Source organism: Vitis vinifera, chromosome 7, assembly GCF_030704535.1.
Source record: "Vitis vinifera cultivar Pinot Noir 40024 chromosome 7, ASM3070453v1".
NCBI classification, from domain to species: Eukaryota; Viridiplantae; Streptophyta; class Magnoliopsida; order Vitales; family Vitaceae; genus Vitis; species Vitis vinifera.
The window spans coordinates 18719384-18791472 of NC_081811.1; the positions used below are offsets into that span (position 1 = coordinate 18719384).

Here is a 72089-nt window from a genome sequence, read left to right on the forward strand (position 1 = left end):
GACTTGATCTCAAGTAAACTTATCAACAATTTCCTCAAGTGTTTTGAAAAACCCAACCTTATCTTCTTTAGCTTTGAAGGTGGATGAATGACACTTTTGTTTGTGTTTGATATTCTTCCATGAGCTTCTTGAAGAATGTTTGGAGTTTGATTTTAACTTTTGAAGCTTCATTTTTGGATTTAGCTTCTAGGTTGCATTGTCCTTTTGAGAACGCATCATGCTAAAAGAAAATAACACTTATATGTAGAAAAGTTGGAGATTTTAGTTTGGAATCTCCGAATTTGACTTCTTTAATACAAAGAGTTTATTCCTCAGTTTAAGAAGTTTGCCAAGAATGATTTTTTTTTTTTTTTTACAATTTAAGCTCTTGTAGGATAAGAGCAATATGCAATTTAGGCTCATGCTTTAAGGAGCATCACTAGAATGTCGAGATTTGAAAACAATTGTGATAAAATTTGATGTCACGCTCTTTTCATCGTCGTTGGTGTAGGTGATGTTTGCACAACATGTCGCACAATCGTGGCCTTTGTCCTTAAATCGTTTTGCCCTCGTTATTTTTGTGGCATAGAGTAATGAATTCTTAAGTATCTAGATCAGTGCAATTCGTGTTTTTTCAAGAAGTTGTAACATTTCATGGATACTGAAAAGTGAGGGTAAACACTTAGGTTTGCTACTACCTCATCATCTTCCTTGGTTTTGCTTGGCTCTACACCAAAAATGTTTTCTTTATCTTTACCTGACTCATCTTCTTCCAAAATCTCATGACAAGAGACCATATGAGTTGATGTCACCATCCCTCTATTGAAGAACTCCGAAGGGAAGTATTCTCTTTAGGTGATAAGGGTGATGAGCTTTTGTACCAAGAGGTTATCAACATGTACAATCGCTTGTTTTCTTTTAGATTTCTTTTCTTTTTTCTTCTTCGCATGTCGATGAATATTTTGCTTACATTGTTCCTTCCTAGGAAGATTTGGGCATGGATGAGATTCTTGTTTCTTACAAGATCTTCTTTGTGTCACTAATGTCCAACTTCCTTCGTTATACAACATTGATTCATTATCAAAATAGAAGTGAAAAAGGGTGTCTTGATATGACACTTGTGTTTTCTTTGGTTTCGGTGACTTACATTGGATAGTACCGGCGCAAACCCCCAGTGTCTTAGGTGGAACATGTAATGAAACAGGATTGAGGGACCCAAATGTGACTGTAACATGATTTGACTCTACTACTTCATCCAAATCCAGATGAATTCTTTCTTGTTTTGCAAGTTTCATTATAAGATCTTTTAAGATGAAACATTTCTCCATCGGGTGACTGACGATTCGATGGTGATGACAATAGTTTGGATCATTAACACGACCCATTTCTTCTGGATGCTTGCACTCAAGTAGCTCAATAACCTTTTTCTATAGTAGGTCTTCCAACATACTAGGCACATCAAAGTCAAGAAAATGATACTTCTTCTCCTCTAATTCCTTTAAGGTGAACCGACACCTCTCACTTTCTTGGGTTGGTCTAGCCTCTTTTACTTCCTTATTTTTATCTCACGCTAAGATTTTGATAGGATTCGCACTTACCGTCATTGACTCCTAGATGGGTTTTATTGAATTCTTATCACTTGCTTTCCCATTGTGACTTTCTCTTTACTAGTCAATGATAAGGTCCTTTTTAGCAGCATGGTTGGCTATGCTGAGCTCCATGTCATGTGTTCAAGTAGCTAATTCTTTAAAAGTATGGGGTTGTATCCCTTGGAGGACTTATAGGATACCCTAATGTATTCCTTGTATGCACATCTCCATGGTTGATACCTCAGATAATCTATCTTTGCAGTCAAGGCTTAAAGAACGCCAACGGTTGATATAGTCTACAACCAGCTCGTCTTTCCATTGCTTAGTGTTAGTAAGCTCCATTATACTTACAGTTCGTCAGGTACTATAGAAACGATTAAGGAATGTATGTTCCATTTGGTCCCAACTATCGATACACTTAGGTGTAAGGTCTATGTACCAATCAAAAGCATTCCCTCGGAGAGAATGAATGAATTGTTTAACTAATAAGTCACCATTTGTACCTGCATTGTTACAAGTTTCAATGAAATAAGCAACATGTTTTTTTGGATTTCCCTTCCCATATTGAAATTTTGGAGGTTGATAACCCACAGGCATACGTAGGTTATCAATCCTCTTAGTGTAAGGTTTAGAGTACATGAGCGTACTCTGTGAGGGTCCACCGTACTGCGCTCTAATGGTGTTAGTTATCATGTCCTGAAATTGTTGGACAGATAATGATGCCACTAAGGCAGATTCCGCCGTTTGTCTCTCAATTTGCATTGTCCTATACACATGTGGTGCATCATCAAGAAGAAATGCAACATTCGGAAGATGGTTGAGTCCTTGACTTGATTCACCTGTATTTTGTACTTGTGCCTCAACCTTGTTTATGAGGGAGGCTATGTGCATATCCTTCTCCTCAACCGTCTTGGTGAGTTTAGCGATGGCGCGAGCCATCTCTGCTAATTGTTCCTTTACGGATGTAGTGCCAGTTACCATTACCGACATAGTCATCAAGAAATGAGAAGTAAAAGAGTCGGAACAATTAAAGTAGTTTTCCTCCTTTGTTATTCCAGTTGGTAATCCGGAGTGTGAGCCAGTGCTAGAGTTGGCATTGGTAACAGAGCAAGGAGATTTATCCCCAAAGTCCTGTAGTGTTGAAGGGAGTTTTCCCCTACTACGAGGACTATGGCTCTTTGCCCCCAGAGAAACCAAGGTGATGAGTGGTTGGTGCTCATCACGTGTTTTTACCTGTTTTAGCAAACAAGCAGACTCACTTGTTTGTTTTGTTGAAATTGAAGATGTTGATTTTGCTTTGCTACGAGTCATGAGGCCCGTAGCTGCATCATGTGTCGATTGTGCAATGACAATCTTGTCATTGCCCTTGTTGACATGCATAACTTGAGTTCTTTTAGGTGTCATCGATGAAGTAGATATCAATCTTCTAACAAAAGAGATGAGAGGCAAAGAGGTCCCATCGGGCGTGCCAAAAATTTTTATGCACAAATTTCATAAATTTTGGTCCTGCAAAATTAGCAAAACAAAATAGGAAAGTAATGCGAACAAAATATTTATTGAAATTAAAATATTATGGGTACAATCTCAAAAATAATATTCTTTCCAAAAGAATATTTTCTCTCTGATTCTTTTGCCTTGATCACACTTTGGAAGACGACGATGAGGTTTTCTTGATTTCAAAGATCAATCGAGGGCCACAAGTGGCTTATTCCCGAATGACCTGGTTGAATGGCGAAGAACGCGTGTAGCAGTTCTTTTGCCGTTTATCGAACTTGCAGGGAGATTTGATGAAGCTCTTTCTTTTGTTGTGAAGCTCATTTTCTCGTACGAAGTTACCTTTGGATTTTCTCCTTAGGATTTTCCTCTCCGAATTTTTTTTTATTTCTCAATTTCCTCCTTTCTTGATGGAAGACACCTCTATTTATAGGTGAAGATAAGGAATTTGAATTTCAAATTCCTAAATTTTAGTTGCTTAATTCAAGGGATTTAGTTCCTTGATTTTAGCAAATTTTCTTCTCTGAGAAGTTTTACCAATAAGATAATAATAATATATATATATATATATATATATATATATTATTCATTTTGAAGACCAAATTAGTGGTAATTTAATCCACTAATTTTTTTATGTCTATAAAAAGTATTTAATTTTATAAAATAAAAGAACTAGAAAAATGAAAAATAAATTGGAATGTTGAGAATACATTGACGTCACCATTGCACATTAATATTGTCAAAGAAAATTCACTTTATTTTGATTATAAAAAAGGTCAATTTCTAATATTAGTAATAAGAGTTGAGAGAATTTTGTGACTTATCTTCTTGTCACAAGCATATGTATTTTACAAATTGTCACAAACCCAAGTTATTAACTTGTATAAGTTAAGATTTGTACTTCTATATAACGGAACATCTCTTTTTCTTAAGAATGAAAGAAAAAATTATTTTGGAGCACACAACATATTTCATTACAAATTAAGACCTCTGTTACCTTTTAGGAGGCCTATGCCCCATAGAAACTCCTAAGACTATCCATTGGCCCATAGATTCTAACACGGGTTAGAATTCTATATCTTCCAGAGTGGTACCTCATTGATAGGTCGGTATCTATTCTAACCCTTTTTTGTTCCAATGAATCATATATATATATATATATATATATACATAAAAATTATTTGATTTGAAAACAAAAATGCTTGTTATTAAAGCAAATAAGATGGACTCGACCAACTACACTTTTTTTCCTGTTATAATTAGGAAAGAAAGGTGCATACAAAGGAACCATTTTTGTAGATTGGTTTGGTCTATTTCGCTTTGGGGGGTTGGTTCACAATTACAACCTTTGTAACTTCATGGCATACCAATGGATTGGCTAGTTCTTATTTGGAATGTTGCAATTTCTTAATCATCACAGTTTCTACCCTTGCTAATAGTTTAGCACATTCTTTATTGTTACTATGGAGTCCTAAAGCACAAGGTAAAATGATTTATTGATATTGGATTTGATAAATATCAATGCAATGAATTGTTTCAAGACTAACTCTAATTGCTTTTTGAATTGATCCCCATCAGAATGAAATTAACTTGATTGATACATGTACCTACTAATTTGACATAGATCCAAGATATTTGATCAAATCATGTGATGAAGAAACTCGACTTGTCCCCTTCTTGAACCAAATTCTTAGAGAAAAAAAGAATTTGCGATAACTTATTGATCTCTCTTCACTGATTTATCATTTGTTAATTTCCTGGCTTAGTTTAGTGTGAGATAAAGATAGACATATCTCGTCTTAACAATGAGTGAATCAATGAATGACAATGGAAGAAATGGTGATTAACTTGTTTTGGTAGACAAATGACTACTTGAAAAGAGACTATCTTTCATATTTTCAAATTTATTAATTTATATTTTTTTATATGTTTTATTAATTTAGTGCAACCCTATATTTCATATACTAGAAAAATGAATGATTCGTCAAGTTCAGGATTGATCACTAATAATGAATCAAATCACACCAATATCAATTCATTTTATTCCATTTATCTTAAGGAAATGATTCAACAATTACTTAGATAAAGACAAAAAAAAAATCAAGGAACCATTCGTATGTTATTAAATAGAAATAATGATTTTTTTTTCAAAAAATAATTAAGAAATATTCATGGTAACCATTTGAGCCAACGAAATTAGTAATATTATTCGTGAACGCATTGAACAATATAATAAAGAAGTAAATATTGAAAATATCGGCACCGTACTTCCAAGTAGGTGATGGCATTGCTCATATTCATGTTCTTGATGAAGTAATGGCAAGTGAATTAGTAGAATTTGAAGAAGGTACAATAGCCATTACTTTGAATTTGGAATCAAATAATGTTGGTGTTGTATTAATGGGTGATGGTTTGATGATATAAAAGGGAAGTTCTTTGGTAAGTTTCATTATAAACTGTAAACATTCTCAACATTGTTAAATAGGTTTTTTTTTCTTGGTATATCTTACCTGGCAAAGCACAAAAAAAAAAAAAAAAAATGGTCTTCTCTTTCCGTATCCAGTTTTTTTTCCCTAATATCAATACCATATCAATAACTCAATCAAAATTCAATTATCTCTAAGAACAAAATGTTTGTTATGCTTAATATCTTTAGTTTGATCTATATGTATCTTAATTTTTTATCTATATCTATCTTAATTCTACCCATTATTCGAGTAATTTTTTCTTTGCCAAATTACCCGAGGAGTTAAGGTTCAAAATATGAAAGAAACTAGTGTTTCCATGACTCTACCACACAATCAATGTTGTTCCACTTAATCCATATTTCATGGCCACATATATTTCTAGCTAAGAAATGGGTAATTATTTTTTTCTTTTTTTTTTCTTTTTGTTTACTATTTACATTTAATTTGTTACTTCTCATGTCTTGGTGTTAAAATAGGAGTCAAAATAGCCTAGTATATTGAGATGTGTGGTTTGATCGAAATTCTAATTTTACAAATCCAAAATGAGAAACTGTAATCACATTCAATTCAATTGGAATGCCTCAGTTCTGACATGTTTCTTAAGAGGATTAACATGAAACTCAAAATTATGGGTGTATTAATACTACCAAATAAAAGGGTAATTGATCTATGGTCGATTCTGTAACAAATAAATATGAATGTTTAGTTGTATCTCATAAAAAAAGACTTCTTTCTTTTGCTTTTGTGGAATTAACCATTCTTTTTTATCTTTCTTTTAGAAAGAATTATAATAATTCTTTTCTTTTATATTGCAATTTCTGGATTATTATAATTCTTTCTAAAAGAAAGATAAAAAAGAATTATAATAATCTAGAAATTGCAATATAAAAGAAAAGAAAAAGAGAGGTTTGTGATGATTTTAAAATCTTTTCTACTAGGTAATCTAGTATCCTTATACATGAAGATAATCAATTTAGTCGTTGTGGTTAGACTTTATTATGGATTTCTAACCACATTCTCCATAAGGCCTTCTATATCAAACGATCTTTCAAATTAACCAAGACTCTTCAGCTTATAGTCATTTCTTTATGGTACCAGTTGTTGCTTCATTGAATTTGCTTCGTTAATAAGATCGCGATTCAACTTTGATTATTATGGACTAGTACCAAGGTCGAGTCCTAGATAAGCAAATCTAATTTTAACAGTTGGTACAATAACACTGAAAATGGCTCCTTCTTTATTAAGATTATATGAGCAAATGTCTGAACCAAAATATGCTATTATTAAATAATTGATAAGAAAGGTCTTTTTTTTTATCTCACACAAGATCAAGAAATCAAACCATCCAATCAAAAATGTCTTTTTGATTGGATGGGGATGAATGAAGAAATACTAAATCATTTCATATAGAATCTAGAACTTTGGTTCTTCCCAGAATTTGTGCTACTTTATAATATATAAAAATGAAACTCTGGTTTATACCAATCAAATTACTTCTTTTAAATTTTAAAGGAAATAAAAATTATAGTAAAAATAGAAATAACAATAGAAAACAAAAAGTGAATCTTTTTATATTATCTACTTCAACAAGTTTATGCATGAGATATCCAACATCTAATGTTCATACAATAGTATCTACAATCCCCTTGTGGGCTCCATAGTAAGAAATTATATATTCTATTAAAAAAAGTCCCTCGTATAAATTGCTTTGAATGGGTAAATCAATCATTTGTCCTTAGGGAACTAACATTAATCCTCTCATACTTACTCATTGGTGTACTTGAGATGCATTTCCTCTAGCTCCCAAAAAAGACATTATATGGACTAGATTAAAGGGATCAATCATCCTAAAATTAGTATTCATTTATTGTCATAAATATTCACTTGTTGCATACCAAATTGATAGCGAAAAATATCTATGAGAAGTTGTAGCATTAAATTCAGATATATTATTCATGTGGGACTATGGGTGAAAATCCCTAAATCTCTTAAGGAATAAACTTCGATGTGGGTGTATGGGGTTGGTCCTACTCTTAGGTTTTAGTCCTTAAAGACATAGGGTTGGTCTTACCCTTGAGTTGTAGTTCAAAAAGAAAGAGTTTAGTCATACCTTTGGGTATGAATCCCAAAAGATACATGATATGACTTGTCCTTGGGTAATAGTCTTAGAATAGTCATTATTTATGGTCAAGCATCTTTTGGAGCATTGATTGATGGGATGTACATTAGTGGGGATTAACACCTTATCATATGTAAGAGAATAGATGAGGCAAAGCAAAGATGAAACCATCAACAACATGCATGCATATTTGACATTATTACATATTTGTTAATGATTATAAAATATTTATCATACATGTTACTATATGTGTAACTTAAGGATTTTTTTTAAGGATACATATAGGATGATCATAAACTTTCCTATTGAGTTGTGAACTCATCCTATCCCTTTCACTCTTAGACGTAGGTTAGCAAATATTTGTCGAGGTTAATATTTGAGTTTGACATGTGTTGTTGACTAGATGTTGTTTTGTTCATGTTGAGAGTCTTTTGAAGGTCTTGCTTTTGTATCATTGGAAGACTAAATCATTTTGAAGAAATGATGTAACTTATGTTTGTTTTTAATTATACTTTTGTTGTATGAGTTATCTATAATGGATCATAAGGTTTCGACATATATAAAGTATTATTGTATAGGTTTCTAATATATATATTAAAAGAAGTGCAATTTATTGATTAGTTGTTTAAAAGGATTATCACATGATACATACATCTTTATAACATGTTTCCCCACCTTTATTTTGCACAAAAATATGCCTAAAACTTGGCATTTGATTTTGTCTCCTAAGTTTTAGGAGCACTAATTTTATATTTTGAGCATTAATTAGTGAGTATAAAATATGCAATGTGACAAGTTCTTTAAGCTCCTAAAGGGCCCACTCACACTGTTCAATCCAGACAAACTCTTTGTCTTTAGCTAATAACTCACATAGAGGATTAGCAATCTTGTTGAAGTTTTGGATAAATCTCCTATAAAATCTAGTATGACCTAGAAATAATCTAACATCCTTGATAGTTTTTGGGGTGGATAAACTTCTAATGGTATCTACTTTGGCTTTACCACCTTTATTCCTGTTTCAGAGACAACATGTTCCAAGACTATTCTTTATGACACCATAAAATGACATTTTTTCCAATTCAATGCCAAGTTAGTCTTCTCACACCTGATTAATATTTTCTTTAGGTGTTCTAAACTTTGGTAAAAGGAATCTCTATAAGTTGTTAAATCATCCATAACAACTTCCACAAATTTGCCTATCATTTCCTCAAAGATACTTAACATGCACATCTGGAAAGTTTCAAGCACATAACATAATCCAAAGGGCATCCTACTATAAACAAAGGTTCCATAGGGACATGTGAAACTGGGTTTCTTTTGATCTTCCAAAGTAATGGAAATATGAAAATAGCTTGAATACCCATCTAGGAAACAATAATAGGGTGACCTATAATTTTCACCAAGATTTGATCAAAGAATGGAAATGAGAAGTGGTCTTTCCTAGTGGAGACATTAAGTTTTCTATAATCTATGCATACTATCCAACTAGTGGGGATCTTAAAAGGTTGTAACTCACTATGCTTATTTCTCACCATAGTAAGGCTAGTTTTCTTAAGGATAATCTAAATAGGGCTTACCCACTCACTATTAGAAATGGCATAGATGATATTTGCCTCTAGTAATCTTGTTACTTCATTTCTCAATACCTCCTTCAACATTGGATTCAATCTCTTAAGAGGTTGTTGAATAGGGTTGGACCCCTCTAAGAAAATCCTATGGGTGCAGATTAACTAATTCCCTTTAAATTGGTCAAGGTCCAACATATCACTCTTTTGTGGATTTTGAACAAAGTAATCAACTTTCTCCTTTGCTCACTATTTAATATAGATGATATCACCATTGGATTGATATCCTTATCCGCTAAATACGCATATTTCAAACATTTTTGGTAAATACTTAAGCTCTAGTTTTTGTTCGAGGATAGGTGCTATTGTGACTCCTTCTGGTTCAAGCTTTAAATCCTCATAGCTAGATGGGCATACCTGTCCTTGAAAAGCATAAACATCATCAAATCATTCAAGGTTTTCTTCAACAATTTTGTTAAGTTCTTTAAAACTTTCTCATAAACATTTGTACACTAAAGATTCAATCAGATAACATTCATCACTAGGAAAGTCTTCTACTTCAGACTAGTGCTTTATCAATTTAAAGATATTCAAATCAAGAGTCATACTACCAAAAGTGAGTTGCATATGGCCATTTTTGCAATTGATTACAACATTTGAAATAGCCAAAAATGCTCTTCCTAGGATAATGGGAATGAGATTCTCCTCCTTCTCATTAGTGTCTAGAATAATGAAATTTATTGGGTAGACAAACCTACCTATCTGTATAAGCATATCCTCAACAACTACCTTAGGAACTTTCACTAACCTATTAGATAGGCATAGTGTCACTCTAGTGGGCTTCAAATCTCTTAAGTCCAGTTTCTAATAAAGAGAATATGGTGATAAGTTCACATTGGCACCTAGGTCCAAAATATCTTTCTTGTTATGGTTTTGACCCACTGAAATAACTATGTTAGGTAGTTTGTGTCTTTTTACTTCATGAAGGTCTTGTTTTGTAGAATAACACTTACTTGCTTTGCCATAAAAGCTCTTTTCTAAACCTTCATCCCTTTTTTGATGGTACACAAGTTTTTTAAAAATTTAGCACATGAGGGAATTTGTTTCATGGCATCCTAGAAAGGAATATTTATCTTTACTTGTTTGGAAATTTATATCATCTCTTCATTAAGCTCTTTTTTCTTAGGTTGTAGAGTTAATGGAAATGGAGAAAGAGTTAAATTTGTTTTCTCAAGCTTCCTTTGTTCTCCTTTATTTTCATTTGCTTTGCAGGGTTTCCTTTCAGGTTTAAAATTGTCATTATCAAAATTATTTCCTTGAGGGTTAAAAAAATCCCTATTGTTTTGGATTTAGCAGGATTGCTTCGACTTTTCTTCCATTTCCTTCATCTCTCACTCTTAAGAGTGATGGCTTTGGCATTTTCTATTTTTTATTTTTCCTATAACATGAACTACCCCTTGGGATTTGTTTGTGGTCGAGTTGGCAACTTTCATTTTCTTACATAGTTAAAGCTTCAATTATATGAATTAGTTGAGCCTCTAAATCAAAAAATAGTTGTGCATGTTAGCTTAGAGTATTGGATGTTTCTATTGAGAACCCCAAGATTAATCTGTTCCTAAGCCTTGGATCATTAGGGTGCATGTAATCCCATCCTAGACTCTTTAGATCTAAGCATAGCGGAAAACAATGTATTCAAAAACCAAAAACAATACCATAGATCTAAATATTAATGTCATACTTGTTATTTGAATGTTCCTAAATAAATTCTTGTTAGTGTAGAATACTCCAAATCTACAAACGATCTTGTAAACTCAACTATCATCCACCCGATAAGTCTTCCTTGAGTTTAGGCACAAAGATAGTGGATATCTTTGGGTTGAAGGCTAGAATTTTCTCTCTTTGGATTGAAGGGAGAGACAACAAGATTGAAGTTCTAACCCTAAGATGAGTATTTATAGGCTTCCTACTAAGCTTAAGTGACTTGAGCCTATCAATTTGGGTCACTTAATTTAGCTCAATTCAAAGATATCGCTTACTCACCCCTTAACAACCTTAAACATAGCCATTTAATAAAGTTTTTTATAGGTAGGTGAAAAAAGAAATGAGATGGTGCTATAATTTCATAGGCCTTTTTCATATTAAAAAAATGAGGTTCAAATGTACTCTTCATGAAAATATGAGGCATTTTAAATTTCAAATGAAATCCCATTTCAAAGTCACTCTTCAAGAATCTTCTAGGATGTTGATCTAAGAACTCCACAACCTACCATATAGTCTTCACAATAAGGACGGATGAGAAAGTTATTTAGCCTCACAATGATGCATTAGCCATAATTTTGTTAATTGTTAATTGTAATGTAAAATGAATTCTTATTGATTGTCTAAATATAAAAAAGAAATTGATGATATCCCATATGTAAACATGATAGTTACAAATTGATGATATAAATATAAAAAAGAAAGGAGATGCTACATTTTGAATTTCTTAAAGACCTTCAATTATCAAATTTACCATTTTACATTTTGATAATTACATATAATGATCCCATTAAATCATTATTTTCCTTTTTTAGCCAAAATATAACTTGTTTTGCAGTCAATATTACACATTCCATAATCTCATTTAAGAGAGCCATCATCATTAATATTTTTATTTGTTGAGTTTCTGATCAAAGTAACCTATTTTTTCTTTAAAAAAATCTCAAGCTAAACTTGTGTTAAAAATATTTATCAAAATAGTAACATTAAGTTTCATTTTATTATTATTTTTTTATTTTAAAATCATAAGTAATAACCGTGGATTTAAAAACACAATTACCAAATGTGGTTTTTAAAACCACTATTTTAAGCTAAAACCACAAAATTTTTGAACTCAAAAAAGAAAAAAAAAAAAAAAAAGTCACACATGAATTATTACATGGTTATAGGAGTAGATTGATAAATATTTTGGGAAGGAAACTATTTTTATTATTATTTTTTCCTTAAAAAGCACTATTTTGGCTTAAACGCTTTACTCATATCTTAAATTATATGCTTTATCATAGAAGAAAATTAAAAAATTTTATATGTGACATTTGGTCACATATAGAAAGTCATTTCGTGACTCATACAATAATTACACATTAAATTTAAAAATGGTTAAATTGTTTTAATAATATGCATCCCAATCTAATCTAAACAAATCAGAAGGTGACATGAAGATTATTCTTTCCACCCCCAACAATTGAGAGAGGTTTTTAGGTAAGTTACCTAGATACTCTCGTAAATGGTTTTAATATATTATTATTATTTATTTCTTTCTTTCATTTGTTTAGCATAAAAAGGGCTTGGAAGTTGGAACGGTTCGAAAACTAGACTTCTTCCCAAAATCCTTTCTCCGTCAACCATGGCTGCCAATTTCTGGACGTCGTCTCACTAGTAAGTTTTAAACTCAGCTAATCTGCAAACCCTACCTTCAATTTTTTTGTTTATACTTTGAATTCGAATGTTTTTGTTTTTCTGTGTATTTACCACCATGTGTTTTGCTGATGCAGCAAACAACTTCTCGACCAAGAAGAGGTGGATGTGGTGCACCCTCTTGACAAAGAGAAGGGCGTAACTCTTGAGGATTTCAAGCTCATTAAGATGCACATGGCCAATTGTATTCCCCTCTCATACTTATTGTTACGATTCTCTTCTGTTAGTCTTCATTTATGTATCTGGGTTTGAGTTTCTTCCGTGAAATTTGCTTGTTTTCTAAGAAATTTTTCAGGATCTTATGATAAATCCTTACTTGGGTGTTTGCTATTTTCCTATAATTTCCATCTTTGATTTGAAATTTCTTATCATGTAAATTGATGTTTGTATTATATTCTGTCTCTTACCTTTTGCTTGGGTTTTGAAATCTGATGATTCTGTATGGGTTTCTCTTATTTGGGTATTTTGTATTTGCAGATAATTGCTGTTTTTGATAGTGAATTTTCTTAACCTGTAATTTTATTGTGTGGGTGTCATGTTGTGTTTCTTATCTAGGTTTGAGTTCCTTTCAAAATTTCAATAAAGTTTATTTTTGAGATCTTATATGAGTTTCTCTAATGTGGGCATTTTCTTTTTGTTGATAGTTTCTACTTTTAATGATGAATTTTCTTAGCTTGTTGTGTTTGTTACGAGGGTTTGAGTTTCTTTCCATATATTTATTTGGTTTTTGTGATTTTAGGATTTTGATAGACTCATCTGGATATCTTCTATTTATCAATAGTTTTTGCTTTTGATATGGAAGATTCTTAGCCTAGTGTATTTGTATCTGGGTCCAAGTTCCTTTCCCTGAATTTACTAAGTTTGCAAATTTGAGGTGTTTTATATGAAGTCTTCTAAGCATTTTTTATTATTTTCTATCATCAATGTTGTGATGGACTCTGCAGAGTATTCTTAGGCTGTAAAGAATTTTTTTTAATTGGTCTGTGTTTCTTATTTGGGGTCTTAGTAGCTATCCATGGATGTTACTTGGTTTATGAAAATTTAGGATTTTATATGTATTTCTTTGATCTAGGTATCTGTTATTTGTTGAGAGCTTCTATAATTGATTTTGAATTATTCGGTGGAATTTTCTTAGGTTCTAAAGAATTTCTATTATCATACAGCATTTCTTGTTTAGGTTTTAGATTCTTTCCTTGGATTTTACTTGGTTTTTTGAAAATTTTAGGATTTTTTATGTGGTTCTTTTATCTGGGAGTTGTTATTTATTGATTGCCAATTTCATTGTTTTTCCTTTTTTTCTTTTTGGAATTTCCTTAGCCTATGAATAATATATTGTTAGCTTACTGCATTTCTTATCAAGATTTCTGTTCCTTTCCTATTTTACTTGGTTTCTAAAATTTCTGAAGTTTTTATGAAATTCTATTGTTCATCAATGATTTAACTGATGGGTTTGTTTGAGTTTTTTTTGGGCTGTATATGATGTCTTACCAGTGTGCTGTGTTTCTAACTTTGTTTCAGCTAATTGTATGGAAAACAGCTTACTTGTGTAATTTTGAAGGACTTAGTTTCTCCCGTTTGGCTTTGTTAATCCCAATATCCAAGTGCCTTAATGCCATTGTTAGTCAATGAATATCAGAAAAGATTATATGCTGGGCATGGCCCTGCAAGTTGGGGGAACATCTATGGTGCCTATTTAGCTCATCTAGAACAGACCATTTGTAAATTGGTTACAAATCTTTCCATGGTTGCCTGGAAATTTTACTATAAGTAAATGTAAAAAACTCTTCAACCCCACACAGAAATTTGAATTAAATAAGAAGTCTGATTTACAATCTACAATTGCTTGGATATTCTAATCGAAATCAACAGTTTGGATCAACCTTGATTTGCTTTTGCTGCTCATGCACCTATACAGGCAACTCCCATACATAACATGAATATGCAGATATGCACGCACACACACACACACACACACACACACACACACACTTATTTCAATTGAAAATGTTTTACCAATTGGACCTTATATGCTATTTCATTTTAATAAAATACATAGAAAAATAAATTCATGGTGAATTACAATCTTAGTTTCTTTCAGAAATAGAGGATCAGTTTATAAAATGAACCTTAAAATAAAGAGTCAAATTAAAATTCTCACCCACCCCAACTTTGTCTAATTTGGTAAAATATAGTCAAGTTATTTTAGCATGAATGAAATGAATAATATTCCAACATTTGGTGTGCTACAAACTTGAAATATTAAACTCAAATGTTTGCAGCCATAGAGTCTGAGTATTATTAGAGCATTGGTAAATACTTAGTTTAATTTTATCATTATTGAGGTGCTTCAGTGGAATCTGCACACTGGATTACATTTAATGTGCAGTTGCATTTGCCCAATGTGATTCAAGGGAACCACATTTTTGTAATATAGATTTTTAACAAAACTTTATCATAAAATAAGATGCATAAAGGAGGAATAGCTATCTTTAAAATTTGTTCGAATGCAAATTGTTTGGTGCGATACACGTATATATCTTGAACTTCCACAGAAAATTTTCTTTGAAATCAGGTTTCTCATCAGAAGATTATAGGAAAAAATGTACCAATACATTTGCAAGTAATATACATGCACACATGCAGACATTCACACACAAAAAATGTGTATATATCTAGTCACATGCATAACAATCTGCCTTCTTATATTTCTGTTTTGATGTTTTAGTTGCTAACGTTCTTATTTGCATGCCTATACCCATACCTAGTAATTATCACGCATTGGAACTTTCAAAGAGAAAAATGATGGATTTTAAAACGTTTATATTGAAAGAGTGTGCTTCTTCTTCTTAGAAATTATCATATGAAGTATTTGCCTCTTACATTCTCATGCAATTAGTTGTGTTGGCTTGATGAGACGAGTAATTATCATGTATTGGAACTTTCAAGGAGAAAAAAGTATGGATTTTCAAAGGTTTATATTGGAAGAGCACTCAGAAATTATTAGGATGGATTTTCAAAGGCTTAATATATTGGAAGAGTGTGCAGAAATTATTGTACGAAGTATCTGCCTCTTACATTCCTTTGCAATTAGTTGTGTTGTCTTGATGAAACAAATATTTCTGCTTCTTCCTTCATTGTCATCATATTTCTGCTTCGATATGCTCTTGAATTCTCACTGAATGTTTGCTGAAAAGCAGGCATACGTGCATGAACAATGCTAATACTTTATTTTGCGTATATTCATCATTGTACATTTATTTGTATTTTTATTCTTTTCTTCAGATATTGGGAGATTGGGTCAAAATGTTAAAGTGAGGCAAAGGTTTGTTTTATTTTCTTGTTGTTTTATAACATTTCCAACATCTTACATTTAGAACTCGATATGCAAATTCTTTTTGGTATTTTTGGTAAGATTGATTGCTTTTCTTATAAAGTTGAAATTAATCTTTGTTCATATGCATGAAATTGTACTAGTGCTGCTACTAGACTACCAAAGAATTAGGATGGTTGTCAGTTTCTGAAGGTCAGATTGGTTTGTCTCCTGAATTGCTATTAATTTTCATTCATATGCATTAATTTGTACAATCTTTGCCCCTAGAAGGAAATAATTAGGATGGTTAATTCCTTTTTTTGTGTTGTGTATTGGTCAACTCTTGAGCAACCATTATTACGAGTTATAACTTAGCTTGCATATGTTTGAGTATGTGATCTCTTGCATGGTATATTTGATCTCAAAATAGATTTTTTAGAGTCTAGTTAGTGGTTGTCATTTGGAGAGCCTATTCTCTCAAGTACAATTTGTTTAGAAAGAAGGCTCAAGTGATTTCTTTTGCAAAGTTGGTACTAAAAATTGAAGTTTCGGCAAATTCCAGAGAATTTTGGGCTGATTTTTTTATTTTGTGGCAATTTTCTTACCATCTTTTGATATCATGGAAATTCTATTGTTGGCTTTCCCTCGATATTAGTGACTTTCTTGGGCCCTTCACAGATGTTTTTCACATTAAAAATGAGGGAAGGGGGGCTTGAAACTAGCCTCCCATGGTACAAGTTAGGGGCTTTTACAACTAAGTCACTTTTCATTTGTATATTATTTGTGCACATAAAATGTGTACGCCTTTTTTTTATCTCTTTTAAAACTTACTAATAAAATGAAACATTAAAAATAAACTTTTGATAAATAAATAAACTTTAATTAACCAATTTTCAAATTCCATTAAACTGCCTGATAATCTTTTTAATAATTCTTTTTGTTATCTTTTGAATAGTAATTAAAAACAAGGGAAACATAAACTTGTAAATAAAATAATAGACATTTTTAAATAAAAAATGATCATACGTATACTATCATTTTTTTTTTTATATTCTTTAATACATCCAACTTACATAGATCATCATTTTAGTATTAAATATGTTTTCAAGTATTATACATATATCATTTTGTTACATAAAACAACTTAATAATTGTATTATTAGTTATTTTTATTATTTCTCAAATTTTTTCTAACATTTTTATAAGTTTTAATCATTTTTTTTTCCAGAATTTTCATTCAATATTTTAGATATTTTCATGAAATCCAATCACAGATATACTTTCAGTTTCTGATGTTATCATCCTTTCTCGGTAATCAGATTTGGAGGATTATGAAGAATACACCTATGATTTTTGGCAATTGGCAAAAGGTTTTGCATTAACTGTCAAATAAGCCTTTCATGTGGCATGATGGTGAATTGCCATCATTCTGACATTTGTGTGATAGCGTTTTCCTAATCTTGTTTTTAAGAAGACACTTCGGTTTCACTTTTTCTTCAAATGAGACTCTCTACTTGAGACCTTTTTTTTCTTTTTGGTGGGGGGGTGTGGGGGGTGTTGGTTGTTAATGCCCCTCTCTTCTTGTTTTTGACTCTGCTTCACTCAGCTGTCAATCTAGGACAGCTTACCACCCACGTTGACCAACCTCCTCTAACAACACTAACTATAAACATAAAAAAGTAAAGCAGGATTGAGAAATTCGAAGAGGCAGAATGAGGGGTTGGGAGGTGGATGGCAAGTGGGGGAAAGGGAAAAATAAGAGGAAAAGTAGAGGCATGGGGGGTGAGAGTTGATGATGGAAGTTGGAAAGTAAAGAGTTAAAAGATATAATGGAAGTGGCAGTGCTTCAGACCTGCAGTGGTAAAATTGAATTGAATCCATCCAAAAATGGAAGATAGAGATGACGGTGAGAAGGTGGAATAGTTTTCATGTTGGCCTGCTTTGTTAAAAGTTGAAAAGGTTTGGCTGGGTTTTTAGAGGGCTCCTCTCCCCATGTGCTCTTCCTTTTCTCTATTTTCTCTTTTTCTTCCCACTGCTTCAGTTTGACTTATGATCTCCTTCTTTGGTCAGAGCTGCTCTGTTTTCCACCACATTGACCAACCTCCTCCAACCCACATTGATCACCTAATCTTTTTCATAAGGAGGGAATAGACTAGTAAAGCTAAAATGCTCTAATCTTCGCATGTTAGTGACAAGCTCTCTTTCACAGTATATGGTGAATGGTTCTATCTTGAGGTGGGTAAGGGAACATCCCTTTGTGTCCACCACATATAGGCATCAACTTTTATGGGCATCTACCACAGGTAGGTGTCCACTCCTATGGAGTCCACTTAGGGCTAAGTATTTAAGTTTCCACCTTTTCTAAGCATAGGAAAGAGAACCAGGAGGTCAAGGGTGTAGAAGCCGTGTGTAAATGCTTATAGCACCCTGTGAATAATTCTGCAAAGCTTGGGCCTGCTAACAGCATGGATTCTGGAGGTGCATCCAAGTATCATTAGGAGACATATTTCATATTTTTTGTGAGTCTATAAGTCAGTGGAAAACTAGGCATCTATGGTTGTTACTAGTTTTTTTTAGATGCCATTCCTTAAAATCTTCTTTAAACTATAAGGGTTACATTTTATGGTCACTTTTCAAAGTCTATTTAAATTAGATACTAAGAAGTTATTGGCTTGAGGATTTCTCTGTCAAGTTGTATTTGTTTTTGGTGAATGCTTCTGAGGTCAATAAAATGCCTATAATAAAAAATTGCCCTTCGCACTGTTCAATTAATCGATCAAGGATTTTAATCAAAATAATGAAATTTATTATTTTATTTATTATTATCATGAAAAGCCTTTGTTGTATACCCTTTGCCTATGATCACCGTTGATATCAACAAAACAGCAGTTAATGCAATCTCTAATAATTTCAGGGTTGTAGCTACTGCCATTACATATATGAGACGTGTTTACACCAGGTAATGCTTTTTCTTATCGTGGAATTTTTTTTTTTTTTTTTGTATTAGATGATCCTCCATGGGTGTTCTATAATTTAATTGAACTGTTTTTTCTTTTGTGATCTGTGAGACCTATACTAAAATGGTAACGCAGATTACTCTACTGGCATTGGATAACCGTGTAATACCCTATTCATGATAACCAAAATCTACCTAATATATTAAGTGATGAAGTAGTTTTGTATAATTATTTTTTTCTGTGTTGGGGTTCAGGTGATTGGAGACTGCGTCCTGTCATGTCCAGGCAAATATTCCCAGAAGATCTCGAATGGGATTGTGAAGTTTTTCTAATAACTTTTTTTTGCAGGGAATATTCATTCATTTTACAAGTTATTGACCATACTCTACCTATAGCACTCCAGAATTGTTTTGCTTATTTTGCTGCTCATTTGGAATTCCTATAAATTTGGTGATTGATATTGTGATTCTAGAACCACTTTTAGTAATATTAGGTTCAAAGATTAAGAAATTATTAGACTCTTGGTTAATTTTTCCTTTTCCTTTTCCTTTTCTTGGACACAAGATTTCAATATATAGTGCAAGAAATTCATTAAAAAATTTGAGGTAGAAATTACTTCCTTTTGTTTGCATATGCAATAAAGAATATGTATGTTTATCTCAAGTTCTATGGAGGTGAAAATAATTTTATGGAGGGGAAAATAACTGTGAGCATGTAAACCTGTGCTTTGTGGTTTAGGAAACCCACTTCAAACCTGCAATCAGAGCTGGTATGAAACCTCTCAATAATTTAGGTGAAACCTTCTGGGAACTTTGAAAAATCAATATGAAAATGCCATTTATGGAATTTTACAGAAATGCTAGGGATAGGAGGACTAGGTTTCCCATAGATCTCTCCCTTCATAATTTTTCTTAATCATTTTTTCAATAGTGAATCATTGAATCTTAAGCATTTCTGAAAACTTTCAGTCAATCCCCAAAGCTCACATTTTGGTTTGTCAAACAAGTTTTTTTGGCTTCTATTTTCATTAAGTTCACATTTCAAATCATATAAATCCTCCATATTGTTTATTGAAATACAAATTTTCCTAGAAGTTTAAGCTTGTAAGATTTGGGTTCAAATGTATATTATGCTCTTTCACACCCCTCCTCAAATGCGGTCCATACCTGCATGTGGAGCGATACACAGACTTGGCAAACAATCATAATTAGCCTTTTTTAGGCTTAATAAATTTAGGAAATAAATATGTGGTCAGGCATGAACACATGACCTCCCACCAAATGAGGTTCTGATACCATGTTGAATTACCAATTTTCCTAAAAGCTTAAGCTTGTGGTATTTAGGTTCATAATGTATATTATGCTCTTTAAATTCTGCTTTCCCAACTTTTGTTCCCTTGTCATATCTTGCATTGCTTTTCATTCTTGTTAGCACTTCCATCACTGCTTAGTTACCTTGATTACACTGCTTTTCTTATGTTTGACATTCTTAATCAAAGATTACATAGTTCTGACACCGTTATAGTATCTATCTTGATTAGCAACCGACACATTCTCAGATTAAAATAGTGAAATATCTAAGGTCTCCATATGGTTATACATTTAGTTCCTAATTGTTCATCCAACTTCAGATCTTTTTTAAAGTTTATGAGATCAATACCCTAAAAAGTCATTCGTCTATAGTTATGGAGTCTGACAAACCCTTTGGAAGAGCTAAATACTAGCATCTCTTCCCAATTTTCTGAATTTCTCAAATTCTTCTGTCCTAAAAATTATACCAGATGGTCCTGATCTCAGCCCATTAATAACGGAACTCAGCTAATATTCCTTATGAGAATTAATTGACAGTAATACTTTCTGTTGTAGTGAATACAATGGCATTTATTATCAGAGGCAAATTTTGAATCAGATCCATTAAGCCTTTTCAGGTGCAAAAACTGTGCCTTATCCATTATTGCAAACCTATCTAATTTATTTCCTCAATTTTCCTTCCACCTTTAATTTGATTTAAATATATTTATTTTAATGTCTTCCAGTTTTCATCAACAATCACTGCAAGTTGATGGTAGCAGATTTTTAAATTGTTTTGGATTTTCATTTTTGGGATTTAGATCATAATGTGTCTTAAAACCCAAATCGTTCATCTGCATGACAGTGGGTCAGCTTTAAAGTAGAATGAGTCATCCATGAAGTCTACTGTCCCATTCCGTTGTCTAAATTCATAATATAAAATGCTATACTGTAACAAAGCTCATATAAATTCATAATATGGGTTATCTATGAATTGGCTTGCAACTTTGAGAAAATTGAACGTGTAGGCAACATGCTTAGTACACAATATATTGAAAAATGTCTCCCTTTTTTTAATTTTTTTTGTGTTTTGCTTTCATATTTATGTGGACTTTGCACTTTAAGCACTTCTATTCAGAAACTTGAAATTTTGCATGTATTTTTCTTTAAATATCAGTTCATATGTTAAGATTTTTTTTGGTCAAACACTTGAAGTTTCTGTCAAGATAGCATTTTGAGCACTTCTTCTCACAAATTAATTCAGGCAGACTGTAAACCCCGGACTGGATCTCTTGCTAAGCTTAATTTTTATTTGTGCTTTCAGAAAAGCTATGACAGAATATGATCCACGTCTTGTGGCTCCAACTAGCTTGTACTTGGCTGCAAAAGCAGAAGAAAGCACTGTGCAGGCTAGACTTCTTGTATTTTACGTCAGAAAATTAAGTAATCACTTGTTACTCAGCATGATGTTGAACTGCGGTTTTAGTTCTCCAGTCTTGTGGTTGACATTTTATTTAACGTAAGAACTGAGTGCCTGACACTTTCCCTTTGCAGATCCAGATGAAAAGTATAGGTATGAGATCAAGGACATACTTGAAATGGAAATGAAGATCTTAGAAGCTCTCAACTATTATTTAGTTGTATTCCATCCTTACCGTGCATTGTCTCAGTAAGTACATTTCATGTTTATCATCTATTTTACTGTATATGTATGTTTATCTTGCATTCCATCCTTAATGTGCATTGTCTCAGCAACCTCTATTGCTTTCGAATTTCAAAATAAATAAATAAATAAATAGAAATTTTTCACATATGTAATAAGTTGTGTTTGGTCCACATAGTATGACTAGCCTAATGTTGATATCTACTTTTTCGCATAATGGGTTGTGATGTTGTTAGGAAAAGATGAACAATGCGATTTTGAATTCACCTAATTTAAGTGCTAGCTCATCTGAAGTATTATAACCCCTCAGATAGCAAGCTTTGAAATGCCATAATGGTAGTTTATGGGAGGCATTGTGTTGGGTTCCCACTGCATACTCTTTTGACCTTGTGTAAGCCTGAAGCTTTAATTCTGGATTTCTCTGTTACCTTTTTCTTGTTCCTCTTTCCAGTTTTTATTTCCTCCTTTGACTTTTGTGGATCTAAGAGCTGTATGATGGTTCCTTGCGAAAGTTAAACTCGTATCTCGTTTTATCATTTGACGTTTATTAGTGGTTTAGCAGACTTGATTGAAAGCAAGTTGTTTTGTGTTTAAACATCTTAATTTTGTTTGCATATCTCTAATTGATTTAAACCCTAATGGGTATCACTAATGCATTTCAATCTACATTGCTTCAGATTTATGTTCACTTTCTAAAATTACCTTGTTACATTTGATAGATACTTGGATCTCCCATAAATTCATTGATGATTTACAAATTTGTAACTTCAGAATGTTTCACTACAACAACTGAACTTCCGCAATAAAACATGTTTTGACATTATTGCTTTGTTTTGTAGTTGAAAATTTTCTTAATTTTCTATATTTAAAAAAAATAAATGGGGAATAGACTAATAATGAGGTTCAAACCCAAGGCCTACGATTTTAAAAACAAGGTTATCATACCATATTAAGATACCAATTGACTTGAAAGCTAAAAGCTGTTAGGTAATGGACAATAATGTATGCCAAGCTAACTAGAGAAAATACCAGGGTTTAGTGTCCTATGATATGGTGCTTTGGATGAATTCAATATTTGGAAAAATAGCCACATATGAAACATACAGCCCACTGCATGTCGCATATATGTAATCTTCTAAGTTCTGCATAGCTAGCACTACCTGAGATGCAAGAGCCTTGAAAAGCATTGTTAATGGGAACTAATAAAATTGCCATGCTTCTCAAACTAGCCAAAATTGTTGCCTTGTGTATGCAAGTTTGGGTTCAAGAATCAAGTGCTGATGTGTCTGCTGGATGGATATATCCAACCTAAAGCTTAGAAGTCAGGACATGCCCATGAAGTTCCTGAATTCCTAGTACTTACACTGATATGCAGCAAATACCTCATTTATCTAGGAGGGAAAGCAGCAATAACTCCTAATATGAGAAATTAAAAACAAAATTTACTTGGTAAAAAAAAAAAAAATCAGAATGTACAACAGAAAAAGGAAACTACCCGATCCTATAATTCGACCTGAGCTGTGTTGCTGATTGATCCCGCCAAAATGTGTGTAGTCTGGTGGTTCCCCAAGTGTAGAGGTGCGGTTGTAGTTTTAAAAACCCGGTGAGTCGGGTGTTGAACCTCAAGTGACCCAGGAATGCAGGTGAAACGGAGAGATTCAAGAATAAAAGAAAAGGCGGTGGAGAACTCTTTCTTGAATTCTTGCTTTGGGCAAGAAAGTTGTTGGAAAGTTGTGGGAAAAACAAGAATTGGTTAAAAAGAATCTTAACTAATTTATAACTAACATTTGAGGAAGGGTGATTCCCTAGGGTCCCTTCCTTACCATGGAATGATCCTTGTTACTAATATACCATCTAAAAGTGTTCACTCATCAATTGAATCCCCTTTACATAATCTCAAGTTTTCCTATGGAGTTAGTGATTTGAAAATTGTTGTCCTGGGCTTACATAGAGTTGTTCCAAGTCAAGATGACTTTCCAAAGTGCTTGGAATACCCTATGGGGATCCTAGGCTTCAATCTCTAATTAGGTATAAAAGTTTAGTGTTTTCTTGATCCTCGATATTGCAACTATTTGTCCAATTGTTGTATTTAGGGCTTAATTAAGGTCGGCTCAAGTTAAAACGGCTTTACCATTAAGTGCTTGGGATACCCTATTGAGACCTATAATCTCCAATTGTCAAATATAAAGATACATTGTTTTATATATTGAATAAATGGAATTCTCTTGATAGGGTACTTTGAATTAAAAACAATTATTAATGAAAGGATACATTCCAATGGAAGAATGGGAAGCCCTAGGGCTCCCTTTCCTCAACCCTAAATAACTGCTCAAAATTCATTAAAAGTAAATTAAATGGAAAGACTAGATTGAAGAACAATAAAATAAATATCAAGAACTTGAAATGAATTTGAAAATGCATGAATTGAAATTTAATAGAAACAATCTAAATACATCGTGAATGAAAATCAAATCTGGATAATTGTCAAAAGCGAATAAAAGAAAGTGATTTGAAAAACCTAAAAACCAATGGACAGTTCAAAGACACCTTTTTCAAAATCCAAATTCCCCTAGTTTGTTGTTTGATGCAGTAGACGAATCCCCCTCCAAGGGATCCTACCCCTTTCAATGACTGCTCATTCCCCTTTTATATCCTTCCTAAGCAAGCCCTAAGTTCTCTCATGTGAGAGTATCTCCCCTCTACGTGAAACATGCCAAAGGATGATTTGTAATTTGTAAGCTATTGGGCTTAGCCCATTTCTGTGGGTTTAAACATTAAAAAGGGTCGCTTATGGGTTGCAATCACGTGCTTCTTAAAAGAAGGGGGCGGCACCACTAGGGAGTGGTGCCCTTATGGAGCTCTTGGTGGCACTCTCTTAATCTGGAACATCACTTGTGTTTCTTCAATTTATTCCTCAAGCAACAACCTCCAAAAACTTTGAAAATTGGTCAAATTTAAGTTTGGAAAGTGAGGAATCCAATAAAATTTGTTTCAGCTTCGTTGGACATGTTTAGCTCCTTCAACTGAACATTTTACTGGTCAGACAGGGTCAGCACCCGAGAACTTCTTGTAATTTTGGTCTTTTGGTTCAATCCACCTTTCATCCTTGCATCCAAGATGTCCTACAAGGATTTCAAGGTCATCATTATTTATGAAAGGTGCCTATAAACATCAAAAACTCAAAGAAAACATGAGAAAACCGGGCATACACAAGATGATATACAATTGCTTAGTTGAGGGGTGCTTTTAATGGTGAAATCAAGCTAAAGATGTGATCATCGCCCCTATTTTTATACAAAATATGACATTAATCACTGATACAGGTATGACTGGAATTTTGAAGGATTCTGGTGGCCAAAGTGCTGCTATTTTTGGTTCAATAGAGATTCCCCTATCTGTTGATATGAATGCAAAACTTGGTTGCCTATTCTCCTGGCTGCTGCTGGAAGAAAAGGAAAGAACCATACATATTAAAGAACATAAAAGATCTACCCACAATTCCCAACATTTTGTTTCTTTTTCATTTTGATTGTTACTCCTATTCAGGAATCAGAATGAGCATAATCCAATTCATTGGCATTCCTTTCCACTCTTGATTTTGCTTTTTGGTGTGTGTGTGTGTGTGTGTGTGTGTGTTTTCTTTTTTACCCCTTCCTTTTAGATAAGCTTGAATCCATTGTTAGGGCAGTATTCTTATGCTGCATATGGATATATCTATATATATGATGTTTAAAGAAATTTATCCTCTGGAATCCATGTTAATTTTTGGTCTAGGCCTATCAAAATTACATAAATTTTTTACCGAGGCCTGAGGCATGTGCCACCCCTACCTCACATTTTTATGGACCAATGAAATTATAGTTGTCATGCTTTCTTGATTGTACTCATCATGGAATTCAAGGTATGCTCAGGTTGTGGACTTTGCCTATGTGCCTTTTTTCCTAATAGATCAACTGCACCCTTCTGTCATATTCTCTCCCACTTCTTCAATATAGCCATTCCACTTGGGGTTCTTGAATACTGAAGTTCACCCAGAATAATCTACCTTAGGCTCCAAATCGCTAATTATGTTCTTCTTGGTAGCTTTTTAACCACCTCAAGTCAGGTTCTTTTTATGGTGCTAGACTATGTGCTCATTGAATGTTTTGTCCAACAGTAAGCTTCTCTTCTTTTCCTTTGCAGGTTGCTTCAAGATGCCAACCTGAATGATCTAACTCAGTTATCTTGGTAAGAATCTAGCTAAGTTTCTGCTTGGACGCATGTCAGCATGCTTTTTTGGGTTTATTTCCTTTTACTCATTATTCTTTCATTTTACAAGTAATTTTATATGGGTTGTATCGGTTCCTATAGCTGCTAGAGCCATTGTACCTGTGGCTTTTGCTTTAGCTAAAAGCTGGCACTAAACAGCTGAATGAAAGCTCAAACAATTTACACATTTTTCCTGTTTCTTTCAAAAATTAAGAAAAAAAGTAAAGAAGAGAAAGAAAGAAGGAAATATTAGTTTGAAGATCATATGATGATTTATGGGTTACTTACACAGTATATGAGGCTGATCCAAGCTATTTGGGATTAAGGTTTTGTTGACTCGTCTTTGAGTATGTTGGTTTTGAGTACTAGTGTTGGATACTATTTTTTTTTTGATAGGTAAATTTTTGCCCCCACTGGGACTTGAACCTAAAACCACCCACAAACCCTTCCCATCCCTTTACCTCTTCATGGATTGTTGGTGGTTTCAGTGTCTTCAGTGCTGGTACTTTTCTCCTATTATTGTCTTGTTGTTCATATAACAAGAAAGTGCTCACTCTACTATTTCATGAATCCTTTTTGTACTTTATCTATCTAAAGCCACCAATTTCCTATTGTTAGGCTTCAAATGCTTCCATGGAAATTGAAACTGGAAATGGTTTCACTGTAGGAAACAATTTCAGGAAAAATAAAAAAATTGTAAGAGTTCTACATTGGTTATTATATAGTTGGAGGCGATGGATTTTGCATTTGTTTGCCTCCCTTCATTATGCTAAAATAATTACACTTCACTAAGACAATGAAGAAATGTTGGCATACTTGAACATCTAGGCTATGTTTGGTTCCCGGAAAATTGGAGGAAAAGTAGAAGGAAAGTAAAAATGAAGGAAAATAAAAAATAAATTTAAATTAATAATTTATTTTTGTATGTTCCATCAAACTCATTTCATATATTTTCCTTAATTATATAAAAATCATATAATTTAAAAATTCATAAATTTATACTTAATTTTAATTATATTTTATTTATTTATTTATTTATTTCTTGTACTTTCCTTGGTGTAACCAAACATGAGAAAACTATTTTCTTCAGCAGTTTTTTTCTTTCCTTGGTACTTTCCAAGAACCAAACATCTAATGAAATAAGGTTCTATCACAGCATTCCAAGCACTCTTAAACAGAAGTTTCTGGCCCTCAATAACATCCATGAGTAACGAACACAGTTTAAAGAAAACAATTTTCTCTGTGATATTTTGGGGATTATTTACTTGTTAAGAAAAATATTTGGAAGGCAGTTTTTGTGTGTGTGCTTTTCAGCTTCCTGCCCGCCAAGCTTTCTTTGTATGTGAGGTTGTGCATGTACTACAAGATCTAATGTTGGAATTTTGGATCATAAAGGGGAATTGTCAATGACACCTACAAAATGGATCTTATTCTCATTTATCCTCCACATCTGATTGCCTTAGCTTGCATATACATTGCAAGTGTACACAAAGATAAAGAAACCACTGCTTGGTTTGAAGAGCTTCGAGTTGACATGAATGTGGTAAGTTTTTTTGAGTTAAAATGTTACTTTGCCATAACATCTTTGTGTCTCGTCATCTATGTTACATGGACTTGGGTACAAGTATTGGGTGTTGATGTGCATTAAAGTATCAGATTTGTTTAATTCTCAGATCTTTGGACAGGGCCCACAACTAAATAATCTAATCTCTCCTCTGATTCTATCCCTAGGCCAAATTCAAGTGTATGACTAAGAATATCTAATATGAGTCTAAGGTTACTTTGCAATCAAATAAGAATGTTTTTCTTTTTCTACAGGCATAGGAACACACCCTGCACCTTGTCATTCATGTTTGATACAGTTAATTCACTTGATTTGAAGTGTTCATGCAACATAGCTCCTCATTATGAATGAATATCAAAACCCTAAGGCTATTCTTGGCTTTCGAAAAGTACCGAGGAAAGAAAAAAATGATAAGAAAAATGATTTTTTGGTGCTTGGTTTTACTATGGAAAATATGAAATAATAATAATAATAATTAAAATTAGTTAGAAACTTATGCATTTTTAAAATAAGTGAAATGACTTTGAAGTAGTATATAAAAATAATATATTGACTTTAAATTTATTTTTTTATTTACCTTTTTTTTTTCTTTATATAATTCTCTCTATTTTCTTTCCCTTGTAATTTTCCTCAAATTTTTTGGGAACTAAACATAACCCAAGTGATTATTTGCCAAACTAAAACAGAAAAGTCCACTCATGCCAGAGAATTGTTACTTATATTTGGTTGCCATGCCAGGACACTCTTGTTTGAGACCATCTACTCTTCTCCAGCCCCTGTCCCCATATGAATACACGACAATGTTCACTACAAGCTTTGCCACATTAGTCTGTCTCATTATTGCTTAACACTACCAAATTTCCTAAAACTTAAGCTTTTAGAATTTGAACTCACAATGTCTATCGTTCTCTAATAGATAGTATCATAAATTATTCTTATGGAAAGTCCTTTCCTATTATTAGATTATTGCTTCATATTTAGTTAAACATGAGCTTGACAGAATTGCTTGATAGTTCCATACCACATTCTGTAAGATTTACTTTTCTAAAGAATCCATCTATAATTTTTATCTTTTGAATCTAAATCTTCTAAGATCTTGACATTATTTCACCAGTAAGAATGCAAAATGTCAGATGATATTATAGGGTGCAGGTTACTAGAGCCAATGTGATAGTTAATAATTGCAATTGAGTTCCTCTAAGGCCATAAATATAGTTTTGATGCTTCTTCATTTATTGGAGTGATGATATTATGACCCTGTTTGTACTTTGACAGGTAAAAAATATCTCCATGGAGATACTAGATTTCTATGACAGCCACAGAACGATCACTGAAGACAGGATCACTACCACTTTCAACAAGCTAGCTTTGAGATCATAAATGGTTTGGTGAGTCTCCCACTCATTTAATAAAAAAAAGGTTCTACTCATTTGATTTCCCTGATAAAATACACTCACCTGTTATTCTCTAATGAAGTGGATGGTCTTGAACGAACAGGAACCAGGCCATGCACCCATGGTAGGGCATTCCTGTAGAAGCTAAAATGGCGAAGAAGGCTCACACCAGGGGTAAAATTTTCTGAAGGTTCCATGTTGTTCAGCTGTAAGAGATGGATGGATACTGCAACAACCATGGCAGGGGTATTGAGTGTATCAGAGAAGTAATTTGATGCAGCATTCTGGAAAATAAGTTGAGTTTCCTGACTGAAAAATCTTAGGGACCAATTTTCAGGTGAGTTGTTTGTAAATGATTGAGATAAATTGCTGACGTTATCTACTACAAACTGTATCAAAACCTGGAAAAGTGATGAGACTTGCAATTGAGTGCACTTTGATTCAAGAGGTGGATCATTCCATTTGAGTTTGAAAAAGGGGGGCTTTCATTGAGAAGCAATTTTGATTGCTCCCTACTTTCATGGCAAGTTTTACTAATACTATTCAGACCCAAGCAGGGTGGGCCAGTTGTGTTTCGACAGGAGGTAAGATGGAGGATTCGAACCTGCTTTGCTTACCTGATTCTTAAGTAGTTAATCAATTGGGCACTTCGATCTTTTGATAGGAATGTTTATTATTTTTAGGATTTAGCTTTAATTAAATTCATTTTAATAAGTACAAATACAAATATCTATAGAAAAGCAAGATAATAAAATAAATCAATTTTAATCATTTTATTTTTAGATCACATTTAATTTGTTGTTAAGAATAAAAAAATTATAAATCAAGATATTATTTATTTTATATTATTGAATATATTTAAATTAAATACATCATAATTTTAATATTAAATATATTTTTAAGTTGAATATATTATTATTAAATATCATAATATTATTTTCGAATAATGTTTAATGTAATTTAATTATGAATATATATTTATAAAATTTATATTTTTTTTATCAACACATCCAGTGTTATTATTACTTGTAAATTTTATATATTTCTTATTTATGCATATCGATATTATTGTTGAATATGATAAATTATATTTTATATATATATATATATATATATATATATATATATCAATTTTTCAACAAAACAATTTTCAAAATATCTATTATTATTTCTTTGAATTTTTTTTAACATTTTTATGAGTTGATCAATTTTTCTCCATTAATATTTTGTATCAAAATATGGATATATCCATGAAATCAAATTACCTATATATCTGTCACAATCAATATTTTCATCCTTACTCGTAGGTTTGGAATTTTTTTTTTTTTATTTAGAAAAACTTTATATATATATATATTTTGCATAAGATTAAAATGCAATTTACTTATTATAAAATATAATATAACAATTTATAAAAAAAAAAAAAGTATTGTTGTAAATAATAATTATTTTAATACAATTTTAAAATTAAAAAAAAAAAGGTTAAATTCCTTTTAATGATTGGAGTAGAATCTTTTTAACTATTGATGGATGGGCTGATTGGATTAATCAACTCAAGTTCAATCATTAGGCATTGAATAGAAGCAAAAGCCTAAGTAGCCAGCGGGCTATAGTAAAACTCAAAGTTCCTGGAGAGAAGTGGGTAAGTTAGATAGCGTTATCACTGTCCATGTCCCTAATTGACATTTATCATAATTCTGCTGAATGAACACACCAAAGCGGTTCCCTTCATCTACCCTTAGTTTATCCTTCAACCCACTCTTCTTCACATCTCCGGTTCCAGTTTCTGTATTTGTCACCAACATCCTTTCTCACAACCCTCTTTTTCGCTTTTCATCAACCATGCTTCAGACCAAATAAAATAAAATAAAAACATCACAATTAACAGGAAATTGGTTCTTCCCTCATATTCTATCTCAAGCAGTAATGCACTGATTACATCCGGGACCAAGTGATAAGATCTCAACAAACCCTACCTGTAGCATTCACCTGGGTTCTTCACTAATGTTATTCATCTATCACCAAATTAACAGAACTGAATGAAACTTAAAGTCAGCCTCAAATGAATAGCTCTAGTTCATATAGTTCGAGGCATCAAAATTTCAAGTGAAAATTGTCCTTTTCAGTTATCATTGCTATTTATACATTATACTAAGTATACAGGTTTCAATCGTCTATAAAAGATCAAGGAAAAATACAAGTTTCTTCTAGGAACCCTTTACAAGCTCAATAAAAGCAAAGAGATGCCTTAATTGAATTTAAAGAAAGATGATGCATACCAAAATTGATTCTTTGTGCTGCAGAAGAACCTTGCATCAGTTTATGTGTTTGATTAGAAAGGTTTTAGGCAGCTCTTTTACAAATCCAGAATCTCAATAAGGAATTCCTCCCATCCTTGGCACTTGAAGATTGAATGCTTTAGTAATGTTGCCACTTCTCTGATCATTTAGTTTTTGCGCTTCTTCTTAGCCTGCTTCTTCTCTGGTAAAATATAAATATCAACCAGTCATTAAATTAGAGCTCCATAATTATGTGCAAAGAGAATGTGGAAAAATGAGCTACTACCTAATTTCCTTTTAGCTTCAGATTTTGCAAAGAACTCCATCCATTCATCGGTGAGAACAAAAACAGGCTCTTCATCCTCTTCCTCTTCTAATCCCTCATGCTTCTGCTCTTGCAATATCCTGTTCATAACCAAAGCCATGAGTACCTTTTAAGATGGGAAAATGCATAATTGAAAGTTGTTCTTGAAACTATGGTTCAATCTACTTTAGTGAATAACTCAGCAAGGAAAAGAGATGTGTCCATGCTAACAGATGAGGTTGTCGCTTGTTAAAGAATTTACAAAATATGAGTGCGAAGATGCTGGTGTCCAGCATATTTCCTGAAAATGGCATTACCAAAAACAAGAAAGATACAAAATTGTTATCAACAAAGTTATTGTCTTGTGCACTTGTGCCTCTACTGGTGTAACCAGTGGATCAAACCAGTCCAACCACCCCAGCGATGGTATGTTCCAGTCTTTCTAGAGATTTGTCCCCAGTTAGTCAAGTGGAGAAAACTGGCCTTGGTTCTGTTTTGAGTTGAGATATCAAGTCAACCAATCCAACCCATGAATCAATCTTACATGATATAAGAAGATTACATACTCAAATAACTTCAACTATTTATATGCATGTATGCCATACTATAATTGAGATATCAATGAGATCATGATAAATACAATAGTATTGAGCATGATAAATAAAATTTATCTTTATGAGGAGATGATAAAAGAATCACAATCTTTATCCTTAAAAATATAGTTCTGTATATTTTAATATATCTCATGGTGGTGGATGAGTAACAAGCTGAGCCTTTACTTAATGATACAAAGCAACAACAACTGGGAATTTCAGTATGACTTCAGGCTCTACTTCCTACCAAACACCAATAGGGGCCTAAATGACAAATGAATTGAGAAACTATCCCTTGGTCTGGTTGTGGAGAAAACAGCAGAATAGAAAAGAGAATAAAAATTTGAATTACTTGTTATCTGTTGATTTAGTTTTTAAAGCCAAAAAGATGAGACACTTAACTCTAATTAGACAAGATAGTTGGAATAGGCTTAGTTGAGTGGATGTTTCACTTTCTTGTCACAGTAAGGAAAAATCAAAGCTTCAAAAGGATAACTTCCACATAATTTCTCAGCAACCAAATACTATATAAATATTAAATTAAGAAAATGAAGGGACATTTGGAGATAGGCTCAGCTGTATCTCATCTATCCACATGACACCATGGCTTAAGCAAAAAGTAGAGAGCGGTGAGGTATCATACGATTCGAACTTCTGACAAGCAATTGTACCAATCTACTACATACTAGTCTAAATCAATGTTTTACTCGTGTGTTGTTCAATTGGAAAATTGTTTTAATCTAAGGTATCAGGTCACTTTGCCTTTCTCTTAAATTTCAAAATGATCTAAATGAAGCATGAAGTAGATTCTTCAATAGGTGATATCATCCTTTTCTCATTTAAGCAAAGGGTCATCAAGTCATTGATTCACTCACACTTAGTTGACCTTGTTTGTCTTCAATAAACAAAGGTGCAGCAGATGTCAGACTTTTTGGTGAGGAGCTTGGGAATGGGTAGATGTCTAGAATGGGGGGCAATGGAAGCTAGGAGCCAATAAGGGGGTATTTTGGTGTTCTGGGACAACCGGGTGCTAGACCTTATTGAGATGGAGAAAGGTGCTTTCTCAGTCTCCTGCTAGTTCAAAAATTGTGAGGATAATTTTGTTTGGATGTTTACAGAGGTTTATAGCCCTATTTTGATTGAGGAGAGGGAAAAATTTTAGAACGAATTGAGTGATATTAGAGTCTTTGGAATGATCCTTGGTGTGTTGGAGGGGACTTCAATGCTGTGTGGTTCTCGGAGGAGAAAAGCAATTGTCAAAGGGCTTCGGCTCCTATGAGGCACTTTTTAGAGATAATTAAGGACTTGGAATTAATTGATCTTCCTCTTTTTGGTGGTTCTTTCACTTGGTGTGGTGGGCAAATAATAGCCTGCTTCTAGGCTAGATCATTTCCTTGTTTTTGAAGATTGGGAGAACTAGCTTAGTGGACTACTCCAAAGCATCCTTCGAAAACCTGTCTTTGATCATGCGCCAATCCTTCTTAATGGTAGAGGGATTAGCAAAGGAAAAACACCTTTCGGATTTGAAAACATGTGGTTGAAGGTGGCAGGTTTCAAAGAACTAGTAAGAAGCTGGTGGGAGGGGTATAGTGTACAAGGCTCATTTAGCACCATTTTGGCGGCCAAGCTAAAAGCCTTGAAGCTGGATCTTAAGGTTTGGAGCAAGGAGGTTTTTGGGAATGTCTCTACTAAGAAGCCAACAGCCTTGATACAACTAGGCTATTGGGACTCACAGAAAAGGGAAAAAGCTCTCACAGAGGAGGAAAGGGAGGTTAAGGGGGGTGGTGGAAGATCTGAAAAAGTGGGTAGCAATGAAGGAAATCTCTTGGAGACAAAAATCAAGAGAACTATGGCTAACAGAGGGGGATAAGAATACAAAAAAATTTCACAAAATGGTCAATGCTAGAAGAAGAAGAAATTTTTTGGCTTAGGTAAGAGTGGATGGTGAATTGCTAACTAATAAGGACAACATTAAAGTATGTGTAGCAAATGCTTTTAGTAGGATTCTTGCTGAGTTGGGGATTGGAGGCCAAACTCCTTGTCTAGTGTGGAATTAGAAGCACTGGAGATCCCCTTATCTGAGGAGGAGGTCCTAGCTGCCTTGTCCAGCTTAAGTGGGAATAAAGCCCCCGATCCAAATGGCTTCACTATGGCTTTCTGCTAGTGTTATCAGGTTTTTGTGGAAAGAAAGGTTATGGGGTTCTTCAAGGAATTCCTCGATCTAGGGTCTTTCTAGAGGAGTTCAAATGCCACTTTTTTAGTTCTAGTACCAAAGAAAGGTGGGTTATACAAGCTTCTAGCTAAGGTCCTTGTAAGCAGACTTAAAAGGGTGGTGGGCAACTTAGTCCCAGATTTTCAGCATGCTTTTGTGATGGGTAGGCAAACTTGGATGCTATTTTGAGAGCAAATGAGGCCATTGACTATAGAATTAATAGCAACCTGAGAGGAATCATCTGCAATCTTGACATTTAAAAGGCTTACAACCATGTTATTTGGAGTTTTGTCCCTGCTCTGTTGAAGAAAATGGGCATTGGATCCAAGTGAATTAATTAGATTAAATGGTGTATCTCTATAGCACACTTCTCGATCTTAGTAAATGGATCCCCTTTAGGTTTCTTCCAAAGCTCCATGAGGTTGAGACAAGGAGATCCTTTGTCCTCTTACCTCTTCATTCTAGCAATGGAAATTCTCTCTCATATTTTGCTCAGGCATAAGAAGGGGGTTTTATTGATGGCTTCTCAGTAAGGGGTAGAAATGGTTTGGGGGTGGAGGTCTCCCACTAGTTATTTGCAGATGACACACTCATTCTTTGTGATGCTAGCAAGAAGAATTTTAAGTACTTAAGTTGGACCTCAATGTGGTTTGAAGCAATATCAAGGCTAAAGATCAACCTAGAGAAAAGTGAGTTGATCCCCATTTGGAGATGTCTCTAACTTGGAGGAGCTTGTTGGGGTTTTAGGTTGTAAGATGGGTACTCTTCCTATCACCTATTTAGGCCTACCTTTGGGAGCCCCTCACAAGTCCTATAGGGTTTGGAGGGAATGGAAGAATGCTTTCAGAAAAGGTTTGCTTTGTGGAAAGATAATATCTTTCAAAGGGGGGAAGATAAGACTCTATTAAAGAGCACTTTGTCCAACTTATCGATTTATTTGATATCTCTCTCTGCTATCTCGAGGAAGGTAGCTGTGAGATTGGAAAAGATTTAGAGGGATTTTCCATAGGGGGGAGGGGGTTTGGACATCAAAAACTTATCCATCCTTAATAAGGCTCTGTTGGGAAAATGATCTTAGAGATTTGTGAGTGAAAGGAACCCCCTTCAGAAATGGGTAATTGTAGGAAAGTTCAAGCAAGAAGAAGAGGGGCAATGTAGTAAAGAAGTGAAAGAGGGGTATGGTGTGGGTGTGTGGAAGACAATCATGTATACCCTCTTTTATTAATACATTTTCTTTACCTGTCCAAAAAAAAAAGAAAAAGAAAAACAACAACAACAATATAAAAAGCCAAATATGTTCACATCTTAGGAAGGATTGGTTTTTAAAATGAATAGTTTGGGTGGTCGACTGATGAGACAACTTCCATCAATTGAAAGAAGTTGCAAATAGGAAAAGTAAAAATGAGGATAATAACTCCTCTATGTGAAGTAAATCAACTTATCCCCTATTTTGTTTGGTTTCTATGAAGGAATGATCTGACACCTTCATGGGAATATGAACTCATGTCAAAGAATGTGCCAATGTTTGAGTTGACACTTTAAAATTCAACGTCATGAAATATTTATTTAAAATCAGAGTCCAGTTTGAAGCCCTATCTACTCTTGATATCAATCTTAGATGATACAACTAGAAGATGCTGAGGGTGAGCATCCACCAGTTCTCACCCTCAACACTAACACAAGTCAGAAGGACAACCTAAGGACCAGTCATATTTGATTTGATTAGGTGAGAGAATATGATGGGAAAACTATCTAATCAGAGAAAACCATATCCGAAGGCATGTCTGCAATGCACTTGGCATTCCTCCAATTCCAATTACTTCCTTCTGTACCCTACAATCCTCCAAACAACAATTTTTCCCGTGTCTGCCTTCAAAAATACACATCAGTCCCCTCCATAAATTCCCAAATTCACAAGCCGGTCCCAACACCCATATTGGGTTAATCATGATGCAGAAACTGGGACCTATAATGAATCTAATATCAGTATAATAAATTTTCACTCCCATCTTCATTTTTCATAATACACTACTTCATGAAAGTTGAATCAGTCCAAAATCCAGTTTTGCCTAGGACTCAAAACAAGTCCACAAAGTTTCTGTTAGCATTAAATAAGTTTGTTTCTTTAGACTTAGAATAAGGGGCAGACTTCTTTTGTATTATGGAGACCACAATGATGTCTCCATATTATAATACCAGCTTGCATCTTCCAATCTAATCTTGATATATATTCCAACCATTTCTTCTCTTATACAGTTCTGGAATCAACTTTCCAATGTGTAGTTACTGGGGATAAAGAGTTGGCGCATGATAATAATGTGTGATAAACTAAGAGCCAACATCAACTTCATAAAAAAAAATTGTTAATTACCCTGTCAATTTGAGGAGAGTTGAAGATCCTGATTTTACGTATTGTAAGAATGCCACTGCCATTACATTCAATCTCATAATTCTCTTATCTAGATCTTATTTGATTAAGCTGCCATATTCGAGGATATTTTATTTTTAAATTTTGGATTGTAAAACCTTCTTTACAAACCTTTCTGAGGGCTTAACTTTAAGCATAGAACTATAATTCAATAAAAATCCACAAACTTCACCACTCTGAGAACCCAAATCCCAGAAACTAGCCCCATCTGTAAGGAGGTTTGGACAAATGGAAATGGAATCATAATTCTCTTATCTTGATCTAATCTGATTCGGTTGGCATATTTGAGAATATATCAGTTTTTTTCTCTAGATTCTAGGACTTGCCACTATAAACACTTCTTAGGGCTTCAATCTTAAGCAATCTAAAATTCACAAAACCCACCATTCCGATAACCCAAATCCCAGTAACTGGTCCCACCCGTAAGGAGTGTTTGGACAAATGGAAATGAAATCATCCAACTTTGCTAATCTTAACTTCTAAATCAGTACAATCTACACCCAAAAAAGAAAAAATAAATAAAAAGCCAATGAAAGTTAAGATTAACGCTTACGCGTGAGAATCAGAGCATTGAGAAATTCAAATTGAGAAAGGGAAAGGCAAATGAACTTACAGAGCATTAGAATTGGAAGGTTCCTGAGAAACAGAAGGATTGACATCTTTGGGGGAAGTAAGAGAAGCAAGAGGTTGTAGGTTTTGAGGAGGAATAGGAGAAGCAAAACTAGGGCGCAAATGGGGGTGACAGTGAAGAGCACAGTGGTGGTGGTGGTGGTGGTGGTGGTGGTGGTGGTGGTGATGATGATGGTGGTGGAGGTGGTGGTGGAGGCATGGGGATTTGGAGGGGGTGCATCTGTGCGATTGGTGCATGACTGCAGCTTCCATGTGTTGGTTTTGAACTTTTGAGTGGGCACTTGCTTGATATGATGATATCACGGAGGTCCGCTCCCAAGCCTAACCTTAGAATAGAAACAATTACAAATAAATAATAAATAAATACTTTTTTTAATAAAATATAAATACTAATATTATAATAAAATTATAAAAATATCTTTTTAATTAGAAAAGAATAATGTTGTTTTAACAGATATTATAACATATGAATATCACCATTTTCATAAAAGTATAATTGATTTTTTTTGTTAAAACTAAATAATAATAATACTTTAAAAATAATAATGATTAATAATATTTTATTTAAAATAAATTTAAAAAGAGAAAATTTTTATTTACTTTTAGTTTGAATAAAGTATTAATAATAAGTTTTATTAAAAAATTTAAAGCATTACATATTACTTCATTTAGAAGTTATAATTCATTTTAGATTAGGTTTGGTTTTGAAATTTTGGATATCGTTGAAGGAGTGATAAGTAGTTACTTTTTTTTAGCCCAAAATTTTATTTTTAAAATTTCCGTTTAAGAATTAGAGATGAAGTATAGAAATCAATCTCACATGACACAACAATTTTACATGGAAAACAATTCATAAAACCTCACTTTATGAATGTAAAAATTGTTGAGATAAAACCCTTAAAAGTATGTCGTAATATAATAATAAATGAAATTCATTAATATTTATATTATGATTTTGGTTATCCTTTCATTATCCTATATTTATGCATTATTTATGTTTAATGTTAAGATTTGTATCATTTGCATTATATATGATTTGGGTGCATTGGAAGTTATACGGAATTCCCAAATCATGAATTCCTTACAAGTGGATATGTTGTTCATGATTGGTTTAAAGACTTAAGCATTTCATTTGAAGTTAGTGCATTACTTTCTAATTGGAGGAATGATTTATCTTGGTCGAGATGAGTTTCCCATAATTAATGCATTAGTATATATAGTTACACTTTAAACAAAACTTATGGTGAGTTCCGATATTGACTATCAAATAGTCATAACTTCACCAAACTACTATCCTTATATGGGCTTTCAACCTTGGGAGAATATTGAACTAATGTTAAAGTCTTCAGTTGTTTTAACCTACAAGCGAGACCTTAAGGTGTTCATACATTCTCTATGGATTGAGTCATTTTTTATTAAGACAAATGACAATAGGTATTTTCAAGATAGACATCATGATATCTTTATTAGGAACCTCGAAAGCCCTAGATTAATAGGGTGTATGCATTTATCCCTAAGGTTTTCTAAATTTAATGCAACAGAATAATTTAGCTTCAAAAAACAAAACAAATATAATATAGAGTTAGAAAGTTCAAACTTACAATTTAGATGTTCCCAAATTGAATCTCATCTGATAAAAACGTCTTAAAACTCGTCTACCTAATGATTTTCCACATGAACTCTCCTCTGTGGGTCACAAGAGAAGGGTAGGCTTCACTCTCTCTAGAAGGTGGCTAGGGTTCCTACCTCTCTAGAAATTTCAAGTTTATGAAGGCTAAATGTATTTAACTGGAACCTAAGGGGAAGTGAATGAAATTAACCCATAGACAAATAACAAAACAAAAAACAAAAAATCACAAAAGCATTAACTAGAAATAGGGGTAGCAAAGTTTAATATGATTCGTCAACATAGTTAAAACTCAATATGTTTTTCACAAGTTTGAATTAAGTATAATTGTATCCGGGTCAAATTCATTCCATCTATATAACTCATTTAATAAATGGATTATTTTTAGGTTAACTTTGATCACATCAATTTGATCCAACCTATTTAATAGTAGTATAAATTAATTTAATTATAACTCTAAACTATTTAACTCATGTTTGACTTCTTAAATTTACTTAAGGATTTGCCGAAGGAAGGAATGAACCATAACAAAGCCTTACACATTACAGTGATTACTACAGGGAAAAGAGTGCCAATGGATCGGCCCATGCATAAATAAGTAGATTGAACCATAAACATATTAGATGAAAAGATAAATTATATAAACTTATACACGACTTAATTCAACCTATTTGATTATGGAATGACTTAGTTCAACCTGAATATTAAATGAGATTTGATTATGAAATGAGTTAAACAAATTACACGATATGACGAGTATTTAATGATTTGATTTAGAAGTATGCTCTTTAACCCTGATTACTATTCATGATTGTTTGAATTGACATATTTAATCAAATGTTTGAACCTTGACACCTCACAAACACCGTCAATCAAGGAGAATTGCCATCCCTAGCTGAAGATGCACTTGAACTTCATCATCTGGGTACACAGATTCAAATCCTATTTTTGCATTATTTGAGAAATATAAGACTCCAGCAAACATAGGAACACAAGACTGTAAAACAGTTTCCATGTCTAAAAGAAGCTTTACAAAATTCTGAGAAAGAGAGAGCAGTCACCAATTTACCATTAAAGCTTTCTGTACATTATTTCTACTATGGTTGGAAATCATCCAAGGCTTGCAAAGCAGAGTCAAAAGCAAGGAAACTCCTCTTATATATACAAAAATAGACTTCCACTCGATCATCACACATACATTTATTATCAAATTTAACGCTCTTTCCTCTAAATCAGTTCTCCTTCAGATTATACACACTGCCCACGTATTCTTCTGTGTCCCAAAGAAAAGATCCAAATGCAACAGCCTCCAAAACCAACCTCTTCATGCTTGAAAACGAGGTTGAGATCACATCATCCGTTTCCAGCAAACCTGTCTTCTCGTCCCCAAATAGGGCACAGCTATGCTTCTCCACCAGATTCACAGCCTCCTTGCTTTTCAGCTTTGCACATCTCTGCAGTGTGTCCGGGTCAAAGCCCATGACATAACACCTTAGTTTTTTTTCCTCTTTTTCCTCCTGCCTACTTGAGGCTTCTCCCAGTGATGTGGGCTGTGAACTGCAATTGGGACCGAGGAAAAGATCCTTCAATCCATAGGACCAGAACCCTGAAACATTGCTTGAAGGAAGATCATGGTGGGTATGAACAAGACTCATTTCCAAGTGGTGCCGCAAGGAGGCAGACTTCAGAAAGTACCCGTACAAGATTGAAGCAGCATAGATTTGGCCAAGCTGGAACCGTCTGATCTGGGTTGTGGCCCAATTTTCGGTGACATTAGATTTTGGTTTCCAGCCAAGGACAGTGGTGAGATGTTCCTTTATCATTTCTAGAACTTCAAAGTTATGAATGCACTCGAGCGCCCAGTCCCTTGCAGGCCATATCTCTAGTCTGCCATTGTAAATGCATCTAGAGAGCCTTGGGACCAAATGGACTCTGATCTCAGAGAACTTGTAAAATATTAGCAAATACATGACGTCCTCAACAGCAATTTGGCACTCACGCTCTTTCAGTTCTGCAATCCTCCTGGTGTTAAGAAATATTGATAAGTATGTCAAAACTTTGAAGTATGAAGTTTGGTTTGAATGAATAAGCATTAACTGAACAAACCGTTTCGAACATAAAACGTTTCAGTCCCATCATGGTATTTCTATGCATATTTGACTAGTATATTTGCATTGCCACCTGGGCAAATACCTATGCAACGGCTTCCCCTATTGGCCTCCCTGACGCCTGCATCAAGGAATACTCAGCCAACAGTATTGAAGCAAATGCTCAGGTGAAACAAACCTACTCAAGCTGTCATCCAAGCATATATAAAATTGTAATAACAGGAAGATACAGAATTTCTTCATAAAATCAGAATGTTAGTGAATAAAACCAAATAATATATTCAACTATAGGCATCAAGAAAGCAGACTAAAATATCAAAGGGAACACAGTGCATGAATTCAGATGCTCCCAGTGGACTTAAGACAACAACCCATTTTATGATTTGAAAATTGCAGTAGATGCATAGGAAGACTCTTTCTGGGCACTGAGCTTTCTTCATTCTTATTTTTATAAACATAAATTGGATCCAGGAAATATTCAATAATGCTTGCAGCATTACAAACAATTCACAAATGGGCCACACCTTGCAAAATCCTGGATTTACATATAGTGATTCAATTTACTTATTTCTGATGGGAAACTTGCATGAACAACAAATTTTAAAATTAAAAGAATTTTAAGCTGAGTTGAGAGTCATACTTCAATAAGTCTCCATTAAAGTCTCAATTGAGAAGAGAAGGGCTCTTACTAATATGAAAATTCCAAAGAAACCTGAATAAGGATTGCCTAATGATTTGCAGCAAAAATAACTATTTTCATGAGAACAATTAAGTCATTTCTTGTGCGAATCATGACCTTTAATCATTTATTTCAGTCGACTTAGTTTGCTTGGTAATTTAACATGTTTTTGGTGTTTTTAGTGGTTTTCAGTGAAAGGATAAATGATGCCTAATTGATAATGCAGGATAACAGGAGATTTTTGGAAAGCAGAAATCCTGAAAAAGCCAAGGCTTGTGTTCACTAGGGCAGGAGTGCACACTGATCATTGACTGAGTGCAACATTGACACAAATATGCCATATATGCACATTAAAGGTGCACATTTGGGCAGCTTGGGCATCACTAGGCATTTCACCTAAAACACTGAGATTCATCTATTTGAGGTACATGATCCAGATTAACACCTCTTTTATAATAAGACAGTGTCCTTTATGACATGCAACTATTAGCCAAAGTGTCATTACATGATGTCAAAAAACTTGTATGAAAGAATGCTGACCCAACAATTGGACAGCACACAAAAGTTCAATAGTTTAGTTCAAAAACTATTCTAGTGGCCTAACATGAAGAAATATGTTGCAAAGAATCTCAGTCATTGTTCTGTTGGCTGTTTGAAGAGATGGGATAGAAAGTTTCTCTATTGACTATTCATAGCGTTTCTTCTGTTATCTATCCATGGTGGAACCATTTTATAGTTCTGGAAAAGGAGAGTTGGTCCCTGCCTAAAAGGATAGCACTCCTAAACAGTGACTACAGACAGATGCCTAATGGTGGACTATTTGATCAATGTGGATGCTCTATGCCAAAGCAGTGCATTGAGTGTAAAAGAGAATCAGAATCAGTTTATCCCTCTCACTGCAATGTGAAATGGCTCTGAAGTTCTCAGCATTTGTGTTCTCTCTAGAGATTGCTCTATGCCAAATTGGTGTATTGCATGAATTAGAGAAATGGAATCAGTTGATTACCCTCCTTGCATTATGAGATGGCTTGGTTGTTGGCTTTTGTGTTTTCTCCTTCAAGGATTAGGTGGGTGATGCCTAGAGGAGCAGAAGTGATATTATAGTTCAAACTGTAGACTTAGCCTTAGGAAGAAAAAGGAAGTGTGAAGGAGTGTCCTTCATGCAATATTCTGATAAGAAATAGGAAAATCTTTAGTAATGAAAATCTGCCATCAGCAAAGTTGCAAATGATTTTTTTCTTATCTCGTTTCCTGCTTGAATTTCTTAGTTTGCTGTTTTCCTTCATTCAACCTAGAAAACAATTGGGTTGATGCTTTGGTATATAGAAAGAAACCAAAACTCACAAACTCCCTTGTAAGCAGCCCTGCTATTCATATGTCGAAATATTGAGGGGGTCTTCCTGATAACATGTTACATTTTATTACACTAGGGCACGGGCAGGATGGAGAACGGTCAAACTATATTCCATCCCAAGCCAGAGACAGATCAGGAGTTCAAATGTGGCAGCATGGGCAGACCAAAATCAACCCCATTGCCAACTCTGACTAAGCAGCACATTAAATACCTGTTCTATTGTTTTGTTGATAACTACATTAGGGATGGGCCTTTGGCATAGAGGGTTAATGTCCAAATAACATCAACTATAAATAACAGAAATCAATAAAGGCTCTGGAAAGTATCAGATCCAAGATATCTAGCTAACCAAACCCAAAAAAAAATCTAGAAAGTTTCCAATCTTCCTAATAAAATATTCATCTCATCTACCCAAACCTTTTTACATTGGGCGAATAAAGAAAATGTATAGAAAGCAAGATGATGAACAGAAAGCCCAAGAAAAGAGGGTCTGCAACACATATTCATCTACTAAAATTAACAAAACATTAAATCCTGATTCCTCAATTTGGGTTTTCCACGCTAAAAACAATCAAATCAAATAAAAGAGGATACTCAAGTTCTGTTAGTTGATTGCAATGAAAAATACGAAGAAAAATGAAACGGAAACTTATATTTTAATTTCTTTTTCTCCATTTTCCATTTCTCCCTTTTTCTTTCCCACACTTCCTCAGATCCAACAAGAGTGGTGAATGTGTATTTACTTTGATCAGACAAAAAGAATTTCCAAAAAAAAAAAATCTCCTTTGCAACTATTTTCAGTCTAAACAAACAGATCCAGAGAAAGAGAAACCAAAACATATCAAATCCATTCATAGCCAATGAAATAAAAATAAAATAAAATGGTTCAAAAATAAAGAAAAATAAAAACACACAAAACAGCTTCAAATAATAAACACCAGTCTAATCGTTTGGTCACTGAGGGAAAAGAAACAGGGAAACAAACCTGTGAAGGCAGGACTACAAAGAAATAGACTGGTTCATAACAGTCAAACAAAAAAAACTGCTGAGAAACTATTTTCAGAGGGAACAAACAGAAAATCCCACATCTAAGTTCATCCTTCAAATCCATCACATCCAAAAAAAAAATTAAAAAAATTAAGCAAAAACCCAACAGATCGAAATAGTACCCGTTTGGTTGCCAAGAAAAGGAAAATAAAAAACCACCTGTGAAGACAGGACTCCGAAGAAGAAGAGGAACCATAGCTGAGATTCATGCGAGCAAGCGCAGCATCCCGATCATCCGCCAGGTCACGCAACTGCTCGGCCACCGCAACGTGGAAGAGCTGGCGCTGGTTCTGCAGCACGCCGCTGAGAAACTTCCCCGGCAGGGAGCGCGGCTCGAGCGGCGTGTTGAGGCTGCTGATGGCCTCGGCGCTGGCTACGACCACCAAGGAAGATGATCGCGATTTCGAAGAAGCGAGAGTCGTTGATCGCGGGAAACAGTCGTGAGCATGATACGAAGAAGTGATTTGCAGGTGTGGGAAGAGAACTGTGCTTCTGGAAAGACAATAGTCCATCAACAATAGGGTGAATGCGATGAGAGGCGACGGTGGTTCTTCCAATGGATGTGGGGAGTGTCAGAGTGGGAGACGATGAGGATGAAGGAAAAGAGGAAAAAGGACGCAAGTGGGTTGATATTGGGAAGGGTGAGTATGGATAGGGTTTTGACTTTATTCGGACAGCACAAAATGGGGAGGCCGGTTCGGTTGCGGTGATATAGTGATTCCACATCAGCATTTGGAGGGAAGTGAAAGCGAAAATATCCTTTGGCTGTCAATGTATGCCATACTTTTAAATGTAATTATTTTTATTCTAATATTTCCCATTAATCCAAATTTCAAATCTTTATGAAATCCCAACTACACATGTCCAACTGAAATCGAATAATTTTCCAAATTTAATAAAATATCATTTATGTAATTAAAACATATGCATGCAAAAGGTAATAGTTTGACTCATTCCTCATGTCTAAGACACAAATATTAACATTTTTATTAGTTCCAATTTGAGCACAAATGGAGTTCTTTATATTTAAGTTGAGATTGGATTATTATTTTTTTTTTTTAATTTCAACACAATTTGGTTTAGACTCAGTCCAAGTTTTAGACAACCTGAACTTAATTTAATTTTTTTATAATATTCATAACTTATATTATCTTATATAATAATATTCGTATTATTTACTTTATTTTTAGATTTTTTTTTAAGAAAAACATCACATTACAATTCTTTGATATATTTTTCATTTTTTATAAATGTAAATAAATTTATTCTTACTTTTTTTAATCTTGAAATTTTGTCCTAGTTTTATTTAAATTTTGGAACAAATACATAGAAAAATTTAAAAATGAAAAATTATGAATGAATTTTGAATCATATAACTTAATGGGGGCAATTCATGTTGGTAGGTTGTATTCTTATCGTGTCAAAGCCCAATGTAGACACCTAAAATAAATAAATAAATAAATAAATAACAAAATCCTAGAGACTACTCTTTGTAATTGTCCCATCTCTTTCTCTCATCTCTCATTTTTTTTATCTTACCCCTTACTTCCCTCATATCCCTTCTTTCTTTCTCTCTCTCTCTCTCTCTTATTTTTTTATCTCATCCATGTACTTGGTGACATATCTATAATCCATATCACCGCCTTTGCTAGTCACCACTATCAATCCATACTATTATCGGTGCTACTCTTGGAAACACCACCATTGGTGAACCTCCCTTGTCATTACATGCCCACACCACCAACATTCACACCATTTCTAGTAGGGATACCCATGTGCTACCATCTTCTTAACCTCGCTATCATCTTCTACCACACGCCACCTCTAACCGATGCCATACTTCCATGGTTCAAAGTTGCAATACTGGTCATTGACTTGAAAGGTCTCAGTGTTAATTATTTATTTTTTAATTTCAACACAATTTGGTTTAGACTCAGTCCAAGTTTTAGACAACTTGAACTTAATTTAATATTTTTATAATATTTATAACTTATATTATCTTATTTAATAATATTCATATTATTTACTTTATTTTTAGATTTTTTAAAGAAAAATATCACATTATATTTCTTTTATATATTTTTCATTTTTTATAAATGTAAATAAATTTATTCTTACTTTTTTTAATCTTGAAATTTTGTCCTAGTTTTATTCAAATTTTGGAATAAATACATAGAAAAATTAAAAAATGAAATATTATAAATGAATTTTGAATCGTATAACTTAATGGTGGTAATTCATGTTGGTAGGTCATATTCATATTGTGTCAAAGCCTAGTGTAGGCACCCAAAATAAATAAATAAATAAAAACAAAATCCTAAAGACCACTCTCTACAATTGTCCCATCTCTTATTTTTTATCTTACCCCTTATTCCCCCATATCCTTTCTTTCTCTCTCTCTCTCTCTCTCTCTCTCTCTCTCTCTCTCTTATTTTTTATCTCATCCATATACTTGGTGACATATCTACAATCCATATCACCGTCTTTGCTAGTCACCACTATCAATCCATACCATTATCGGTGCTACTCTCGAAAACACCACCATTGGTGAACCTCCCTTGTCATTACATGCCCACACTACCAACATTCACACCATCTCTAGTAAGGATACCCATGCACTACCATCTTCTTAACCTCATTGTCATCTTCTCCCACACACCACCTCTAACCGAGGCCATACTTTCATGGTTCAAAGTTTCAATATTGGTCATTAACTTGAAGGGTCTTAGTATATCGACTTGGTATTAGACGATATATAAAATAAGCTAATTAGAAAATTCAAAAAATAATAAAAATATTATGTAAATTATCATAAAAATAGGTATAATTAAATAAGCTCAAAAAATTAATAAAACAAAATTTTCTGATATTTAACATTATTTAAATAGTTATAAAAGTATTCGTTGAAAGTTATTTATTATAAAGTTAATAATTTAAAATTATTTTATTTCAAATATAATAACATTTTTACTAAAAGACATATAATACAACAATCAATTTCATATTGAATGATGAGGAGACTCAAAATCATCATTATCAATCCTACGACAAGTATACAAATTAGGACAATAATTCCCATAGTGAGGATATAGTTGAAAGAATTTTTTATAACTTGAATATATTGGCTGAAATGATTGGTTTGATGATCCATAATCAGGAAAATATGACTTTTCAAGCTCAATGCCATATTAATAGTATCCAAAACCTCGATAAGCAATGTTGTTGCTAGTAGAAGATTGATCATATCTATAGGAATCACTAGCTTGTGTTCCAGTATTTGAATATCCCTCCATATGCATCCTTGGAAATTGATTAAAATCGTTTCCACTAAAAGTATTGGAAGAGCTAGCACGGTCTCTAAAGTTGTGATATGATCTACCATCTACTCCACTGAAATACGACCTTGATCATATACCAAAGTATGCAAGTGCTCATCAATATAGTGATAATCAAATCTATGATAATCATGCCCACTCGAATAATCATCATCATTGGGAAATGTAGTTAGTCTTTCCAAATCCCATATCCTTGGTCTATATCCATGATTTGTATCTTGTATGGTATAATAATTTTCATCTCCTCATGCCCATGACATGTCAGGATCTGCTTGACTAACATAACTACCACCAGTGCCACCACTTCATCCAATACCCTCACTAGTGCCATCACCTCCTCCACCGCCCTCACAAGTGCCACCACCCTCTTTACTGTCCCTATTGTCACTATCATCACTATTGGAACTTGAAAAAACTATCCTAGAAGCCTTACCTTCATGACGAGAATCAATATCTCTTTCTTGTGTAGTATTGCTTGTACGCTTACCAACCCTATGACTTATGGCACCATCATCTTCATGAATTGTTTCTCTATCTTCTTCATTAAGGAGAAGTCCTTTATCTAACCAATCTAAATTGTTAGATGATAAAATAGGCTCATTTCTTTCTTGTATCCACTCATCTAATATATCATCATCATTAAATATATGATTTAGATCAATTGGATTGTAAAAATCTTTTTTTTTTTTTTTTTTTGCTTTTGCATCAAATTCTTAGCTTGAAGTCGCATATTGTAGTGCACATAAACTAACTTATGCAACTTTTTTATTGCCAAAAGGTTGTACAACTTTGTGTTAATCAATGACCATGTGCTCCAATTTCTTTCACAACCTGATGAAGAACAAGTTTGACTTAAAATTTTAATAGCAATTTTTTGTAGATGTGGACCTACATCGCCATAATTGTTTCATCATTTAGCTATAATAAAGAAAATGCATACTTATTAATCACCATGATATATTTAACAAAAAAAATGATGATAATTTCTTATTTGTAATAGAAGTAAATGTATTGAGTACTTGGAGAAGATTGATTTATTGCTTTCTTTATAAGTGCACTTCCAAATTCTTTTTGACTTTCAACAAATAATTTCACCTACATCATTAACATTTTTTTTTTGTTAATGCACATTATATATACAAAATGTATTATATAAAGGTCACAAATTATTATTATACCTTGTTAATAGTTTTTTCTTGTCTATCCAAATCTGGCTCTAATCTCTTGATAACCTCATTTAATCCAATTTTAATTTTCGGATGGTTGGAGAAATACTTTGAATATTGGAACATTGGATTTAAAAAAATATGTTACCATTAGTTAAATAATGATTTGTTTATAATAATTTGTACTTGAAAAAAAATAATAACAAATATATAAAGAATTTTTTTATTACCTACAACATGCAAATGTTTGTGCAATTGACTTTTCCACCTTCTATTAATGACTTCTCAATACTTTTATTATTGCTTGACCGATGCCTTGATAGACAATTTAGCTTTATCCATTGCTTCATAAATGATTGACACTGTGGGATTTTTATCTTGATAAACCAATTTCAATACTTCGACGAGAGGTTCCATGATGGTTTGTACTTCCTCTACCTTCTAAAATTGATCAGTCAAGATAAGGTTGGATACCTTATCTCTTAGACTTTTTTTGCTCCTATCTTTATTGAATTCATGTTACTCATTTGTTGTGTACATTATCTTCAAATCAACTTCATAATGTATAAAACTCTCAAGTAAAATGAATTTAGTGGCAAATAATTATGCACATGAAAAAGTAGTTCGTTTGTTTGTTTTTTTATTTACTTTTTCATTATTTATTACTTAATTTAATTTTTTTTAATGAATAGAAAAAGTAAAAATATTTTGGTTTTTTTTCTTTTTCTGAATGGTAAAAATAAGAATATTTGAAACCCCAAAAATATGATCTCACCTCACTCTCAACCCTCACCCTCACAATATGAATTCTAAAGACATTCACACTCATGTTGCAAGCCTCGTTGTTGCATTCCCAACTTTCTCAGATACATTTCTTCTCAATTTTCTCTTTTAATCTAGGTCTTCTCAAGGTATGTTAAGTTTTTTATTTTTATTTTTATTTTTTATTCTCTAATTTTATTATCATGAAAGACAAGAACAAGATGAGAAAATGAGGAAAAACAATATATTTAATAAAGAAGAAAAGAAAACAAACCAAAGTTCTCGTCTTTTTCTACCTCCAATGTTCAACTCTTCGAAAAGAGATCTAAGATATCTAAACCCTAGAACTAAGAGAGTTTATATAATATAATAAATTACCTAACATGTGACACACTCTCATTGGCCGCTTATTACAAAATAATTACCTAAAAATGACTAAAAAAATAATAAAATGGTGATTTATATTCGTGTGGGACCCATTTAGGGCAATTCGAGTACCCTAGATGCAATTTCCGATGTAAAGGACGTGAAACATCAAAGTAGCAGTGGGTGAATTCGAAATTGGGGAATTGGATTTCGAATTCATAAGTTGAATTTCAAAATCATTTTAAAATGGTCCTTCAACTCTACACAGTTATCTTCAAATGGTCATAACTTCTTCGTTTCAGATCCGATTTGCACAATGTTTAAAACATTGGATTCTTGAATTCTAGAGCTTCGAAATATAGCTTGCCTAAAATAGACTTTGAGAAATTATCCATGCCTTGTCCTCAAAGTCAAAATATATGTTGTCACCAGATTTTGAGTTCTAAATTTTCGTGCAGCTAAATCTTGCTTCATGCCTCATTTCCCATGTTTTTCTTACCTTCTTTCTTACTCCATAATGGTTGTCTCTTATCTTCCAAACTCATGATATCCTCATCTTGTCTTTCCTCATGGTCCATGAGTCTTGACTTGCTTATTTTCTCATTTAACTATTTCTTGATCTTTTAAAATCCAAAGTAATTTAACTTGCACCATTTCTTCCCTTGAACATGAAATAAATCTCTAAAATACAAGTTAAACTCATGACTAGGACTTTAGCATTGATTTAGGTCAAGTTGGATTATTTGAGTGTCTTTGGTGCACAAATCATATTGAATATGTGTCATTAGAGCACATATTTAGACTCCAATCAAGTACACTACAATCTCTATTCGATTGTCTAAATTCATGAACTAATTATGCACATCTTATCTATTTACAAGGAATTCATGACTTGTATCCTCTATGCAACTCTTAATACACCCAAATCATCTACAATATAAAAGATATGGATGTCTATACTCATATTACAAATTAATGCAAATGGGATTATAAAGAAAACTAAGAAACATAAATAAATAAATGATTAATTGATTAAAAGGGATGAAAAGATCCCAAATTTGTAAAACTAGTCTTTCTTATTTTTTTTAACTTGAAATGTAACCCATTTTTGACATAAGTGCCATTCAACATTTTCATTATTTGCATGTGTATTTTAAAAGAAAATATTAATTTTTGTAAGAAAAAAGTGAGAGTATTCTTATCCAAAATGGGCATTTTTTTTTTATTTTTTGTAAAAAAAATGTGGGAGGTTTGATTTGCAATTTTATGTTTCTTTTGTCTCTTTTAATCGGTTATCCCATAAATAAATTTACAAATGAATCTCAATCTGTTACATCATGTCATGTTTTCTAGGACTTAATCCTAACAATGGGTTTTCCATGGTAGTGCCCTAGTATGTATGGTTACATATTGGATAAGACCTATGGTGAGTCATAACGTAAGACTATTGTGTAATCATGACTTCACCAAACTGTTGTGTTGTATTGTCTCTCAATCTTGAGAGAATATCGTGCTTGAGCTAAAGTTAGTAGTGATTTTGACCTATAGATCAAGTCCTAAAGTGATCATTTATTCCCCTATGGATTAGGTCACTATTAATGGAAGCTGATAGCGATATGTATTCTCAATAAAGGCACTAAGATATCTCATGAGATTAAGATCATGTATCCCTTTGGGTGATCGTAAAGATGTGTGTTCAAGTAAACAATAGTCATAGTAGTTCCTTAAAAGAAACTTGACATTAACTCTGATGAGCTATGTTATGTCAACTAATTGCACTATAGAAAGATCTGGAACTTAAGAATGGTAGAGGTAGTCTTGAGAGTTTGAGAGGTTGAGGAGACTATATACAATTGTGAAACCAAGGTTTGGTTAATCTCGGTTTTGATGATAACAAAACAAAGTTTAGAACTAATGATTATATTTCAAAGTGTGATTAGGAAAGACGATTCCCAAAGTGGCAATCACAAAGATAATTCAAGCCAAAGAGAAATCATGAAGAAAAAGACCACCTCAAAGAGAAGTATTTTTCAAGACTAAAGCTTCATAAGATCTCTTTGTAAGGTTGTTGGTGCACTAGGATTTCCATGCATTATTTTCCTTACTTATGCACCTAAATCATCCAAGAGTTATTTTGTTTTAAATATTTTTAAAATTGGATGATTTCATGTTTTCAACTAAAACCTTGTGTCAAATGTTGTTTCAAACTTGTTTAAAAGGTTATAAGTTGAAAAAGTTGGTTGTTGAGGCTCAATCGGCTAAATCGGGTGAACCAAATGAACAATAACCGGTCGACCCCTAGCTCAACCGGTTGAGGTATGAACAGTACCCCCGATCGACCGGTACAAAAATTTTCTCTCTCTTCCAGAATGCTTGTTCAATCGATTGAGGTCCGATCGAGGTCCGGTCGAGGCCTAATGGTCACCTGCCAGCATTAAATGCTAACGGCTAGTCAACCGGTCGACCCATAGCTCGACCGATCGAACCTCCAACGGCTAGTTTAGTTTTTTTCTTCTATAAAAAGGCTTCAATCTTCATTGTTTCATATGCTTAACCTTTCCAAACATCTCTTGAATATATTTGAGCCTTAGAAGAGTATTTTTTAGTGCACCATTATTCCAAAACTTGCATATCTTTAGTGCACCATCCAATCCTAGTTTCTCTTGTATCATTTGAGCTTAAAGTTCTTGTGCTAGGATTTTTGAGAGATCATTTTATTTGTAAATCTTTGAGAGAAATTTTCTCAAGTGAGGGGTATCACTTGAGAGGTTGTTCAAGAGTGGGATATCTCTTAAAGAAGTGTAAAGGGTACTTGGAGCCAAAATTCCAAGAGGAAATTGGAACCATAATCCAATTGTAAAGAAATTGGAAGCTTGGTTGAAGCTTCAAGATAGTGGAACCCTCACTCGGTTAGGAGGTTGAGGAGAGTGGACGTAGGCAAGGAAGTGCCGAACCACTATAAACTCTCGTGTTTGCACTCTCTCTTCCCTAACTCTTTTAAATTATATGCAATTGTGTTTATTTTGTTTATTATATATTTGCATATAATTGTCTCTTATTTTTGCATAGTTTAAATTTGTGAAAAAGATACTATCACCCTATTCACCCCCCCCTATAGGGTGATTACCATAGGTTGGATTAGCCTAAATTTTCTAACAACAATGAATAGTAGGTCATGAACTCGGGCACTTATTGTCTCGTTGTGACATAGGGTATTGGAGTGTAGCCGACTCTTTGTAATGGGATGTTGAGTCAACTTTAGAATTGGATTCTAAGGAAGCCAATAACGTCCTATGGGTTCTAATTGTCCTCGTTCAAACTCATATACCTTGTTGGCATGACTTGTAAGGGTTGAATCGACTCTTGGTTCACTTATATACATTTTGGTAATCAAGCAAGATGGCACAAGAATTTGTGGACAACATCTTTGGACTATGCTAATTGATTGATTAAAGCATTGTTAAGTTAATTAATCAATTATGACCCTTTTAAGACTAGATTAAGTAACCCAAGCCCAAAATGGGCTAAAGTCACTTAAGTCTAGTAGGAACCTTACAAATACCCCTTATGAGGTTAGGGTTTTGAGTCTTCCACCATTATTCTTTATGTTATAGAGAGAGCTCTAGCCTCCATTTTTAGAGATTTCCACTATCTTTATGCCAAGACTCAAATGTGAGTCATCAAGTAGAACATCTCTAGGTCTTCGAGGTCGTCTTCAACTTGGAACTTAAGGTTTGGGAATGTCCAAACTAAAAGGTTATTATTTCAACTCTAAAAATCAGTTTTATAAAAATTGGTATTGCTTCTATTGTGTATAGATCTAAGATGCCAACAGACTTGTCTTGGTTATCAGGATGACTTTTCCATGGTGAGTGCACTAACGGTTACACATTGGATATGACCTACAATGAATCATGATGTAAGGTTATCAAATCTCTAATGCTATCAACAGAAAGATATTTAGTTTGTGCTAAAATCAACAAGAGACTTTGACCAATGGGTAAGACCCTAATGTAATCGCATATTCCCGATCAATTGGGCCACTTTTGATAGAGGTTGGTGGCAACTGATATTCTAAAAAAAGACACCTTGATATCTCATAGAATTGAGATATTGTGTCCCTCTGGGTGATCCTAAGGACATGTGATGAGGAAGACTATGGTCATCACAATTGCTTTAGTGGAATTTGGCATATGATCTTTAAGAGTTAAAGTCCACTGATCACATAATAAGAGGATCTATAACTTAAGGATTAAAGATAATATTGAGAAGTTGATAGAACTGCCTCCTTAGATTATGAACATCAATTTATGGGGAGTCTACATGCAATGGATAGTAGGTCATGCACTCAAGTTTTGTCTCGTTGTAGTTAACTCTCTTTAATGGAGTATTGAGCCAACTTCAAAATTGGATTATATAGGAGTTAGTAGTTTTCTATGGGTCCTAGTGATGGCTACTCAAACTCCTGTTTCATGGTGACACGTTTGCTAGAGGGATTTTAGGTTTTCGGTTCATAAGTGTGCATAAAAGCATTTTGGTAAAAATGCTAGATTGTACTAGATCTTATGAATGAACTTTCAAATTTGACTAATTAATTAGTTGGAGCCTTAATAAGACTAACTAATTTATTAGGACCTAAGTGTGTTGGATTAGGTGACCAAAGCTTAATTTAGTTTTAAGTCACTTAAGCTTATAAGGAAGTCTATAAATACTCACTTAGGGGTTAAAACTTCAAACTTTTGTCTTTTGTCTTCTAAAGAGAATTTTCCAAAAATAGACCCTAGCCAGCTTCTAGAGAGAAAAACAAGCCCAACCTTCCTTATGTGTCTAGATTTGTGAAGGGAGAGATTGGTTGAAAGGTTATTGGGTAGATGAGATCTACAACAACTATCCTATATTCAACATTTCTTCATATATGATTTGTTTTAGGAACATTTAGATCCTAGGTATGAGTCTTTTTTCTCTAAATTTAGTTCTTTTAATAATTTTTAAAGTCATTGTTTTTCTATGGCTTAGATATAGAGAGCCTAGGAACATGTGCATACACTTTATTAATCTAGGGATAAGAAACAGAATAATCTAGAGTTCCCAATAGGTGAAAAATGTAAGGTCTTTCAAGTCCTTTGCCATATGGCACAGTAAAAAAAAAAAATGGTATGCTAATTCTATACATTGCCTACCACAACATCATATTGGGACCTACCACACTACAACACAATGAATGTAAATAGATGACTACCATCATCACATCATATAAAGGGTCAACCTTGCATAAAATATGACCATTGCTTATAGATATGATCACTTACTCCCAATATATGACCTCACATGAAAGAAAGCCCTTACATTAACTACATAATAGTTATGATCTCGTATTAATTATATAACAACCAAAGTCTTAAAAGCTCATTCTATGATCATTACATAACGGTATAACATAAATAATTTAAAACAGCACATAACCAATGCCTAATCCTTTTATTACCTTTTCATAATTAATTACTATAAAAGGAAGTTCTAGTTTTAGAAGAGGGTAGACAAATGATCCCATCTTTAATTTATTGTCGTTTTTTTTGCTCTCTAGTTAATTTGACCGTCAAAGAGGGGTTAGCCTAATTGGTTTGTCTTGTTTCACCATCTATCTCTCTTATCCATTGGAGGAAAGTGATGTCTAAATTGGACAAAGCTCGAAGAAGGATGCAATAATAGTTAAAGCAGAGGTCAGAGTCAAGCTTTCATTAGTTTAAATTTAAAAATAATTGTTAAATTCATCAATTAGTGATACATTGTGGGGACAAAAGATTCCTCATTATATAGGATCCTTCCTAAAAAAACAGTTTTTGTGGGATCCACATTTCTTGAATGAATTCAATAAATAGATTTTTTTAGTTATTCAATTAAAGTCTTAAGTGTACCAACAATTGATTTCCTTAATAATAATAATAATTGTGGAAATTGGTGGTCCAAAATTGATTGGCCACATAAGCAAAGTTAATTGATTAACTAACTAAAAGTGTGAGTTGGCAAACTTATTTGCTTAGCATTTTTTTATGTACTCATGTATAAAAATGTGGAAAAAAAAGAGAGTTTCTGAATTGCAGAAAAGGAGTAAGAGGATTTTAGAGTGTGAGTTTTCTTCACTATACTATAGTGAAAGCTTGATGATTCTCAGAAATTCTTAAGGGTGTAAAATGGTTCGATCTTAGTGGATTTTTGGAGGTGATCTTTATCCATGGATGTAGGATTCAATCTTGGATATGAACCAAGTAAATCCTACTTGTTTTATTCTATTTTGATTTATGGTATTGTTTTATTTGTCTTCTTGGATTGGTGTTTGATCTTAATTCATTGAAGAACTTGGATAAAATCTCAACAACAATAATAATTTATTAAAGGTGTCATAGAATTGGACCAAACTGACAATTGTGAAGGGTATTGGATTATCATGCTATGTTGGATTACCAAAAAAAAATTGTTTAAAAGTATTCATATTTTAATTTGTGATTCCTTACTTTATTTCTTATTTTGAATCAAATTTTGCCTTCAAATTTTTCATATTATTACTTGTAAGACTTTTGACTTCCTTGTCTTCATCCTACCATACAAAATAAACTAAGAATGCACCCTATGAGGGTTAGAAGTAGAACATTTTCCAATGATTGAAAATGTTACTCTTAAAATTTAAAAAAAAATGGAGAATCATTTAAGATTATTATTACTTTTTTTTTTTTTTTTTTATGATATCTAAACAATAGGTCATTTGTTATAAAAGTATAAGGGATGAAAGTGCTACTAATAAAAGTTTTATACGCTAAAAGAGCTTTGATTAGAATCACTATAGATCCTAAAATTACTTGTCAAAAGTAATTTGCGATGGTTGGTAACTTCAAATGGTTAGTTAGGTTATCATGACATTCACAAAAATATTAGTGTTAAATGATTTAAAACAATTACTTAAGTAAATTGAAAGAATGTTGAATATAGGATTGCCCAAGGGAGGTTTTAGGATAATGAAATGCTTTTATGAACCAAAATTATTATTATTATTATTTCTTAAATGTATTAAATACTTTTTCATTAAATTAGTTTTCTTTATTTCTTAAATATTAAAGTTCATTTCTTCATTTATTTTTTCACTAGAGAGGTGTAACCGACCTTTAAAGAATTATTTTAACTTATAAACTAACTTAATAATTTAAAGTGACTTAATAACTTAATTTAAATCAATACGTAAATTAAGTATATTTGGTAAAATAATTTAATGGTATAAATTAGAGTAAAAAATAACTTTTAATTAACAAGTAAAACTATTTAACTTATTCTTAAATCCATATCTTCATTTTTCTTTTCTACCCTCATTTACCTTAATTATTTTCACAATCTCCTTTGCTACTCCACCATCTTCACTATTACTCAACCTCTTTTTCCCTAGTTATAATTTATGAGGATAAATATGTCAATTTGTTGATTTAAAATATATTTTAAGTTAATTTTATCAAACAACCTTAATATTTAAAGTAAAAATTAAGTAATAAGTTTTAAGTTAATAATTTAAATATAATTTAACTTAAAGTCAACTTAAATCATTAACTAATAAGTATTAAGTTTTACCAAACACCCCCTTAGTAGGTGTTTAGTAAACTAACTTAATAAATTAATTTTAATCATTAAGTAAATTAAGTATATTTGATAAAATAACTTAATGGTATGACTTAAAGTCAAAAACAATTTTAAGTAATAAGTAAAAATAATTAATTTATTCTTAAATTCATATCTTCATTTTACTTTTTTACCTCTCATTTGCACTATTTACTTCCACAATCTCCTTTGCTACTCCACAACCTCCATTATTGTTTAACTTCCTTTGCCCTAATTATAATTTATGAAGATAAATATGTCAATTTGATGATTTAAAATATGTTTTAAATTAATTTTATCAAATGACTTTAATACTTAAAGTAAAAATTAAGTAATAAGTTTTAAGAAAATAATTTAAGTATAATTTAATTTAAAGTCAATTTAAGTCATTAACTAATACATATTAAGTAAACCCAAAAAGAAAAAAAAATGTATAAAACTTTTTATCTTATACAAGTTAAGCTAACACGAATACACACAAATAACTTTTCATTGATAATTCGTCACAAGTCAAATCCAGTGTATGAAAAGCAACTTTATTTAGTCATAAGATTGATTTGAAAACTACTATATTTGATCATATCATCATTCTTGCTTTCCAAGAGTTTATGCACCACGACAACGGGTGATGGGTGAGCAACCCATGTTCCATGTATTGGCTGCTTGAGGTGGCTCCTTGAGATTCTTGCGACAACCATATGCTAGATTTGACCCTTTGCATGTGTTAAGGTAATCATCAATGTCAGCATCACAATTTATGCGCATGAGCACAACCATGAAGAGAAGAGTTAGATACAAAAACCATTTCTTTGCATTGGAGAGTCCCATGATCTTCTTGTTTCCTTTTCCTTCGCTTCCAACTTGTTATTAATTTTAATTAGTCATGGGAAGGGGAGTTTATATAGATTTTGTATATGGATAATTTTCAATATAGATGCACAAAATGCCTTTGCTTAGTTAATCATAAGCACCAAAACTTTGTGTCAATTAATGAGCTTCTCTTTCAAAGATAAAAGATGGCACAAAGTTTTCCTTTTGAAGATTTATGCTTCGAATGTTTAGATTTCTTTATTTTTTTGGAAGATCGAGTACAAAAGATGAAAAAATATTTATTATTTACTATTTCAAGCTATATTTGGTTGACGAGATAAGATATGATATATATCCTAGGATATCATATCTAATTTGATAAAAAATATATATTTTACGATATGATTTTCAATAAAATATGATATTATATACATATCTTATGGACTTTATATTCTAAAGTATTATATCCAATGAAATATGTTATGTTATTTTATATTTATATTTAATTTGTAAAATAAATAAAAAATAATATGAAATATACGTTATTTTTAATATTTAAAATAAAAATTATACCTCATTCTAATATTTTCTATTTAAAAAAAATGAAATTTCTTTTATATTTAACAATATTCATGATCAAAATATTTAAAATTTATAAATAAAATATTTTATATGATGTTATTCAATATATAAAAATAATTTATAAATCATATATGAGTATCATTATATATATATATTTAGTTTTTCTTTATTAACCATAAATTTAATTTACAATAAAAAAATTATTTTCCAAAATGAGTATATAAAAAAAAAATTGAAAAAATAAATAAATTTATAATAATAGGATATGCAAATTAACATATCTCATGTAAAAGGAAAAGAAAATATGAATAATATATTTTATTATTTATCTTATTTCATATTTAGTTGAATATATAAGAGATGATAAATGATGTAATAACTTTATCCTATTTCATTCTCAACCAAATATAAGATATGATATAATATCCTATTCTTTATCCTATTTCATATTATATCCATAGATATCTTTCTACTATAAAAGTCGGGATACAAGGTTTTTGTTGTAACTTTGCTTTCCCTTTTTATCTTTTTTTTTAAATTATTCACTTAATTGTCATTCATGCTTTGTTGGCGATTTGGATTGTTGCTTTTGTAGCAGTTGTCCCAATTCATATTATTAAGCTAAAAACAAGGAAGTGGAAGAAGAAAAAAACTTTTTTCATTGAACAGAAAGACTGAATTAAAATACAAAAATAAAAGCTATATAAAGAGCTTAGTAACAACTCAGTAACAACTTTAACAAAATAACAAAAAAAAGTTACAACAAACAAATTATAACAAAATATGTATATGACCTAATACTCTCCCTCAAGATGGACGATGAATGTCATTTACGACCATCTTGGATAAAAGAGGAAACAACAAAGAAGAAGGCAAAGCTTTGGTAAAAACATCAGTTAGTTGATGTTGGGAGCGAAGAGGCATTAGCTTGATGAAACCATCAACAACTTTATCACGAACAAAATGACAATCGATCTAGATATGTTTGGTCTTCTCATGAAAAAAAAGATTAGAATCAAGACAAATGACAACTTGATTATCACAAAACAAAAGTGTAGGAGATGAAATAGGAACTTGAAAGTCCTTCAGCAATTGGCGTAGCTAGACCAATTCACTAATAGTAGAAGCTAAAGCTCTATATTCAACCTCTACAGAGGATCAAGAAATTGTGGTTTGCTTCTTAGCTTTCCAAGAGACTAAATAATCACCAATAAAAATGCAAAAACTAGTAACAGATTTTCTAGTATCTAACCAAGAGCCCCAATCAACATCTGAAAAAGCTTTCAATTGGAGAGAATATGAAGAAGAGAAGAAAAGGCCTTGATTAGGAGTGGACTTAAGATAGTGCAAAAGATGATGAACTAATCGCAAGTGAGGTATCCTAGGTTAAGCCAAAAATTGACTAAGTTTATGGACAACAAAAGTGATATAAGGTCGAGACAAGGTGAAATAGAGAAGACAACCAATAAGCCTTTGGTATTGTGAAACATCAAAAAGAACAACACCATCATGAGCATTGAACTTAATCTTAGGATCCGTAGGAACAAATGTAGGCTTACAAACAAGATACCCAACGTCTTCAAAGAGTTGAAGCGTGTAATACCTTTGAGATAATACAATACCTATGGCTGATTGAGCGATTTCAAGCCCAAGAAAATACTTAAGACATCCCAAATCCTTGAGATTAAACTGAGCATGAAGAAAAGTTTTTAAAGACTGGATCACTTGAGTGTTTGGACTAGTGATGATGATATCATCTACATAGACCAACAAAGCAACAAATGAAGATCCAAATCCTTTGGTAAACAAAGAATAATCAGACTTAGATTAGACAAAGCTATATTGAAGAAGGACGTGAGAAAATTTGGAGTACCATTATCTTGAGGCTTGCTTGAAACCATAGATCGATTTATGAAGCTTACAAACCAATCTCGCACCATGTTTACCATAACCAATAGGAAGATCCATATAAACTTCTTCAAATAAATCACCATTAAGAAAGGCATTGTTCACATCAAATTGAACCAAATGCCATTTTTGACTTGTGGCAAGAGCCAACAAGACTTTAATAGTAACCAGTTTTGCCACAGGAGAGAAAGTCTAAAAGAAATCCAAGTCTTCTTGCTGAGTATAGCCCTTAGCAACTAATCGGACTTTATGTCTTTCAATAGAGCCATCAGATTTATACTTAACTTTGTAAATCCACTTACAACCAATAGAATGCTTCCCTTTAGGTAAAGAAACAACTTACCAGGTTTTGTTGAGTTCTATAGCATCTAATTCGGCCTTCATGGCGGCCCTCCAATGTGGAAATTTAATAGTCTGGTGATAAAACTGAGGTTCAAATTGAGAAGAAACATTTAGAACAAAGTTCTTGTGAGAAGCTGATAAAGAACCATAAGACAAGTATTTGGATAAAGGATAGGAAGTAGTGCAAGAAGGAAGTCCTTATGGGATAGCAAGTTGCAGTGAAAATCCCTAAGACAAGAAGGAGGTTTAGAGACCCTTGTAGACCTTCTGAGAAGAACTTTAGCTGGAGAAGCAACTAAAACATGTAAATCTAAATCGGAAAGCTCTGGAGCAATATTATTAAAAGCACTATCAGGACTTGGTGATAAACCACTAGAAGCTGGAGGTGGAATATTAAGAGTTGATGGTGCAGAAACTACAGATTGAGAGATGGGAGAAGGTTCAAGAGAAGAAACTGGTAAGACGAGATCAAGAAAATGGTTAATCAACTTGTCTGAAGGAGTTGCAGTGTGAAAAGGAAAATTTTCCTCATGAAATATAACATCTCAGGAGATAAAAATCTATTTAGTGACAACATCATACAATCTGTAACCTTTTATGCCCGGAGGGTAACCAAGAAAAACAAAAACCCGAGATCTAGGTTAAAACTTGGTTCTATGAGCAGTGAGTGTTGAAGCAAAAGTTAAACATCCAAACACTCTGAAATGAGAATAATCTGCTATGGATTTGTAAAGAACTTCATAGGGAGTGCGATGACTGAGTAAAGAGGAGGGTGTCATATTGATGAGAAATGTAGCAGTGAGAACACATTCACTCCAAAATTGAATGAGGACCCTAGATTAAAAATATAAAGCTCTAGCAACATTGAGTAAGTGTTGATGTTTCCTTTCCACAACTGAGTTCTGTTGTGGTATCTCTACATAAGAAAATTGATGTGACACTCCTCTATCATTGAAAAAATCAGTAAAAGCCAACTCTGAAGCATTGTCAGATCTGAACAATTTGATCTTGGCACTAAACTGAGTGGCAACCATATTGAAGAACTTGGGAATGATGATACCAACATCAAATTTCTATTTGAGAAGGAAAATCTAGGTAAACCAAGAACAATCATCCACTAAGGTTATAAAATATCTATGTCTAGCATGTGAAGAAACAGAGTAAGGCCCCCAAATGTCACAATGCGCCAAATTAAAGGGAAATTGAGACATGTGATTATGGGAATCAAAAGACAATCTTCTTTGCTTTTCTAGAGGACAAATGTGACAAGGAAGGGCTTTATTCAATCGTGAAACATCACAATGTAATGATTTTTCAAAGCATCTAAACGTTGAAAAAAAGATGGCCAAGTTTATTATGTCATACATGAGCTGAAACATTATTTACAAAAACTGTAGAAACATACTTCAATTTATCTGTATCAAGAATATAAAGATCTTCAAACTTGTCACCCCTACCAATCATCTTCTTGGTGTTGAGTTCCCAAACAATGAAGCAATCAGGAAGAAAGCTAACTGTAAGCTACGAACCATAGGTAAGAGCGCTCACGGAAATCAAGTTAAACTTGAACTGGGGAACAAATAGAACATCCTTGAGGGTGAGCATGGAACTTAGTGTAATATCACCACAGAAACTAACAGGAATCTGAATATGATTGGGCAAAGTAACAGTAAAATTATGTGTAGGTCTCAGAGAAACAAAGGCAGTAGCACTAGAACATATATGTCTTGTGGCACCTGAATAAACTAATCCAAACTGAGTGAAGAAAAAGATAAGATTCAAGGAAATTGAAAGACAAATACCTGTGCTGTAAGAAGCAATTGGAGCATCCTGATGGTCATTATTTGGCTGAACAGATGAATCTAAATGAATAGAAAACATAGACATAAGCTGCTGATATTAATTGGGACTAAGATTCCAAATGAAATCTCCAACACCACCTAGTTGATTAGTCTTGACAACAGAATTAGAGAATGATTGGTTTGATACTTGATTAATAGCAGTGTTATTGTTGGAATAAGTATAATTATTCCTCTGCCTAGGTTTGTAGCCAGGTGGATAGCCATGTATTTTCTAACATTTATCAATGGGATGATCATGAAAGTTGCAATGAGTGCAAAAAGGTCTATCCTTCTTGTGTTCTTTATAACCTTTAGAAGCCTTAGAATTATCAGTCTTAACAGCAAAAGCCATGGTTCCAGCAGAATCTGAACCAGCATTAATATGGCTACCAATTTTCTTCTGATGTTCCTCTTGAGAAATTAAAGAAAACACTTTATTTATAGAGGGTAAAGGATCGATAAGAAGCAATTGTCCTCTAACTTGAGCAAATGAGTCATTTAATCTCATAAGAAAAGACATGATATATTCCATTTGATAGTGAGAACTAAGATTCTTCACACCACCACAAGTACAAACTGGCCTATAATTGCTCAATTCCTCCCATATAGTCTTCAGTTTAGTAAAATATACACTAATAGAGTTCTGATCTTGAACCAAATTCATCAATTCAAGTCTTAATTGAAAAATTCTAAGTCCATTCCTTTGTTGTAAAGGATCTTTGAGATTGAGCCAAATCTCTCTAGTCGAATCACCAAATATCACACTAGCAGAAATCTCCTTAGAAACAGAGTTTAAGATCCAGGCGATAACAATTTTGTTATTCCTAGTCCAAGAATGAAGAAAATCTAGATCAATACCTTTAGGTTTGACGATTGATCCATCAACGAATCCAAGTTTATTCTTCACAGACCAAGCAATCAACATTGCTCTACTCCAGGAGGCATAGTTATCTCTAGTGAGAGGTTGAGAAACAAGAACAAGTCCTGGACTATCTGAATGAGGAAGAAAGTAAGGAATAGAAGGTTCATCAATGGCAGATTTGTTTGAAGATGACTTAGAATGACTTGTGTTTTCAGAAGATGGAGTCTCCATAACAATTGAAAAATAAATAAATAAATAATACTCAACAATCTTGAACAAAAACAAAGATTAGAAGAATCGAAGATGAGAAATTGCAGCAAATCCTATCAAAGCTCTGATACCATATTAAGCTGAAAGCAATGAAGTGGAAGAAGAGAAAACCTTATTTCATTGAACAAAAAAAAACTGAATTAAAATACAGAAATAAAAGCTATATAAAGAGCTCAGTAACAGCTGTAACAAAATAACAAAAAAAGTTATAACAAAATATGTATACGACCTAATACATATGTTATCTGAACGCTTGTACAAACTCCTTAATATTTAATCGTTCATCGTTGTTTTTTGCCTCTCAACTTTGTCCTGTTGCGCGAACGTGTTCTTCTATGCTATTCCAGGTTATGGCTACCTACACTGTGGAATGCATCTGTTTTCTTGCTCCTATGCTGATTTGGCGCTTGGCGGTTGCTCTCCTCCTTGAAGCACACCAGATTCTGAGGCACCTTCTTCTCCCACTTGACCACAGCTACCATATCCTCAGGTGGGAAAGACGATTGCGGCGTTGTGACCTCCTCCTCAGTCACTAGCGGAGAGACGTCTGTCACAATCAGAACTTCCTCGGATGTCGCTATCTCAGGTGGCACTGAAGATTCGGCTGTAGTCGATGGTGGGTAAGGCGCGACATTGGTTTCATTAACCATTTTTGCAGTAGCGATGGTGGTAGCAGTAGGAGGTGGTGTAGAGTGAGAGTAGAGGTGGTGGGGGAAACCAATGCTGGGAAAAGGAAAGAGTGAAGAGGGGCTTTGTGTTTGGTGCGGAGAGGAAAAGACATAATACCATAGTTATTAATTAAATAAATGAGTTATTTTTATCATTAGTTTATATGGTCTTTGCATTTGACTTTTGTTTTCAATTTGAAATTAATTATCATGCAGGGAAGTGTAAAAAAAAAGTGATTATTGATATGTATTGATTCTTAACTAAGCTTAAATAAAATTATTTATTATTTTACTATACCTTGGAAGCTTTTACAAAAAATTATTATTATTATTATTATTATTATTTAAAATTTAATTTGTTGACTTATTTTATCAAAAAAAATTTACTATCTTAAAATTTAAGATTTGTGAAAATTATTTTTGATATATTTATGTATGTATGTATAAGAATAATTAATGAAATTTATTTCGAATGCTTAGAATGATGCACCTTCACTTTAATCAAATATCATTTTTAAAAAAGCAAATAAAGATTTACAATATCCAAATGTTTAAAATTAAGATATAAGGTCTCATAATCTAAACAACTATTTTTATTTTAAAAGAAAATGTTTTAATTTTTGAAATTAAAGAATAAGAAAATCCAACAATTTGTTATATTCTTTAAAACAAAAAATTTATATAATTATCTTATTCCAAATTCCAAATGGAAAATGTTGCTTTTTTGATAGACTTAGGTGGTGTTTGTTTTTTTGCCTTTTTGTTGAAAACAATTTATTTTTAGAATTTAGGTTGTTTGTTTTTCTATTTTTTCATGACTTATTATAAACTTTTTACTAAATGGAAAAAACTAAAATATGTAACTTTTTCTAAATAGAAAAAAATAACATATTGGTTTTTCTTTACTTTTTAATACTTAATATAAATAAAATACTACAAAAACAAACAACCTAACATTTAACACTATTAAACATTAAAGTTCTATTTAGAATTAAGTAAAAAAACAAACACCACCTGAGCTAAGAACTCATTATAATCGAAACAAAACTATAAAATTCTATCAAACTCTTTTAACTTTTTTTTTCCCTTCAAATTATTCTTCTATTTATTTAAAATTATAGATAAACATACATTTATTTCACAATTTAAATAATTATTTGAATATAAAATTTAGGTTTCTTTTTAATTTAAAACATACTTATTTTCTAATTATGGTAGGTGTCGCAAAATTAAGACCTTTTTTTTCTTTTTAAATATTCATAAATGTTCATATTTTCATACTTAGAGGGTGTTTGGCTTTTTACAAACTTTCGTTTATGCTCATTTTGCCTAATAAGAAAATAGAGATCTTCTAAGAGATTGTATGGAGATAGAGGAAGGGAGAGAGATAGACAGAAAAGCTTCCTATAAACCCTTCTACACAAGCATAATGAAAAATAGGTCTGAACCCCCAACACGTGTGCATGACTGAACATGCTATAATGGAAATGTCATCTCATAATAATAATAATAATCTTAACCGGGCTGTATAGACTAAGTATATTTGCATGATGAATAAAAGATACACTAAATGAAAGAAATCGATTAATCTACATTTTTTAGGTTGTTCTACCAAAAGGGTCCTTGCAAAAGATATGTTGTCCTAAAAAACTTGAGTGTGAATTATTCAAGTTTTGGTATTTAGAATGGAAAATGAGACAAGGAAAAGGTTCAATCACCATGATTAGAAGAGACACGAAGATGGTGACCATATTCTATACTACTTTTTCCTAAAAAATACCAGCTAACTCATCACTCACATAAACTGAATATTTAGGCCAAGTAATGCAAGTTACAATATAGGGACAGAGGGACGCACTCGATGGAAAGGCAAATGCTCTAAAATAGCCAATATCACTTCCCAAATGATAGGTGATGCATTTTTTTCCATGTTCATTTTCATGGTATATACCTAAGGGGGTGAAGTTCTCCTACAATCATCTATACTCTCTAATAAGCTTCTTGGATGTATTTGCACCATTCTCCTCAAGGCATGAATGTGAGATTTTTGCCTTTTATCTTTTGTTGTTTCTGGTGTAAATTCAAAACAAGGCAACCTATAACATGCATGCAACAAATTGGAACTTCAATTGCTGTAACTATTTTATTACTAGGTCCTAACATTTTGATGCTTGGCTTCGTGTCTTTTATTGGCACATGGTGCATATGAAGATATATTTTTAAAACAACCAATTAATGAATGCTTCCTTACTTTTATTTTCAAGAAAAAATACTTGATCTTGAATTTTGCTTTTGGTTTGAGTACTACACAGACTTTTTAGTTCCAAAATTGTAACATGTTTTTTCCCTCTCTTTAATAGAAAATCCCTCATGGTATTTGGTGTTATCATTGAATCTTTTAATTCTATTCCAATGCTGAAACAAAATTTTTTCTCTTTACAAGGTGGCATGATTACAACTTCTCTATGTAAAATTTCAAATCTTCTTTTTCTCCCTTCCATCTGCAATCAAATGAAGCAGGACTGTTAAGTTAAAAATTTACAATTATATGACATATGTGCTTCACAACATTTGGATTGTACGCATTTGTCATAGGAATGTGCTTTAGTATAATTTGTTATTTCCCCATCAATTTTGTTTGTATTAACACAGGCAATGTAATTAATTCCATTTATATTTATTTCTATGTTTGTTTAGATGTTTAATCAATTAATGCCTATGTCCATACGTAATGTCTTTTTATTTATACTATTATATCCTATACTTTCTTTTGTCATGGAATATTGGGCCATTTAATTTGTAATGCTCAGCATTATCCAATTCACAACCTTGTTCCAAAATCCACAACTTATAAGCTTTTCCATTGTTTTTTCCCTGTCCACATCAACTTGTTTTGAATCATACACTATCAGTTCACTTTGGCCTTGGACTAATGGTTTGTTTGGTCGGTATCTGAAATAGTTTCAGACTAAGCAACTCATATGATCTACGAATATGGATCCATCAAAAGATGTTATGGCATCATACGCAATGTATCACCAAGATTGTATTAGCATCAATTTCATCAGCCATGTCCAATGCATGGTTCAAAATGGAGTATAAAATGAAAATATTGGATCCAATATTTAATATTAAGTTTCTTTTAGAAATAATCTTAATATTATTATTATTATTATTATTATTATTATTATTATTATTATTATTATTATGTTTGGACTTTGTGCACTAGTTCACTTATATTGTTTTGACCTTTTTCACTTTTAGTGAAAGTTGTTTTCTATCTTAAGGGTTGAAAGGACCAACTGTTTTATGTAAACTTTATGAATTTTCTTTGACCTCTGAACTCATTTTTATTATATTTGAGATCAATTCTGATCAACTGATACAACTACAACACTATACATGTGGCCTTTTAAGATTGTTATGTTGTTAATGAGGAATACATAAATAAAACTGCTCATTTCATTGTGCAAATGCAGCATCTACCCCTTATATTGCAATTGTCACGGTGATGCTCCATTCAAAATCTCTTAGTGCATAATTTTCCCCAACTACTAGTTTACACCGTTGCTGAAAATACTCAAGGAAAATAAGCACTTCATTTAATAAACACATGGATAGCAGACAAAGGAAGCGGAGAAGCCATGTTCCATCAAGATCTGAAGCGGTAAAATATTTGACAGCCCTTTAACGTACTTTTAAAACTAATGCCCTTGAGGCTTAACTTTGGAATTGCGACATATTTGTAATATATTTTCCTTCTTTCATGTTGTAGGTTAAGTTACCAAAATCCCGCTGCTTGGGAAAGAAATTCCTATCAATCATGGATACCTTCCCAATGGATAAGAAAAATGCCTTCAGTGATATGGGATTCGGGGGCTTGCTGCAACTTGGCTGTAAAGAATTACGTTATGAGCTAATAACGTGGATAGTCGCCAATTACGACATTGGCTACCACCGCTTATGCATGGAAACAAAAGTTGCTGTCCCAATCACACCCAAAGATGTTAAAGAGGTGCTGGGCATCCCGGACAATGGCGTTGACATTCTCATCTACAATAGGCATGGCACACCCAACCACATATATGACATTAAAATATTGGAAGCTAATTTGCGTGATCTACTAGTTGGCGAAGAATTCATGAAATCCTTTCTCATTTTCGCCTATGCCACTATCCTTGCCCCCAACTCAAAACAAGAAGGTATGCATGACTTGTGGGACACGGTTTGGGATAGTGAAGTGGGGGTGCGCAAAAATTAGGCCAAGTTTGTTCTCCAATATGTCGAGGATGGGATAAGGGACTATCGTACAAGTCACCCGACATACATTAGAGGTTGTGTCTTGTTTCTTCAGGTATTCGTTTCTCAACCTCTCCACATTAATGTCATATGCATCTACCAAAATAATTTCTTCTTTTGTTGATATTGTAATAGCTTCTCTAACCAACTTATATTTGATTCCCACTTCACAGCTTTTCTATATCACCAAGTTCTATATGACGGCTTTCCAAGTTGAAGTCCGCAGTCCACTTTCTGCTGCATGGATAGATGAGTAAGTCAAGAGGTGCTTGGCTGTCGAAATACACACCTGTGGCAATTATGGCCATGTCCAGGTATGGTAAAATTCAGCAACTCTATAAACGTAGTTTGGTGTTATCATTAATTTATGTTTAAATGTAATCATCAATGTTTGTTTGATGTATGGGCAGGTTATATAGAGAAGCAAACCTTTTGCACATAATGATGGACGTCCATACGAGGCGGGCAACTCACACTCTGATGACCCAACTAAGGTACGCCATAGCACTATGACTTTATTACTTCACAAACAAACTTGAGCACCATCCTCATTCTAGTTGACCATGCTAATTGATACTCCTTCTCCCTAACACTAGACCATTGAAGTACAACTGAGTCGGAATTTAGAACATCTTATGAGCCTCACTTCATCTGTGGCACAAGACATTGCCACACTATGTACAAGGTCCAGTGAAGGACAAAGTGACTGTGCACTCACCCCACCAGAAGAAGCTATGAATGTAGAAAGAAAGAAAGACGAGGGAAGCACCGGTGTGCATCCTTATAGTGATGAAATGATAGGAAAAGGAACTGGTGCCACAAACACTCATTTTGGCCAGCAAAGAGTCACCGGTGCAGCAGTAGATGATGGCCCATGTATTGACCACCACACATGCCCACTTTCACAAAAGAGTGTTGAATTGCAATCACTTAAAGGGGTGCAAATGGGTGTTCAAGAAGGCTGTGGCAGCAAACAACCTTCTCCTACCCCTAGGCAGAGATTTAAACACACAGCGAAAATGCTTGTCGAGCCAGCCGCCATTTGCAAATCCCCCTTCGTCTCTCAATGTGTTCAACTATTTCCTAAAATCAGCCAACAAGAAAGGTTGGTTGCGGATTATGCGTTGTCAGAAGACGGTGAGCCAAGGTACTTGACATGAATTCACCATTTATTGTTAAAGTTTATAGCTATTGACTTAACACATTTTTGACATTGCAGGGAGATCTTGTGCGATATGCATGACACATATATAACACGGGATGAGCTTTCTTCGCTCAATGGAGGCCGTTGGGTAAATAGTGTGGTATGTGTCAAAGATTTCGATTAAGGCCATGGTTGTTATATAAGAAGCACATTATTATGTTTTATAGTCATTTATATGTCTATATTTTCAAATTATCGGAGTGGTCTGCTGAATGATGAATGCAGAACAAGCTAGACCACCGCGTGCACACTATTTTGACCCATCATTCTCCGTGAGGCCTTAATCATAATTCTTTAATGCATTTTTCTATTATTTTAAATTGGAGACTATGTGGTGAGCTGTAAGAACAAATGGATAGGTGGTGCTAGCCAGCCTTACGGCAAATGCCAAAAAACATGAAATCAGAGAGCGGGTGTCGGATGTTCCTTCATGTTGAATTTGTGGGCCATGATTTCTCAAGTTGTGATCTAGTACGTCAAACCTAGTACAATGGCATCATGGCCAAAGCCTTTGATTAATTTAATTATCATATTATATTGCCCTACTAACCTATTAATGGCAATGTCATCAATATATGTGTAGCTATTTTTTCCTGTCTGCGACAACAACCATTGGCACGTGCACGTGGTCAATATTCCAGCTTCAAGGGTTGAAATCTTATCTTCGTTGCCTTTAAGAAGGGGTAACGGGATAAGTGTCGTATCGAGACGTTTGTCTGAGGCAATTGATAAAGCATTCCATGCTCATGGCATGCTCAGCGATTGGAGGTCTCAAAATTCGTGCATGTGCAACCCCAAATTGTGCAACAACAAAATGGGTAGATTACTTTAACCGTTATTATTTTACGTATCATTAAATATGCGGTACTGATGCATTTGTCTTTTATGTTTGATGTATGCATATGATTGGTGTAATGCAATTGGTGGTGTAGATATGATTGTGGCATGTTCGCAATCAAGTACATGGAACATTGGAACGAGGCGACACTAGCACATTCAATCGCGGAGGTAAGTGCAACCAAGACTTTAGAAATTGGTTTATATGAATTTTTACCAAACCAGCCTATAATTTTGGTATGTGTTGTGCAGGACAAGATGCATCTATATCGATTAAGGTTGGTCATTACTTTGGTTACTAATGTAGCAAACAATGCTAGAGATAAGGTCTTGAAGGTATGTCGAATTTGATTAATAGAGGTCATCTTGGACAGGCAAGGTCAATGATGGAACCATACTTGCATGAAAGTGGGGCTGGTGGTGCCGGCAATGCATAATCAAAAGGTGGTGCCCTCTATTTTTATTTTCCTATTGTTTGTTTCTCTGGAAAATTTATATTTGAGGGAATTACCTTTCCAATAAAAAATATTCAGGCATAAAAGTAGACTTTTTCCTGGAATCACAATTAAATACATATGAACTAAGCCAATAGATTAGTGTCCTTGCGAGTTTTGACAAGAAAAGACACACACTAGAATGAATACCCTGTGAAGTATTTTATTTATTAATTTTTTTCTGTGATAAGTACCTTGTCAAGTGATTTTGATAGTTTATTACTGAAAACTTTATACCAAAATTATATATGCTGAAACATATAAAGGCTTATTGTTTGAATATTTGAGCATGTAGGTTTTATCAGTGGAAATTTAATGGTGCAGAATCTAGAGGTGGTTCGTAAGCTGG

At 33.1% G+C, this 72089-nt stretch overlaps 4 protein-coding genes and 1 long non-coding RNA gene across 5 annotated transcripts in view; 3 read left to right on the forward strand and 2 right to left on the reverse strand.

Moving 5' to 3' along the window:
• Positions 1–12398: 12398 nt before the first annotated feature.
• Positions 12399–29540, forward strand: LOC100245896 (cyclin-C1-2). Its single transcript, XM_003635218.4, has 11 exons — positions 12399–12454; positions 12529–12631; positions 12748–12854; positions 15953–15992; positions 18895–18939; positions 21551–21669; positions 21781–21895; positions 26072–26116; positions 27533–27680; positions 28977–29089; positions 29199–29540. The coding sequence occupies exons 2-10, from the start codon at positions 12600–12602 to the stop codon at positions 29079–29081; spliced, it is 756 nt and encodes a 251-aa protein (XP_003635266.1). The 5' UTR covers positions 12399–12454; positions 12529–12599; the 3' UTR covers positions 29082–29089; positions 29199–29540.
• A 1655-nt stretch (positions 29541–31195) lies between these two features.
• Positions 31196–37876, reverse strand: LOC100240802 (uncharacterized). Its single transcript, XM_010648588.3, has 3 exons — positions 37525–37876; positions 31661–31779; positions 31196–31576 (listed from the first exon to the last, which is right to left on the reverse strand). Exons 1-3 carry the CDS (start codon positions 37791–37793, stop codon positions 31542–31544), a joined length of 423 nt encoding a protein of 140 aa, XP_010646890.2. The 5' UTR covers positions 37794–37876; the 3' UTR covers positions 31196–31541.
• Positions 37877–40205: 2329 nt separating this feature from the next.
• On the reverse strand, positions 40206–45116 carry LOC100251038 (UV-B-induced protein At3g17800, chloroplastic). Its single transcript, XM_002272135.5, has 2 exons — positions 44516–45116; positions 40206–41190 (listed from the first exon to the last, which is right to left on the reverse strand). Exons 1-2 carry the CDS (start codon positions 44866–44868, stop codon positions 40401–40403), a joined length of 1143 nt encoding a protein of 380 aa, XP_002272171.2. The 5' UTR covers positions 44869–45116; the 3' UTR covers positions 40206–40400.
• Positions 45117–69840: 24724 nt separating this feature from the next.
• LOC109122153 (uncharacterized) lies at positions 69841–70531 on the forward strand. The gene is made up of 2 exons (XM_019218464.2): positions 69841–70352; positions 70429–70531. The coding sequence occupies exons 1-2, from the start codon at positions 69841–69843 to the stop codon at positions 70457–70459; spliced, it is 543 nt and encodes a 180-aa protein (XP_019074009.2). The 3' UTR covers positions 70460–70531.
• A 466-nt stretch (positions 70532–70997) lies between these two features.
• The window catches only part of LOC109122152 (uncharacterized), a 2283-nt gene continuing 1191 nt past the window's right edge, over positions 70998–72089 (forward strand). The window contains exons 1-2 of the long non-coding RNA XR_002029604.2: positions 70998–71227; positions 71342–71417. This is a non-coding gene — a long non-coding RNA (uncharacterized LOC109122152). The remainder of the gene's footprint in view (positions 71228–71341; positions 71418–72089) is intronic.

What these genes read in the sequence shown, in the direction of transcription:
- LOC109122153 (XM_019218464.2), top strand. Translation starts at nt 69,841, where the DNA reads ATGAGCCTCACTTCATCTGTGGCACAAGACATTGCCACACTATGTACA. An exon ending in TCAGAAGACGGTGAGCCAAG is followed by an intron (nt 70,353 to 70,428) that starts GTACTTGACATG and finishes CATTGCAGGGAG; the next exon opens with ATCTTGTGCGATATGCATGA.
- LOC100251038 (XM_002272135.5), bottom strand. Translation starts at nt 44,868, where the DNA reads ATGGACTATTGTCTTTCCAGAAGCACAGTTCTCTTCCCACACCTGCAA. An exon ending in TCGGAGTCCTGTCTTCACAG is followed by an intron (nt 41,191 to 44,515) that starts GTGGTTTTTTAT and finishes TCTTAACACCAG; the next exon opens with GAGGATTGCAGAACTGAAAG.
- LOC100240802 (XM_010648588.3), bottom strand. Translation starts at nt 37,793, where the DNA reads ATGGAAGCTGCAGTCATGCACCAATCGCACAGATGCACCCCCTCCAAA. An exon ending in CCTTCCAATTCTAATGCTCT is followed by an intron (nt 31,780 to 37,524) that starts GTAAGTTCATTT and finishes GGTTATGAACAG; the next exon opens with GATATTGCAAGAGCAGAAGC. An exon ending in TGAAGCTAAAAGGAAATTAG is followed by an intron (nt 31,577 to 31,660) that starts GTAGTAGCTCAT and finishes ATATTTTACCAG; the next exon opens with AGAAGAAGCAGGCTAAGAAG.
- LOC100245896 (XM_003635218.4), top strand. Translation starts at nt 12,600, where the DNA reads ATGGCTGCCAATTTCTGGACGTCGTCTCACTA. An exon ending in ATTTTACGTCAGAAAATTAA is followed by an intron (nt 21,670 to 21,780) that starts GTAATCACTTGT and finishes TTCCCTTTGCAG; the next exon opens with ATCCAGATGAAAAGTATAGG. An exon ending in CCTTACCGTGCATTGTCTCA is followed by an intron (nt 21,896 to 26,071) that starts GTAAGTACATTT and finishes TTTCCTTTGCAG; the next exon opens with GTTGCTTCAAGATGCCAACC.